A 60,948-nucleotide genomic window follows, 5' to 3' on the forward strand; every position below is an offset into this window, starting at 1 on the left:
CTCCTGAACTAATGCATACATTTTCCAAATAAAAACATAATGAATGAGGCCTTCCGGTGATAGGGAATCACAAAAGCAACTGCCTACAAGTCTACTCTAACTGCAATAAATTAATAATGGAGCTTAATTGCATGCAGGAAGAATAAGCACTGACAGGCTTAGCTCCTGCCCCACAACACCCCAGGCCAGTAAGCTACTGCAAGGCTCCAGCTAAATCCATTTTGCCTACCCATTATCCCGGTGCCCTATTATCTCTCTAAGTAAAATATTTATATACTACTTTTCCTAAGCTCAAAGCAGTTGACATTAAAATAACACATAACAATTTAAAGCCACAATTACACAGAAGCAATCAGGGAGGAGGGGTGCAGCACACCAGCAACCAAAACATTCAGTGGCCACAAAAAAAACCCCCACAGATTGAATCAAAGCAGTTTTCCAATCAAAACAACCGCCCAAAGCCACCCGGATTTAATAGACCTTCGGGAAGGCAGTGAGAGCAGAGCTGTTCTTGACCTCCTCTGAAAGGTCACTCATCTCAGAACCTCATAGAGGCCTGGCTCCAGCAGGTGCTCATTGGGACTGGTAGAATGGCAGCCAGGGAGGCCCAACAGTAGGTGGCGCCAGAGCCAACAACAGGCAGACGCAACTCAATTCAGTTTTGCTCCCATCCTCCTCTCTGCTGAGTTCTAGGAAGGCAGCCTTGAGACTAACGAAGAAGGCAGGCGGTGCCGCCCCCTGGACTGGATCTAAATAAGAAGAGCAGGCAAGTGAGGGCTACTTGAGGCAGTGGCATAGCGTAGGTTGCCAGCACCCGGGGAGCAGCAAGTCAAGTGTTGCGCCCCTCTGGTGGACTGGGCAGCTGAGGTGGAGGCGCACAGTGGGAGGGAGCAGGGCAGAGCCCGCGAGGCACACGGCTGCCAGGGCAGGGCATGTAAGCATTGCGCTTCGTTGCGCCCCTCTCAGAATTTTGCACCCAGGGTCACCGCCCCTCTGCCTCCCCTCCACACACTACGCCTCTGATGGAAAGTGCTGTGGCGATTTCCCTTTCATCCTAATTGGCAAATCTCTGCTGCCACCCGCTCTCAAGGGTGAGTAACTTTGACCCCACTGCAGCAGTCTCCCCAAATGATGCAATGTGTTAAACACCATCTCCTTATTTGTTTATATGGGAGAAATTCAAAATGGTGTTCTTGGAGAAAGCTTTACTTTAGGACAGGAGTGGGGTAACAAATGCAGCCCTCCTTGCCTTATTTCTGGCCCTTGGACCTCTCCCCAGGCCATACCCCTTTGTGGATCTGCTTCACAGCCCAAGCATATTTATAATAATAACTATAATATTTTACTTATACCCCGCCCATCTGGCTGGGTTTCCCCAGCCACTCTGGGCAGCTTTCAACAGAATAATAAATACAACATTAAACATTAAAAACTTCCCTAAACAGGGCTGCCTTCAGATGTCTTCTAAAAGTCTAGTAGTTGTTTTTCTCTCTGACATCTGGTGGGAGGGTGTTCCACAGGGCGGGCGCCACTACCAACAAGGCCCTCTGCCTGGTTCCCTGTAACTTGGCTTCTCGCAGTGAGGGAACCGCTAGAAGGCCTTCAGTGCTGGACCTCAGTGTCCGGGCAGAACGATGGGGGTGGAGACGCTCCTTCAGGTATCCTGGACCGAGGCCGTTTACATGGAGGCTGTTTGCATGGATGGACTGTGTCCTTGAGCTCCAGCAATAGCACTTGCTTGCCTACAATGGACTACAGAGAGTGGAGTCTGCTATACATGGAAAATAGCCTATTGTAAAAACGGAACATTTACATATATTGCAGTGCCCATGGACACACCTGGCACTTGCCTGTGGCCCTCCAAAGGTTGCACAGAAGGTCCTTGAGGTGTAAAAGGTTCCCGGCTCCTCGTGTAGGAGCTAAACCTGCCCCGTATCTGGTGCCCACCTTGTGTGGAGCGAGGGCCAGTTTCACGCCTCTCCCTGAACTTCCCACAACACAAAGCTGAATTCCAGGTTATATCCTGTGTATTTAGAACTTGATGAGGCTCATGGCGAACTTGAATCATTCTCCATCTTGTGCAGCCATTCATCTACATATCCCTGGACAGGGGTTTATGTCTTTGTGTTGTGGAACAGATATTTGTATGCAGTGCTGTTTTTATATTTAAAAAGTTGCCAGAATACACCGCAAACCTTTCCCCTATTCTTTTACAATAGCAATGGGGCCCACCTGAGAGGTGCTGGAATTGAGCTTTTTTTCTGGCTGGAAAAAAAGCCCTCTTTGTATGTATTTGCTTTTACATTACATGTTTTCTTCCACCTCCTCAAAGATTGCAAACAGCAACCATTCTAAATCCATACGCCATATCACACCCTCCAATATTTCTCCGATGAAAATAGGGACGTCCCATTCCATAATGATAATTTTGCTATTTATACCCCACACATCTTATTGGGTTGCCCCAGCCACTCTGGGCAGCTTCCAACATATATAAAAAAGCATGATAAAACTTTAAACATTTAAGAAACTTCCCTATACAGGACTGCCTTCAGATGGCTTGGGGGTTAGATACTGTAACTCCATATGGTCCAACATTTCTCCAGTGAAAATAGGGACATCCTAAGAAAAAGCATTCCAGGATCATTTAAAAAACCGGGACAAGTTCCCTAAATCAGGGACATCCCTAGAAAATAGAGACACCTGGAGAGTCTGCAATATGCAAAACATATATAGTCATAACGTAGTAATACTGTTCCCTATATAAAATCCCTGTGACGAAAACAACCTACTATATCAATTGCCCACTCAATTATGCAATACATTAGATACAGATTAATTTTAAGGCAAATTAATAAGTAACATAGAACAATAAACCAATTGATGCTGTCCCCCGTTCTGTTCCATATGCGCAAACGTCTCCTAACGAGCAGCTGAGTGTTTATTGAGCCCTGAACTTTGCTACTCTAGCATCAAATGAACATGCTGAACTTCTCCACAAATTCACATTGTCTTCTCTCTCTGTTTCTGATCAAATTAGTTAGTTGGACCAAATTTCCTTTAACCAACTGTCTATAAACAGACAAGAGAGTTAGGATTTTTCCAGTTTTGGCACACAATCATTTTATACTGTGGTCAATGGATAGATCACCATCTCTTTAATGATGGTGTCGGCGTTGTAGGGCACCCTGAAATTTCATGGTATGGCAGCACAAAAATACTTGTATGAATAAACAAACAAAAACAAACAACATTGAGCCCTACATTCAGAGCAAATTGTGGTTTGTGTACAATTGAAGCTGTATGTATATGCATATATTTTTAAATCAGCCACGTGTGTCCAACCCCCCAGCCCCGGCCGCCCTCATCCCCTTAGCCAACTTGTTCTAAATACCTGTCAGGTTCTTCCCTGACAGCTACAGATCTCTCTTCACTGATGTCGAATCTTCTCGCGTTTGCTGCTTAAGTCTGCTATACACTAGTGTAAAGGGGGGAAAGGCCCAGGCTATTCATAGATTCTTATAGATTCAGGAATGATGTGCATACTAAACAAGCTTCCCTATTGCTCCTTGTAGTCGCTCCTAAGTGCAGCTGTTTTAGCTTCTTTTGAACTCCTAGTTGTTCTAGGAAGCCATTAAGCTACATGAAGATGTACTTGGGTTGCCAGCTCTGGAGCAGGAAGAGGAAGACAAGATGGCCTCCAGCACTTTGTTTATAAGAACGCTTTCCTTCCAGCAATCTGTGTCAGCGCCAGGTAGAAGGATGGTGTCATTTCTGTCCTTAAGGCACCGATCAAGCAATGCTGTAAACACAAATCCTCCCATTTTGTACATTCCACTTACTCTTGAATCAGGCGTCTTTCAAGTTGGGGCAGTCGCTGCTGTAGAGAAAAAAAGATTCAGCAGAACATGTAAGCAGGCACATTTAAAAGCAAAACAAGTGCACAAGCAACTGTGCGTCCTCTGAACTGTTTGTTTTTTATTTTATTTTTAAAAAACTCCACCTTTCAGGGCTTAAACCTGACATTTTCTGAACTGATATACTTCTTTGTTAGACCTAGGGCTCAGCTACATTAGCCAAAAAACAGTGTTTTGAATGCGTTATAAACATGCAACACCAGATGGCGATGGAGAGCAAAAAAATGATTCTAAACTATTTTACATAGAGGTTTATTTCCCCCTTTTGTTAAAACAATTTAATTTCTGACTTATTCATAGTGGAATTTTTCCTATGTGTTGATCCACCCCTAGTTGTTTGTGGGAGAGACAGGATGAATGCTTTCCTTTGCAAAAATAAAAATAAAAAATTATTCACATACACACAGAGAGAGAAATTACTGTATTTTTCACTCTATAAGACACAATTTTCCCCTTTCCCTTTTTCCTGCAGCAATCCCTCTTGCTGTTCTGGCTACAGGGATAGCCGTGCAAATCCTCTTCAACAACATTTGATTCAGAATTTTTGTTTCTTGTTTTCCTCCTCTAAAAACTAGGTGCATCTTATGGTCGGGTGCATGTTATAGAGCGAAAGATACAATCGTTTAACGGGAAAAGTATCCGTTGTGCCCCCACCTCGTCCTGCAGGATTTGCATGAGTAGAGCAAGTCTCATACAGCCACAGCAAGTCTGGATCTAACCATATTTCTGTTATTATTATAATAGCACCCCCACCCCGCCTTCACATTGCCTCCCCATAGCTGGGTAAGGGAGGTGGCAGGTTTGGGGAAGGATGTGTGAGGGCTCTGGCAGGGTCCTAGAGGCCTCTCGCCTCCTTCCCTAAGCCAGACAAGCGCTAACTAGGCTTTGAGAAGGAGGCAGGAGGACTGTAGGATCCTGTTAGAGCCCTCAAGCCTTCTAACCAAAGCCCAGAGCTTACTAGATCTTTTGGAAGGAGGTAGGAAAGTGTCTGTACAGGGGAAGTAGTCATGCTGCGATAAACCCCACCTCTTCCGAGGGCCAGACAGAGAGGTCTAGAAGGTCACATGTAGTCCACAGGGCCAAGTTGCTCCACCCCAGAGGAAGGCCAAGATTTCCAAAGGTGCACTTCGTCCTATCAGTGCTGCAGTGGGGAGACTGAACCAGCTGAGTGTCTCCCTGCAGAAAGGAACCAAAGCTGGAACGTCTGCTGAGGAGAGCAGCCAAGATGATCAAGGGTCTGGAAACCAAGCCTTATGAGGAACGGTTGAAGGAGCTGGGCATGTTTAGCCTGGGAAAGAGGAGACTGAGAGGAGATATGATAGCCATCTTCAAAGATCTTAAGGGCTGTTGCATGGAGGAGGGAGCGGTACCTCGGGTTAAGTACTTAATTCATTCCGGAGGTCCGTACTTAACCTGAAACTGTTCTTAACCTGAAGCACCACTTTAGCTAATGGGGCCTCCTGCTGCCGCCGCGCCGCCGGAGCACGATTTCTGTTCTGATCCTGAAGCAAAGTTCTTAACCCGAAGCACTATTTCTGGGTTAGCGGAGTCTGTAAGCTGAAGCGTATGTAACCTGAAGCGTATGTAACCTGAGGTACCACTGTACTTGTTTTCTCCTGTTCTGGAGGGTAGGACTCGAACCAATGGATTCAAGTTGCAAGAAAGCTTTCTGGGAGTAAGAGCTGTTCAACAGTGGGGCAGTCTCCTTCGGGAGATTGTGGAGTCTCCTTCCTTTTTTTTTTTTTATAATAATTTTTATTAATTTTCCACACAAATAATAAAGAACAGTATAAAACAATACAACTTCAAGCTCATCAATTCATACCCTTCTTTCTTTGACTTCCCCATACCTCCCCATCCCTGCATCCTTGTTTAATAATTCTTTAGCAACCCTTAGGTCCATTGTCTTAATTCCCTTTCATAAAAATTTCTTAATTTTTTTTTGTTTACTGCTGCAATTCTTTACTTCTTACCCCCTGACATCTTAACACTCCTCAATTTTGCAATTATTTTTAAGATATATTTTGAATTTCTTCCAGTCCTCTTCCATTGTCTCTTTCCCCTGGTCCCGGATTCTGCCCGTCATCTCAGCCAGTCCCATAAAGTCAATCACCTTTGTTTGCCATTCTTCCAGAGTAGGTAGTTCTTGCGTCTTCCAATACTTTGCCAGTAGAATTCTTGCTGCTGTAGTGGCATACATAAAGAAAATCCTATCCTTCCTTGACACCACTTGGCCCACCATGCCCAAAAGGAAAGCCTCTGGTTTCTTAGGAAAAGTCCACTTAAGGACCTTCTTAATTTCATTATAGATCATTTCCCAGAAAGCTTTAACCTTTGGGCAGGTCCACCAAAGGTGGTAGAAAGTGCCTTCAGTCTCATTACATTTCCAACACTTATTACTAGGCAAATGATAAATTTTTGCAAGCTTGACTGGGGTCATGTACCACCGGTAGATCATTTTCATAATATTTTCTTTTAAGGCATTGCATGCAGTCTCCTTCCTTGGAGGTTTTCAAGCAGAGGTTGGATGGCCATCTGCCATGGATGCTGGAGTTGATATTCCTGCATTGCAGGGGTTTGAACTAGACAACCCTTGGTGTCTCTTCCAACTCTACGATTCTATGATGCTCTGTCTGCCCCCGATGCGCCAGACGCTGGATTCCATGCAGGATCTTGTGAAACATGCACCACCTTAACTGAGGGAATCTGGGAAGGACTCTATGGAGACAGTCTCCTTTTGCTCTAGCAGGGAAGCAGTGCTGTCAGGGCCAGGCCGCCCATCAATCTGAGAAAAGCCAAGAGCTGCCAAGCTGGAGCACTCTGTATATTTTATAACAACAACTCTGAAATCCACCGGCCTACAACTGAGCCACATATATCGACCTGTAATGAGGTGAATGGATCAGGGTGAACTGACACCAACCAGAGCCCTCTCTTCCCGGGGTAATACAACAGCGCATTTTTAGGTAACAAGGCTGTCCCTTCCCAGGGGTGCAGTGAACAAAGCGAAGATGGGGAATTAAATTCAGATAAGCTTTCAGAAATGGAGCCAGTTGCCCTCTGTCTCCCTCCCTCCCCGCCCTGATTCTTGGCTCCCCAGTCGAGCTTGTTTAGGCTCCTGGACTCTTGCCATTTCGAGTTGACGTTTCCCTTCTAAATGGCATTTCAACATGAATCTCCCTAGGTGTCCACCCTCCTTGCCTGGATTAACTCTTGGGCGCCATATGGTGCAAAAGGCCTGTCACACATTCTCTGAATCAGTTATTTCTCTTTTTTTCCCTTCTCTTTTTAAACTGCCAGACTGCTGACTCCTTTGGCATCGTGCCCTGTGCCTGCGATATGCAGCCTGCAAATAATTGAGAATGAATCTTGCGAGGCTTTTTCATGGCGAAATGTTTCGTTGGTGCCTATTTTCTCCAAATGGTTCATGAAAATGCAAACATTTTCGATAGTGGTTATTCACATTATTATTATTATTATTATTATTATAACAAATAACATTAACAAATTTTCACGAGATTATTGTTGACAATATTGATGTTGTTGTTGATGATGAACAGTACCAATAATATAACATCGATCACATATCTAGTCCAGGCAGTTTACAGAACTGCAAATCACATACGAAGAAGGAGGAGGAGGAGGAGGAGGAGGAGGAGGAGAAATGGACTTCCATTTTAACTAACTCTTACCCCCTTTGCAAGTTTCTCTTTTCATTCCATTTTCATTATCACCAAGCTCCTTCAGTCTCTCTCCTCAGGCATTTGAGCCTACATAAAGCACACACAAGGTCAAGGTTGATAGAGCCACCTGGAATTCCCATTTTTTGAGCAGGGGAGTACCTTTTGGCGCTCCAGATGTTGCTGTACCACAACTCCCATCATCCCCGGCCATCAGCCTTGCTTGCTGGGGCTGATGGGAGTTGTAGTTCAGCATTATCTGCAAGGCCAAATGTCTCTCACAACTGGCTTCGAATCTTCTAACGCTCTGGTTTTGCTCAGAAGCTTCATTTGGCAGAAGATTCCCTTCCACCCTTTCCTGTTCCCTCACAGAAGCACCACAAGCCACGCCACCATAGGAAAGTGCTTGAAAGCAGCACAGCTAGTAAGCTTCTTAGTGACACCCCCACTTTCTTTCCCTCAAGGAGAGCCAGTGTGGTATAGTGGTTAAGAGTGGTGGACTCGTAATCTAGTGAACCGGGTTCGATTCCCCGCTCCTCCACATGCAACTGCTGGGTGACCTTGGGCTAATCACACTTCTCTGAAGTCTCTCAGCCCCACTCACCTCACAGAGTGTTTGTTGTGGGGTGGAGCGAGCTGCCCATGGTGGGCTGCTTCCTGGGGGGGGGGGAGCCTTACCGCTTTGCCAACAGCCTTCCTCCCTTTCCCCTTCCTTTTGACAGCTTGGGGGAGGAGTTCAGCCTACACTCGAGTAGGACCCTGGCAGAGACACATGCCCGACTGGCATGTTCTCTTCCTCCTGGTCTTTCGTTCAGGAGCTTCAGGAGCTTTCTTCAGCCTGAACATCACAGTGACCGATGCCAACCAACACAGACACACTTAGGGATCCGCAGAGTTCGTGCATTTCGCGTAACAGACCGCAGCAACTCAGCATTTTGGCTAATCTACTTTATTTACATATAAACACACACGGAGCACTGCAATATGGCTCCCTCTCTCTCTCTCGCATTAGACAGCAAAGAGAAAAAAAGAACGAAGGACAATAGTCCCACTTCACGGAACACAGTAACACAAACATCCTGTCTCCGTCACTTCCCACTCTGTGGAGTCAAAACATACACCGTCATGTGATAGACAACAATCCCATGACTGCAATTACAGAGCAGGAATTCTAACAGCTTCCACCACCCCCGCCCCCCAGAAAGCAGCCTGGAAGCGGGGGGCAACGGCGCGCCGCCCACCCATGACTCCCAAGCCTCCCCTGAGCTTTTAAAACAAAGGGGGAAGGGGGGGAGGCCAGCAGCATGGCGGTGCAGCTCCACGCCTTCCTCCAATGGCTCAGGGTAGGCTTGGGAGTTGTGGGGAGACGGTGTGCCAAATGTCACCCCCCTCCGTGATGACACCCAGGGCGAGGTGCCCCCCGGCCCCCTTCCTCCTCCCCTGAATGGATTGACTCAGCATTCGGCAGCTTTCTATAGTTCACAACTTTTTCCTGAAGCCCTCGTGGACATTGGAAGCTTACTCAAACTCTGGTTTTCTATCTCGGCAGGGAGTGTGTAGAATATATATATATATATATATATTCTTCTTTCTTAAGGAAGTATATGTGTGGGAAGGAAATTGACAGGTAGCGTTGGTTATGCTGGTAGTTCAGGTGCAGCCGTGTAGGCAGGCGGAGGTGTTTTGTTCCCTTCTGATGTGCTCAAATGAAATATTTGTACAATGTGTCTGCACAAAACTTAAGAGTGTTTGGTGCGTTCTGCCGTTAAGGAGAGATGTGACTCTGCTATTAATTCAGTTTTGTGAAATGAAAGTGATAGTGGAGCCCACTGCACGCCGGTGGAACTTCTGAACCGCAACAGTGACAGCAAAAAAGTGTTTTGTGTTTGTTATTTACTACGCGCTAAGGGTATGAAATGTCTTTGCTGTCATTACGCCTTGTGATTTTTTTTGTAGTGAAGTTTTTAAAAAGAGAGAGGGAGAGAGAGAGAGTCGGTGCCCAATGTGCGTGGAAGAACTTTCAAACAACAATATTTATTATACATGTACGTACTGTATATATTTGCCGCTTCGCTGTCACCACGGCGTGGTGTGTTCTTGTGGAAATGAAAGGGGACCAGTACCTTGGGTGCCACGTTGCCTTGTGCCTCAGCGACACAGCTATTGACTGGGTTGTAACAGAAACCACTCGTTCCGCGACGAAGGATCAATCAAACGAAAGCTCTAGCTTAGCCTATTTAACCACGGAGGCTGATATGCAGATATGCACTAATTATCGACGGTTTCTTGCCAAACAACGGACAAGGAAAAAACAATATGAACAGCGAAACCATACCTTTCTTTCTTTCTTGCCCTGCCCTTTCGTACACACTGCGTTGTAAAATAAGGCCATCGGATTACTTTGTTACGCATCCCTATCACCTAAAACTCTGTTTCGAAAGGGTATGCTTGCCTGGTGCATTCCCAAGCAAACCTATTTCATTTTAAATATGTTGACTGCACTGTTCTTTATCCATACGATCAATTACTGGGGCCCATCGCCTTCTCCCTTTTAATAAACGAGGATTCACGACCCATGGGTGTTATATGCCTGCTTGCACACAGGGTGGCAGAGCTTTTAACAAGTAGGCTGTATTTGAATTCAAAAAATGGAAGGTCTTGCTTAAAATCAAATCAAATAGTGATTTCTGGCAAAGCTCATTGCACCACAAGTTGCCCAGGACACCCAGCAAATGAATTAAGGAATTGCCTGTACCAGATGTATCACACCCTAATGCTGATTTGATGTATCGCTACATGCATCTGATCTGCCAAGTTTGTGTTAGGGCATGCGTTGTCTTTACACCTGCACCGTATATAATTTGCACTGACAGCGCTATCATAGATGCCATGTATGATATGACAGTGATACCCTGAGTTCCAGGTTTCCCTGTCCTGTACCTACTTCCCATGCTACAACCAGGTTGTTTGGATGGCAAGGTGTAAAGCCAAGGCAACCGTAATCTTTCTAACCCTTCCCCAAATTCCAGATTAGACGTTGGCTGATTTTCTGCCCTTTTCTGGATTCCTCTCCCAGTTACCCCCCTGAATTCTGAATGCGCAAGGAAAGGCAACTGCGCCGTTCAGTCGCTGAGACACTGTACACACACTCAGTTGGACGCATGTTGCGAAGTTACACACATTCCCCACTAAGAAACAATGGGAATGTTGTAAACAAAAATTGCCCTTTTCCCTTATGGGGTATCCAAGAGCCCGTATAGAGTCCTTACATAAGTTCCCTATTGGTAGGAGAGAATAACAGAGGCCAACCAGAGAATATTGAGAAGCAAAGCAGCTAGTAAGCTTGATCTTTATTGATCTGTTGTAACAGGGTGCTCCCCTCACTCGCAGGAGAGGAGGAGGAACCTAGAAAAATGGCGCGCAAGGCCTTATAAAGACTTTTTAAATTGCCACCCTGTAGATCAAGACCAGCTCCAGAAACATCATACATACATCACAGAAGGGGTGTAACCTAAGACCACCCCTCAGATACATCATACCTACATCACAGAAAAGGCGGTCTAAACAGAAATTTGAATGTTGTTTTTCTCCTGTTGTTGTTTATCTCCTGTCTGGCAGGTTACTTGATTGGATTTCCTGGGTAGCCTGACCAATCTTTTGTAAAGATAAATACTTAGTTCCTGGGCCAGGTCACAGGTTCACACCCTATTCAAACACAGACATACCCTTAAGACAGGATTTGTGAAGGAAAAGACAATGGGGAGGCTTTTCCACTTTGACCTTGCAGAGAAAACATTTGCTCAGTTTAGGAATCAAAATGGCTTCAGGTCGGTCTTCCTGTGCTGATCTATGTACGTGCGGTTATGAACATTACCATATATCTAAGACCTCAAAATTCCTATCACAATATGGGAAATGAGAGCAAAAGCGTATCTGGGAAGAGAGGAACCTACGAAAATCACAGAAACTGGATGTTTTCTCATTGTAGCCAACCCTAGGCATAGCACTGCAAAGGGCGAGTTCTTTCTGAGCCTTGGCTCCTGAATTCCACACGTGCCCCTTATGTCTCTGGGTAGGTATAGATGTGGTTAGAGAGTGCATCTAGCTCTCTAGCAACCACAACCAATATCCTGTGCTTCTTTAGTTGGGGGGGGGGGAGAGACATCATGATAACAGGATGTAATACCGCTGAGGACAGTTTCATGGCTTGACGTACCCTGAAGAGTAAACATCCCATGTGACTATGAGTGACCTATTGGCTATAAATGTAGGGTGAGCAAGGCGGGAGCCTCATTTGACTAAGTGGCTAAGCAAGTCAGTCTCTTAAGCTTAAGCCAAGAAATAGTATTCTCTATGAAATTAAATAGTGGTACCTCAGGTTAAGTACTTAATTTGTTCCGGAGGTCTGTTCTTAACCTGAAACTGTTCTTAACCTGAAGCACCACTTTAGCTAATGGGGCCTCCTGCTGCTGCTGCGCCACTGGAGCACGATTTCTGTTCTCATCCTGAAGCAAAGTTCTTAACCTGAAGCACTATTTCTGGGTTAGCGGAGTCTGTAACCTGAAGCGAATGTAACCTGAAGTGTATGTAACCTGAGGTACCACTGTATCAATATACGTATCAAGGCTTTGAGATTAGACCACTGAAGAAGCCCGGAAAACTACATTGGGAGTGTGCTACCTGCAGGCCCCAGTAAAAGGGCCCCATTGGGGGCGAATAGCGGCCTCTTGGTTACTTGAACTGCCAGGGCGAAACAGGTGCAAAAACGCTGGCACCCTGTCTACAACTTCATTAACATCCATCTACAACTTCACTAGCATCTCTCGGCATTGTGAACAACACCGAACTTACCTTTTGTTGGTATCTTCATGAAGTTACGGTACCTAAAAAGACTGAGTTAAGCACTTGAAAAACCCATTGAAATCAGACATTATAAGTTCATCTTAGGCAGGGTAGTTCACAAGTCTCTGTGGCTTTGCAGAAGGTTTTGTATTTTTCTCAGAAGACTGATAAAGAATGTATAATCATTTAGGTAATTATTGTGTGTACATTAATCGCCAACGTGTTGCATAAAAGTAGGGTGAGCAAGGCGGGAGCCTCATTTGACTAAGTGTGAGTGACCTCATGATTCTCACAAGTGCCAGCCAATCTACACTCTGCACAGCCAGATGGGGAAATGATTATTGTAAGGCCATCCAATCAGCCGTCTGCTCAGCCAGCTTCTCATCGAAACAGGAAGAGCTGATTGGTCATGGCCTTCATTCATTTTGGATGTCAAAAAAGTTGTCTGGGGTCCACAATGGGCTCACTGCTCAAGTTACGTCTGTCTGTCTTGGCCCCGGTTCTTTAAGTGGCCTAATAAATTTTCTTCAAGGAAATATACTTCTTATCCACTCCAGTCTTATTTCAGCTACTGGGCGCCATTGAAATGCTAGCCTTTGTTTAAGAACTGTCATACCAAGTCTGCTTTATGTTCAAATGAAGACATTTTGTGGAGCAGTCCTTTTACAGTTTAAGTGGGGACTGCATTGCAGATAGAAACAATTTATAATGAGAATTTAGGGAGGCTTTGTTGAACATGGAATTCAGAAAACCAGTGGCCTAACTGCGGAAATCCTTAAACTTGAGAGGACACTCAGTTAACTGAAATAAATATTCCCTGACAATTTTAACACCGACTTGATTGACAGAAGTTCACATTTGAATGTGGTTTTTAATATAAACTAGGATTTTGGTTTTTTTAATAAAAAAAAAAACCCTAACGATGCCTGCAACATTTTAAATGCAAATGTAAAGTCAGGAGCCATACTTTGAGCCTATCTGATTTCTTGATCAAGCACCAAGTTTCCAATGTCAATTAATATAAATCAATTACAGCCCCATTCCTGCGATATTTTAAACGGAATTGGATTAGGAGAAAAGGCACTTTACAAATTGTGTCCTGCCAGGCAAATCCCTAGTATTTTCAGTGGATCTTATTTCACATCGATTCATGACATGAATGAGGTATAAAAGAAAAAGTCCTTTATTCCTCTAAGTGTCAGAGGTTTGAACAGACAGAAAAGGTACTACACAGGCAGAGCGAGGTTATTCCTCATCTTGATTAACTGGCTCTCCCTTATAACACTCCCTCCCATGTTACGGCCTTCTGCTTTCTTCCTTAGCTTCCTTAAAGCTCATTATAATTGTTCTTATTAGAACACCTTACTGCCGAACACGTGTTGCTTCCATAACATTACTGCATCGCAAAAGATGGTAATGAGATCCTGCAGGCATTAAGTATCTATGTGAATGCTAGAATAAGTGAAATGTCTTCCACTGAGCCAAGTTACTTATTTAAACCACTGAAAGTTGGGTTTGGAAGAAGGAATATAAAACATGCTCTCAGTCCCTTGCATTTCCAGAAAGGGTTGGGGAAAAACCTCTGTCTGAGACCTTGGAGATCTGCTGGTGGTAGTTGTGGACAGTACTGACTTGGGTGAACTGATGATCTGACTCAGAATATGACAGTTTTCTTACAGTGCAATCAAATCATGTGAAATCAGTGCATCTATTGTCTGAACAGAGTAGATGCAAATCTCAACCACCGTGACCTGGGGTTGACACTCAAGGCACTGGTTTATTTCCAATCCATTTGGTAGCAAAACCCAGATCTGTTCTATAGCAAAATGCAGAGCATGACCTGTGATGTGAGTTGGATGCCTAACATGGCAGTACCTCAGAAGACGATAGGAATCCGTTCCAGAAGTCCGTTCGACTTCCAAAACGTTCAGAAACCAAGGTGCGGCTTCCAATTGGCTGCAGGAAGGTCCTGCAGCCAAGCAGAAGCCGCGTGGGACATTTGGATTCCAAAGAACGTTCGCAAACCGGAACACTCACTTCTGGGTTTGTGGCATTTGGGAGCCAAAACATTTGATTTGGAAGGCATGCGGGATCCGAGGTACGGCTGTGTATTGAGACAGCACCATAGTTCTCATGACAGCCATGAATTCATGAGATAAGGTGGAACATTATCATAGGGTTCTCCCACACTATACCATAGACTGCCTCTGCCAAATCAGGTGGTGAGGTTGTTGAGAAGCAGGGTGGACTAGAACCCAAGATCCTCCCTCTGTCCCTCTGCCCAGTACCAAGCACAGACCATCACACTTGGCTTCCAAAAAGATTGGTTTCCTGGCAAGGAGAATGGGGTTCCTATGGAGAGGGCTGCCATCCCCTCCTTTAAGATGGAGAGGACAGCCCTTCAAGGGCCATAGCTCAACGGTAGAGCATCTGCTTTGCATGCAGAAGGTCCCAGGTTCAATCCCCAGCATCTCCAGGTAGGGCAGGGAGAGATCCCCACCTAAAACCCTATACAGTCAGTAGATAAAAAGGTAAGGTAAAGGGACCCCTGGATGGTTAAATCCAGTCAAATGTGACTATGGGGTTCCAGCGCTCATCTCGCTTTCAGGCCGAGGGAGCTGGCGTTTGTCCACAGACTGCTTTCCAGGTCATGTGGCCAGTATGACTAAACAGCTTCTGGTGCAATGGGACACCGTGACGGAAGCCAGAATGCACGAAAATGCTGTTTACCCTCCCGCTGCAATGGTACCTATTTATCTACTTGCACTGGCATGCTTTCGAACTGCTAGGTTGGCAGGAGCTGGGACAGAGCAACGGGAGCTCACCCCGTTGCAGGGATTCGAACCGCCGACCTTCTGATCGGCAAGCCCAAGAGGCTCAGAGGTTTAGACCATAGCACTACCTTACTGCCAGTCAGTGTAGACAATACTAAGCTAGATCTACTGATTCAGTATAAGGCAACTTCCTATGTTCCTCTGATAGCCCATCAAATAAATAAATAAATAAATAACACAGGAATTTGTAAAGTAGGACGCATGGCTGCCATCACCAGCTAGGGAAGAAGTTTGTCTATCTTTAGTAGGGCTGGAGATATCCAAGGGAATGCATTTCCTTAAAACTGGAATATGACTTCCAAGACGAATCCCTGCAGATAAGGACTCCCGGTGACTTCAAATTGCTAGAAGTAAATCTGAGCTATCCATGAGAGCCCCATCTAGTGAGACACACTCCTTATTCAAATGCTGATATAAAAGGATGCTTGCCAGAAGGTGGGCTGCCAATCCTAGGTAGCATTCTGAGGCGGGAGCTGGTCTCTCTTCAAGCCTTGCTTCCTCCCCATTCCTTGGTATGTGAGCCAGCCATTCCAGATCAGCTGGACCATTTCCTTTTAATAGCACCAGATGTACTACAACAAAGCAGCAAGACAAATGAAAACTAAATATGAAACATTAAAAGTAGCTTACATTGTGGTACTTGCTGAAAAACACACTTTACATCCTCAAGTACTCAAGGGGGTAAACTTAATGAGCACAAAATATTCATCCCTAATAAGAACATACTGTCATAATCACCTTCTACACGTGATAAATAGATTACTGGGGAGTTGCGGGCCTTCCTCCCCACCCCCACCCCCCTTCTTATTAAGCTAATGCTTTAGCCACAAGATAATTTAGTCAATTCTCTAAAAGCAAATCACAGGCTTTCAAGACCCAATGGAGGGGATGTTTTGAATCTTGGTTTAAAACCAATTTTATCCAAATAAACTCTCCCCATTTTTTTTGCAAAGCTGCCACCAACAATTTTGTTGTTCGTTATAATCAGGCTCCCAGTTGGCTAACTTCTTATGGAAAGAGTCTTCCTCTCTCATTTGAAGAAAAATTTATCATCTGCGAGCAAAGGCAGAAAACGTGTGAATGTCTAAAGCTTATGCAAATTAAGAGGCTATGCACACTGCTCCTAAAAATAGTAAATAATTATAGCATTTCTTCACCATCTTATAATTATAGGCCCCCTGTCATCTCTCCTTGTTCTCTATAAGGTCACAGTAGTATTATACAAAATTTACAGTACATTACAAATAAAAAAAAAGCCCTGCAATAATTAGCAACTGCGTATCTTCAGCACCAGTGATGAATGTTCACAGTACATGTAAAAATAATAATAATAAAAACGCAAACATTATTTGCTTTATGTGGACAATGTGCACTTTTAAATTTAATCATCTGCTCAAGCTATCCAGTGGGCCATATTCTCTCACTATTATAATGCAATTTGCCAAGTCCGCAGTGCACCCCTGGGCTGAATTCATCCTTAATGAAAAGACAAGGAATCAGATCTCTCTCCTCACTCACACCAGTGATGTATACTTTAAGCATATTCCTTTAAACTCCATCATTCTCACCAGGCTCGTTGAATGATAACGTCAAAGAAATCAGAGGGAAGGACAGGGCACGGTTTCAAACTTTATAACAGACGTTTGTGCTTCGTACTCAAAAGATTTCGGTCATAAGGTAACGGAAAAGTTGAGAGATTCTATTTTAATGGACATCGGTTTTCAGTTTTCCTTGCATTTTGCGCAAAAGGTGGGAGGAGGGGTGAGGAGCCAGCTTTCCTAATAACGTACGTTCCTACTGAAAGCCACACTCTTGAAGCTGAGAGGGCTGAGTTTACATGTCAGCCAGAGGAAGAGCGAACATGGCATTCCATCAATACATGTTTTACTGAAATCTGCATACATCGATAACCTTCAAAAATAATCTGCGCTTTAAAGAGAAATGTATACTTTCAGTCAAGGATGCTGTCCCACGGGACTCAGCTGACTCCCCTGAAGAAACTGTCTGGCCCAAAGAGGGTCAAGCCATTTTTAATCAATGTGCTGTAAAAGAAAAAAGAAGTCTGCTTATAATTTCATTTTTAAGGAAAAGAATCACTGGGGACCCGTGAATGCTAACTTGTCCATTTTTGTTTTACACTGTGCTGTTTTTAGCATTTGGATTTTATTGAGATATTATGGCTTTCATTGTTAAAATAAAAAAAATAATTCAAAATTACACACACACACTTTGGACGGGGGAAAACCTATTTATAAAAGGTGGGATATAAACACATAAATAAATGCAAACAAATAGCTCCTCCATGGGCATTCTGGAGAGTCAAAGGCGTGTCACAAATTTTCCATTGAGGGGAATTTTTCAGAAGCAATTTCATTCCTCAGACCCTTCAGAACGCTTACCTCGTATCGTTTGAGGTGCAATTCCCTCCATAGCCTTCCGACCCACTAAAGCCCTTACTTCCAAGTGACTGTCAATTTATCACAGTTTGAAAAGGAGCTCTGATTCAGTGATAGGTAAGAAAAGGCCAACTTATGGCCACATCTGACCTATGAGGTGGTTTAGTTCAGGCTCAAGACATTTTGCTGCCTGAGATGGAACATTAAACGCCACCATTCCCCCAAATAGACAATGCTACAAACCCAGTGCTTTTTTTGTGATGCTACTCACCAATGTAGAGTACCATCACTTACCATTTTGCTGTTGGGTTATTGGGTTGTTCTTGTTTTTTATTTTGATTATGTATTCTGTGTTTTTATATTGTGACTTTATCTTGGGAACCACCCTGGTGGAATCTACACACATACTAAAAAAACGCTGTGAAAACGCTTTTTAAAAAAAGTTTTGAAAAATACATTGAATTTTGCATAGCTCAGTTTCGCCATCTAGTGTCACATTTGTATATTGCACTTTACAACACATTTAAAACATTCTATTTGCGGCTGTATAGCTGATTCCCCTGAAACCTGCAGATATAGGTCAGTAAACAAATTTAATAAATAATAATGATATTTTTTTCTGGGATGCACAGCACTTTTATCAAGATATGAGTACTAGCATCTCGTTCCTTACCCCCCCCAAAAAAAAACCCTCTCCCTGAGGTTAAACAAACTACCTCGACTTTTAAATGTGGAATAGCTAATCTTCCAAGGGATAGCTCAGTCGGCAGAGCCTGTGATTCTTAATCTCAGGGTTTTGGGTCGAGCCCCATGTTGGGCAAAGATTCCAGCATTGCAGGGGGCTGGACTAGGTGACCCACGTGGTCCCTTCCAACTCTACTATTCTATGATTCTGTGAGTATTTGCCTCCCTGCAGATCTGCAGAAAGGGTTGCCCAGGAGCCACACATGAGCTACTGAGCAAGCCGGCCCTACTGTTAGGCAGCATGAGACAGCCACTGCAATCGGCTGATCTGTGGAGGTGTCCTAACCGAACAGCATTCGTATTCGTAAAACCTTTTATTGGCATCACATACAACATCCAAAACAAATCAAATCAATACAGAATTACCACTTCCCGAGTGGCACAAAACATTTGCTAAAAGAAAGGAGGCAGAGCAGTCTGTCGTCACATCTCTTGGTCTCTAGGGAGATCAGACATCTGCAGTGTATTTTGACGACAAAAAAACAAATAGAGACATTTAGCCACTAACGTGGTGAGCTCCTGATCATTCCCCAGTAATAGAAATTGTATGACCTCTGACTCTGGTTTCCATTTGGGGATACAGAGTTGATCTAGAAATTGCTGGCGGAGATCAGCATATAGTTTACAATTGAGAACCATATATGTAAGGGTTTCCACCAGGTGGTCTTCACATGGGCAAGTTCTTTCTCCTTCCACCCTGCCTGGGAACTTTCCCCAAAAGAGGTTTGATGGATTTGAATTAAACCTGGCCAGCGAAAATGCCCTTCTTTCTTGAGGGTTAAGCAGAAATTCAAGGTAATCATGGTTAGTTTCATGGGCCCAAGAAAGCTGAAAATAAAGAGGGGAACATGTTTTCTCTGATGCTACTGTTAGTTCTTGGCGTCCAATATCCCACGTCCTAGTTTTTATTATAGCCTTTGCGGATGGTAGGGACATTGATCGCAAATGTTCCACTGACAGCCCGAGTTGCTGTACCTTCTTGTTAAACTGTTGTAGGTAACCGAACAGTAAGTTGTTCATCATTTTACTATTGTTGTATTTTTAATGACAGGAAAAACACACGAAAGGTACTTGTGGGGTTTCTGCCTCAGGTACCGAAACAACACGATCCGCTTGGATACTATCCACCTTGGCATGGAGCGAATAGGCCATTTGCTGCTCAGGCAGCAAAAAACCTTGGACCAACTCTGTACAGGGTTAAGAAGCTGGCCGCAGTTCACCGAAAACCAAGCTTCGCTTAGCACACGGGTCATTCTTGCACTACTCTTTGTCTGCTCAAAGGGCCATGTGTCCTACCTTAGAGTACTCTGTTTGAAGCTGTATTCTATTTAAAGTCCAGTCTGAGGCTGGTTCAAAGAGAAGACCAGGAGTATTAACAGGGAGCACCTTGACAGCAGACTTAAGATGGCTACAACCTTCCCAATCCCCACTATGGAGAGATGCATTGCATTTATATTGCAGTGAATTATTTCAACATTTGCATCAGTTTGTCTTTGTATGTGCATGTATTGGAAGACAGTGGTACCTTGGTTCTCAAACTTAATCCCTTCCAGAATTCTGTTGCAAAACCAAAGCGTTCTAAAACCATGGCACGCTTTCTGATAGGAAGTAATGCAAAATGGACTAATCCGTTCCAGACTTTTAAAAACAACCCCTAAAACAGCAATTTAATGTGGATTGTACTACCTAATGAGACCATTGAAAATGAAAGCAATAAACAATGTACTGCAGTCACACAATCAATCAATCAATCAATCAATCAATCAGTAGCTGAACTGGGCTCCACACAGTCACAAAAAACAAAAAGAGCCACAAAAACAAAAAAGCAAAATAAAAAGCAAAAACAGACACACTCAAAACGGAATTGCGGCACTCAGAACGGAAGCGTAACATTCAAAACGGAGCACGTTCGGCTTCCGAAAAATGTCCGCAAACCAGAACACTTACTTCCGGGTTTGCAGTGTTTGGGTTCCAAGTTGTTTGAGTGCCAAGGCGTTTGAGAACCAAGGTACCACTGTATGCAGATTTATACAAATATCTGCACTCTTTTTCAGTGATGGATCCCCCCCCCTTTTTTCCTTTTTGTAAGTAGCCATCGCATCCCATTGTCCAAAAAGGATACAAACCTAATCCCACCCTCCCACTTCATATCCCTTCTGCCCTGCCAGAGCGATATAAATTGGCCTCATAGTGAAGGAGAGAGGCACAAAGTGTGCTATCAGCGATATTTCTTAAAGTGAACTCTCTCTGACAGTGCATTGTTTGAGAGTATTTTCAGATGAGTGTGCAGGTTCGGTGTCAGCTGCACGGTGGTGAGCTTTCCTTCGACACCCTTCCCCAAGTGTATTGCATAAATAAACAGAGTCTATTTGAACAAGACCAATGACAGCAAAATTGCTTGCTTGTCTCTAAAAAGACTCTAATAATGTGCACCAAGGGAGAAGGCCCATGGTTTGACAGACCTTCCCCCCATCCTCTTTCTGAAACATTAAAAAAAAAAAAAACGAGGGGGGAAAATCCACCAAATTTGATAGCAAGGAGAAGGCAGTTTAAAGTACACCCTCGGCTAATTGCATCCAAAAGAGTTATAATAAAAGAAACTATTAAATTTATGAACTTTCTCTTTGAAATATTAAACATTCGACAACTGTCATGTAGTTAAAACGCTTCTTGAACAGTATAGCGGGGAAGTTTTAGAGGAGTCCCAGAAGAAAAGGACGCTTTGCAAATCATCATTTTACAACATGGGCAATACATTATTGTGGCTCAGTCACGGCAAGCAATTTCCCAGCAACAGTTTAGCAGGGGAACTTCTGCTAGAAGGGAATTACATTTTGTCAGTAACCTCTGGCAGAATCTAAAGAGTGCCAAATAATAATAATAATAATAATAATAATAATAATAATAATAATAGACTATTTATACCCCACCCATCTGGCTGGGCTTCCCCAGCCACTCTGGGTGGCTTCCAGAAAAATATTAAAATACAGTAATACAGCAAACATTAAAAGCTTCCCTAAACAGGGCTGCCCAGATGTCTTCTAAAAGTCTGGTAGTTGTCGTTCTCTTTGACATCTGATGGGAAGGCGTTCCACAGGGAGGGTGCCACTACCGAGAAGGCCCTCTGCCTGGTTCCCTGTAACGTGGCTTCTCGCAGTGAGGGAACCACCAGAAGGCCCTCCGCACTGGACCTCAGTGTCCGGCAGAACGATGGAGGTGAAGATGCTCCTTCAGGTATACTGGGCCGAGGCAATACTGGATACAACTGCAATAGCAATGCATATTGACTTGAAAGTAAACCCCATTGAGTTTAGTGGGTCTTACTCCCAGGTAAGTGAAGACACCTCCACATAGGTGCATGAAGGCCTTGGCCAATTTAACTTCCAACTTCAGCTTCATGTTACATTGGACTTTCAGACGTGGCTTTACAAGGGGTGCAAGGAACAGCAGTGGAGCAGCTGGTCTAAAAAAACTTCACTGTATGATTTACAGCCGATGCTGGGGTGGTGCAATTTTTCATCCAGCAGGGGCTTCCATTACACTTTGCAGCGCCATTGGGATTACAGAGGTGGGACTGTCGCAGCCATCTATTGGCAAGCGCTTGTGACACCAGTCACAAAAAAACAAAATGGCAGCTAGCTTCCATATCCATGTCAGGTTTAGTGTACAACACACCATCTGCACTGTACTTTTAATGCATCATACCACTTTGAACAGCCATGGCTTCCCCCTCCCAAAGGATGCTGGGAACTATAGCTTGTTAAGGGTGCTGGTAGCTGTTAAAGATACAGGTAAAGGGACCCCTGACCATTAGGTCCAGTTGTGGCCGACTCTGGGGTTGCAGCACTCATCTCGCTTTATTGGCCGAGGGAGCCGGCGTACAGCTTCCGGGTCATGTGGCCAACATGACTACGCCGCTTCTGGCAAACCAGAGCAGCGCACAGAAACGCCGTTTACCTTCCCGCCGGAGTGGTACCTATTTATGTACTTGTACTTTGATGTGCTTTCAAACTGCTAGGTTGGCAGGAGCAGGGACTGAGCAACAGGAGCTCACCCCATCACGGGGATTCGAACAACCGACCTTCTGATCAGCAAGTCCTAGACTCTGTGGTTTAACCCACAGCGCCACCCACACCCCGTAGCTGTTAGGAGAACCCTATTCTCAGAATGGTTCAACAACCAATCCCTCTTCCCAGGGAACTCTGGGAACTGTAGCTCTCAACTGGGTTTTCTGTGGATCGCCTTTTGCTCTAATTCTGTGGTAAAATGTGTGCAAAATGTGGACAAAAAAACTGCTCAGACACAGAGTTTTAAACTCCAGACCTGCGCCTGGAAAGTGTGTGTAATGGGAATTGGGGTTGCTCGTGCCTAAGTGGCTGCTGCTCTAGGCAACGTTGTCTGGCTAAACCTTTCCCTGGCTGGACAGCCCTTGCTCCGTGGCTGTGTCAGTCACTGGCAGAATCCGTCAGTGGGCGTTTCCTGAACTTTTTCCAGCATAAAAGCTCTTTGACGCCAAGTCTCCGCCTAGCCTCCCTGCGCGGAAGCTTTCTGCGGAGTGGGCGTGCCCAGCGGAGGTCCTGTGCTCTCCCCGCTGGTCTCAGTGGAAGAGTCTTGGAGCCCTCTCTCCGAAGTCCTCCCAGGCTCCCCTTTCTTCCTGGTGTCACGCCGATTTCCTTCCTCAGAGGAAGTGAGCTCTCTCTCCCTGCTGGGCCCTTCTCCTGCATCGCTGGTGCGCCTTACCTCCTCTCCTGGCTCCAATGGCGGTTCCCTGACAGTGTGGCACAACTACGTAATACATCATCAGTCCTGGATAGGCCATCCAGGATGGTATTTCCAAAGGCTGCAGTACTATATCCACTTACTTGGGAGTAAGCCCCATTTTCTCTTTTCCCTTCTTTCCTATACTCCCTCTCTTCACATCCATCATCCATTTCCTCTCTTCCGGCTTGTAGAGCATACAAAATCAGGTGGAGTGCTGTGTTTTAAGAGATATTTAGCTCACTTCTCATTGATTATATGAGCGGAAAATACTGGAGTCCGGCTTTGACTTCGCGCCCTCCTCAATCAGTTTCTGCGCTTCAGTGTTTAGATAAAGAGAAATTAAGATGTGAAGCTGGCCTGCTGGGTCCTAAGACAGTGCAGGAACCAACCACTGTTTTTAAGAACAACAGTTCAATTCCTGGCACAGAATCTAGTGAGTGGATGACAAAATGGGGGATTATAGGCTGCATTATAGCTCCTAGCTGTGGGGAAGCTTACTTTGATATCACTTGAGTAAATAGCAGTCAAAAGCCAAGAGGAATGGCTGGAAATAGAGAAGAAAAGGTAAGTTATTCTTAACAGGTTAATGTTCCTCCTCTTTTATTGAGTTCATATATATTATTTGTGAATGTTGTTGAAGTTGCCTTATTTTCCCTCTCTGTTTAATGATTGCCATCACATTTACACTCCAAGCAGCTCAGGGAAGTGGAGCCATCCCATTTCATCCTCACAACAATCTTTTTTGAGATAAAGGTTATGCCAAGAGATAAGGATTGGCCTAAGGTTGCCAACTGAGTTTCATTGTTGAATGGGAATTCAAACCCAGTACTCTCTTGCCCAAGTCCAATACTCTCACCACTACGTCGTACTTGATTGTAATGATCAAGAAGCATCCTTTGCGCTAGAGACCTTAGAAATACTCTGCAGTTTTGCATCGACTTCCAGTTCGGCAAATACAATGCAGGAGCCAGTAAATGGCATTACAAAGTTTCGTTTTCCTGAGGCTCAGTCGGGAAACTCACCAATAAGTGCAACTGCACTCCTGAAATTCTTCTTAGGTACGGTTCGTTGCTGTGCTCTATAAGGAACTAAACTGTAGGGGCAGAAAGAACATCTCAAGAGTTAGCACAGTACTGTAGCTGTACATTTGTAAATGGCAAAAGTGTCGTAAGTTTCTGGTGCTCCTTCCCATCTCTCTCTAAAAACAAAAGATCCTTCAGAGGTTTTCCTGAACCTTCCTCTTCTCAAGAACCGAGAGAGCAAGGGCATAGTGTATGTTGAAGCAAGTCTAATAGATGGCGTGTATGAGACTAAACTTTCAGAACCACAATCTGCTAAAGTGGTACACTCAAACTAGAAGGATGAGGTGGATCTGAAGTTTTGGGACAGGAGACTCGGACACAGAGACATCAATGCCATAATGGACCTACAAAGGAGAGAGCTTGCAGGAAGAACACAGGTAACACAGAAAATGTGTAAGCTGCATCACTGAGAAAGGAGTTAAAGCTTCATTTCCTCCTTGAGCGCAGGCTAGTCCTCTTCTTCTCCTCCAATGCTGATGCCAGGAGTTTGGTCCTCTGCATCCGTTTCCTGTTCACGACCTCACACAACAGACTTCTGTGTGTGCAGCAGAACTTCTCTTGTCACCTCCACCTCTCTGCACACCCTCAAAACCAGCTTGAGGGGTGGGTGCTTTGGGGTCATGGGTCACCTGATACATTTACAAATCACAAAGTACATCAAAGTGCAAGTAGATAAATAGGTACCGCTCCGGCGGGAAGGCTTGCATTAGGTGGCCATTCAAGGAGCTCAGATAGTGAAGAATGATGATGCCCTTCATCCAAAAATGATATCTTTCACCCAGGCTCTTAAACCCTTTCCTTCCAGTTAACAAAAGGGGCACTTCGTCAGACACCAACTAGATGCATTTCTTAGAAATGTGACATGGTGCCGGCATTTTGACGTGTGTCAGTAGGCAACAGAACATATCCATTCAGTGAACTGTGGTGTTTGCAATACAGAAGGGGGTGGTGAGTGCTGCCAGTTATTATGTTTGTCGTATACAATTGCCCTGTAGTCTTCTCTTCTGGATGCTAGCTTTGAGTCGCGTACAAAGAGTTATTAGAGCAGTCCAGAGGAGTGTCACTTACCTGGACTTTTTACTCCTGGATTGTAATGTCTTTTAGGGAACGTTGAGCTCTTACAAGGCATGCCTCTGTTTCCACTGAGGGGTGCGTTGGGATCTCTAGGAAGGGGACAGGGGGCTTGCAGGTTACCTAAGATGCTTTCTGCGGGACACAGGTGGCGCTGTGGGTTAAACCACAGAGCCTAGGACTTGCTGATCAGAAGGTTGGCGGTTCGAATCCCTGTGACGGGGTGAGCTCCCATTGCTTGGTCCCTGCTCCTGCCAACCTAGCAGTTCGAAAGCAGGTCAAAGTGCAAGTAGATAAATAGGTACCGCTCCGGCGGGAAGGTAAACGGCGTTTCCGTGCGCTCCTCTGGTTCACCAGAAGCGGCTTAGTCATGCTGGCCACATGACCCGGAAGCTGTACGCCGGCTCCCTCGGCCAAGAAAGCGAGATGAGCGCCACAACCCCAGAGTCGGCCACGACTGGACCTAATTGTCAGGGGTCCCTTTACCTTTTAACTCAGAAACGAGGTATCCATGCAATGTTGGATGATGCATTCCAGAGCAGAGTTGGTGGATACATGAGGGAAAGAAAGGAAAAGGAAGTATCATTGCACAGTTGAATATCCACTCATGCAGGGTTGGATAGAACCCATCAGGTCCAGAGACTTAAAAGTCTTTAATTGCACTGTTGACTATTCTAGACCATATTTATCCTTCAAGAGGGATCCTTCCTGTTTCTGTTGACAGTTCTAACACAATGAAGATTTTCATGTCCAGTTACAACACTCTCTGACAGTACTAGCAGAGTTAAAAGGTTCAGGCATTTCCATTATAAATGCTCCTTTTAGGAGAGTGGAACTTGGCTGCTTAAAAAACATGCTGTAGGCTAAAACTCTCTCAACAAGGTCTCATTCCCAGAACACTCCTTATTTATTTACAGCATTTTTCATTATTTCAAAAAATCTCTCCAAGCACTTTTAACAATCAAGTTTAGAATTTTCCAACCTTTCTGTGGGTGGCAAGTCACAAGGCGGGGCTTCCAAAAAGCAAAGATTCCTTCCCTCCATTACAGTTTTGGATTTTTTTTTAAAAAAAGGCTTTTATTTACTTTGTTCTCACAGATTACAGTTTACGATGATTTGGTGAGCCTGACGTGAATAAGCAGTTCTTTCAAATCACCCGTATCTGCGTTTTCCAAATATTGGATTGCAACCCACAATGTGGTCACGAAGGAGTACAGCTGGCTCAACACTGTGCAAGAGGGAAAGAATGTTAAGTCTTTGGGAAAATATCAATAACTCAGTCAATACTAAAGTGGTCTTTATGATAACTAGATAAGAATACATGACACTCAGAACCAAATGCCAATGGGATAGACTGCCCTCGAGAAATATGTCAGAGCCAAAGAACCAAATAAAGAGGTGAAATATTTGGATTATTATTTTTATTCCAACCCAATGCAATCTTCAATCAACCTTTGCAGGTGTTGGTAATATTTCAGTTTGAACAGGGTACGTGTGGTCCATCTAAAAGTCTTTGGGTCTATTGTGTCATGTATTCTTCACCTGACGGATCTCATTCACCCTTAAAATTCTGGAAAACATTGCCCTGTTGTATGTTATCCCTGGGTTTAAAATGAAACGGAATGGGCTTTCATGTAGATTGTAAAGAATAATGTTTTGTGAAGGCCCAAACCCCTGTATTCAGTTACTTGGATGAGTAGTTCTTTGCAGAAGAATGGGTAGGAGGTACAAGACAAAATTGGTGATATCTGCACAAGAACAACTTTGCTATTGATATCAATGAAGTGCATTCACTGTACTCTTTTAGGTGCCTGCTGAAAACATGATTGTTTAGACAAGTCTATCCAGATTGCTTGGAAAGTTGAGGTAATTTAAATCTGTTTTAGTATTTTAACTTTTGTATACAAAAGACATAAATTTTAAAGTATGGCTGTAAATTTTCCTTGATTTTATTGTTTAATCTTTTTTTTGTAAATCGCTTTAATAGTTTTGGGTGTTGTTTTTTTTACAATCAAGTGGTGTCTAAATTTTATTACATCATGCCAAAGTAGCTATTCTTCAACCTCAGAGAGATCGCAGCTAATCTGCAATTCAAACAAGGTCCTGATCACAAAGCATACAGCATTTTTTAAAAAAGATATTGTTCCATCCAGGATATATGGACTCTAGTAATGACTTAGGAACCCAATCTCTCTACTGAAACCCAAAATCTGCCAAAAGATTAAAACATCAAACTGCTTCAAAGTCTCAAGAGTTCAAAGAAACAGTTTTGGAATTTGGTAAAGAAATTCTTAAAGAGAAAATGGCACTTCCTATTTCACACAAACAACTTTTTTTCCTGATTGTGGTGTAGTGTATTATTATAGATGTACTCTTCACCCCAACCCACCCCCTAATCTTCGATTACTATTACAGTCGCCATCAAATTTTGCCTAACCTGAAATTGGAAACAAAATTTTCATTCATCGATTCCTTCATAGGCAAAAACAAAACAAACTCTGAGAAATCTCAAAGGCAGCTCATTTATTTTTTAAAAAAAGATTGGTTGAAGTTCTCTTGGAACTTCCACCCACCTCCGGTAATTGCCTTTTCTGTCATGTGGCAAATCAGATAATACAGAGTATTTGGTTTGCACAATCCCAAATTCATAATGGCCCTTCAATACTGAAACCTTGTGTATAATGACCACTTACATAACTCCCTATGGACTCTAGTGAGGCTACCAATGTTAATAAAAACATTTATGGAATTGTTGTGGCCTGTTGGAATGACATCAATGAAATGCTTTCCAACTCTTTGTTGGGAAAATATCAAAGGCAGTGGAATAGTAGGTGTCCCCAAATGTCTTAATTCAGAGAACTAGTGTTAACTGAGTCTGATTAGCTCCATTTATCTCTAATTAATTACCTTTACCTAATTAGACACCCTGTTTCCAGTAGACATGGAGTCAAGTAGACTAGATTATTAGTGCAGTCATTGTGCCTTTACAAAATCCTGAAATTAATGAAACGTGCAAAAGAATCTGCAGTTTTAATTGCACAGGTGTTGCCTTATGGCAAAGCTTTATCATCTGATTACACCAAGGGATTATTAGTGACTTTTTATATAGAGGATGAGCCTGTGAAATGTACCTTAGCAACAGCTCATTAGTTTAGGGTTGTTACTGTATTATTTATTACATTCAGCCTTCCCCATTATCTAGATTGATTCATGGACCTATATAATTCTTTCCCTCTGTTTGGGTGGAGGGGGGAGAGAGAGAAATCGGTGGCTATTGCCAGTCCAGCTGCAATGAGGAGGGGGAAGCTGAGTGGGATTTAAAAACTGTATTTCTCGTCTGTAGGAAAATAAGCAATTTAAGCAGTAGCAAATGGAGAGATTAAGGCAAAGTGAATGAGATAGATAGATAGATAGATAGATAGATAGATAGATAGATAAATGATAGATAGATAGATAAATACTTTGGTCAGAATAATAATCATATATAGAGATATGATATGATATATGATATTTATACATACTGCACAAGCAAAAATGTCTTATTTTGATACAGGTCCGCTTTGAGAAATCTATCAGATTTCTATATTTAAAAAGAAAACCCTGTGGGGCTCTTATTTCACTCTTCCCATACCAGATACACAACATTAAAAATAATAGATGTGTTGTTTCTAATTTTTGAACTATCCAGCATTTTACGCCACCAACAAAGTTTAGGAGATGCTATAGGTTACAAAGGTATGACCTTACATTACCCAGCTCTCCCCAGAAAACACCTTTAGACCTCCCTGCTTCCAGGCTGACATGCTATAGCTGCTCTGCACTGAACAGGGCCTCAGACTTGCACTCAGCAGAAGGGGCACTTATTGATAAATCAATAAACCCTTTAAATGCACTGTAAACAAAGATTGTAACATATTGGATTCTACAGCACATTCTCCTCCCACCTCCTCCACCCTTCCCAACACGTAATCTGAAAGATTTTTTTTTTTTTTAAAGGGGCGGGGGGTGGAGAGAAGTACATTAACTGCGAGATGTAAAATACGGCTGTTCGCTCGTTGCTGAATTTAAAACAGTGAAAGATAGCAGGTGCCCCTTGTATTCTATAGGATCTGACAACTAATCTGAGCAGTAATGATGAATATTTAATGATGCTCCTTTCAAGCATGAATGCATAACTATGCATGGGTGCGCATGCATCACAAAGCATATAAACTTTAATCTCTAAACTACAGCTGTAATTAAGTAGGTAGATAACGCAGCATGTATAATTAGAATATACATACATAAACATGTGATGTGTTGCAGCCTCTGCTCAAGCAATTTGCCAGAGCGAACGGAGCTCTTCTGAGGAGTGATGCGCACATTATCAAGGACTGTAACTTCTAACCTCATGATCTGGGTGTGTGTCTTTGTCTTTGATGAGCATATGCCATGGGCAGTGACTGGGAGCTTATCTGGATGGGGGAGGGGGTACTTTCCGTTGAAAATCGAAATGCGCAGCACACCCAACAAGGCTTCACAAATGTTTGTGAACCTACCCAAGTGGTTGACCACTAGTGAAGGTCAGTTGGCTAATAGCAGGGGCTACTCAGTGGTGGCTCCACAGTTGTAGGATTCCTTTCCCCAGGAGCTCTGTCAAGCGCCCTCTCTCCTAGGACTCAGCTACATTAGCCAAAAAAAGTTTTAAATTCGTTATAAACATGCAACACCAGATGGCGCAAGGGAGCAAAAACATGTTCTATGCAGTTTTTACATAGCTCCCCCCCCCTTTTGTTGTAACAATTTAATTTCTGGCTATTTATAGCATTTTTTTCTTGTATGTAGACCTATCCATAGCTTTTAGAGATGGAATGATGTTTTTATTCCTCAAATTACTTTATGGAGTGGCTTTATGATAATTTTCCACATTTGTCTTTAACACAGATAGTGAATACAGAGAAGGGTGGGCAGACAAAAACACTCAACAACCAAAGAAATATTGATTTCTTAATTTTGGGTTCAAAAAAATAGGGGTTGTCTGATACATGGGGGTGTCCCATACACTGAAAAATATGATATATTTACAGGAGAAACAGCTTCAAGCATGAACCTGGTGCTGGAATATGCATACAAACATCAGTCTACATGGCTGGTTGAGGAGGAGAGAGAGAGGGAGAGAGAGAGAGAGAGAGAGAGAGAGAGAAGGAACAGGAAATACTTCTTTGAGTCTTCCTGCTCAAGGGTGTGGTTTTTGAACCAGCTGTAAAGCCACCTCATAGGGACATGGGTGGCGATGTGGTCTAAACCACTGAGCCTCTTGGGTTTGCTGATCAAAAGGCTGGCGGTTTGAATCCACGCTCTACCCCAACTTCTGCCAACCCAGCAATTCGAAAGCACACCAGTGCAAGTAGATAAATAGGTACCGCTGTGGCGGGAAGGTTAACGGCATTTCCATGAGCTCTGGCTTCCGTCATGGTGTTCTCTTGCGCCAGAAGTGGTTTAGTCATGCTGGCCACATCACCCAAAAAGCTGTCTGTAGACAAACGTTGGCTCTCTTGACGTAAAGCGAGATGAGCGCCACACCCCATAATCGCCTTTGACTGGACTTAACCATCCAGGGTTCCTTTACTTTAAAGCCACCTCACAGCATTATCATCTAATCTGTATTCAATCCATTTGCTAATCAAAATATAATGGGGAACTTTGTCAAATACTTTGCTGAAATCAAGATAAATTAGGTCCAAAGCGTTCCCACAGTCCACTAAACTAGTAACCTCACACACCCACACACCCAAAACAGATTAGTCTGGAAGAATCTGACAAGTCCACGCTGGCTTCTGCTAGTCATCGAAATGCTTAGAAATTAATTCCCTTAGAATTGTTCCTAGTAGTTTTCCTGGTTCTTTATAAAGAATTTGGATATCATCAACATTCACCTGCCTCCAGCCCTGTCACACCTCACCTCACCTCCCTTTGTCGTATATATTGCTTGGGCTACTGCTGCTGGTTCCTTTGACAAACAAGACCTGGCTCTCTCTTCCCCCCTCCCCTCTTGCTTCTGGCACAGACTCCTGTGAACAGCTGACAGCAGCTGTTTCGATAAGCTGGTCCCAGCTACATCCCTGGGAGGCCTCAGTCCTGCCAGGTATTTTGATGAGCCAGGCACCCTGTTGGTTGGTTGGTTGGTCGGTCGGTTGGTTGCTTTATTTATTTTTAGAGATAGATAGATATAGATAGATAGATGATAGATGATAGATAGATAGATAGATAGATAGATAGATAGATAGATAGATAGATAGATGATAGCTAGCTAGCTAGCTAGATGATGATAGATAGATATATAGATAGATAGATATAGATAGATAGATAGATAGATAGATAGATGATAGATAGATAGATAGATAGATAGATAGATAGATAGATAGATAGATAGATGATGATAGATAGATATATAGATAGATAGATATAGATAGATAGATGATAGATAGATAGATAGAAAGATAGATAGATAGATAGATAGATAGATAGATAGATAGATAGAAAGATAGATAGATAGATAGATAGATAGATATAAATTGGCAGGCTCCTTTTCACCACAGACGTGGTCCCAAAGCGGTTTCCGACACAAAATAAAACACAGTGCTTACAACAAAATGACAGCTAAAATTCAGATTAGGAGCAACAGTTCATAATGCAAACATCTCCCAACTCCACACCAGGCACAGCCAAGATGTGTTAATTACGTAACAAAAGCTCATCGGTGACGTAGTCATCTATACTGCCAAGAGGAGAGAGAGTTCCACAGCCAGAGCACAGTTACTGAGAAGGTGCTATCCTGCATCCCCACACAAGAAGCAACATTTGCCAGTGGGGCAACAATAAGGGCCCTTCTGCCGATCTAAGAGCCTGATATGGAGGAAAGGTTCTCCATAAGATGCCTGTCTCAATGGTAGGGGGTGGTTATATATTTTAATCTGTGTTCGACCAGCTAGGTTGTGACTTTTGTGCCAGTGGTCATCCAGCCTGCTTCATTGCCTCAAGCTTACTGGAAAAACCAGGGTGCACTCTGAGCTCTGCACCATCGGAGAAGGTATTTCATGATACCTGTTAATAGCCCTTTCCATCTCACCATTCCAGGTAGTGAGACGAGGGCTTCAAAAGAAGTGCCATCCATGTAACCTGAATTTCCCCGAGCATTCAGGAATCATTGGGATTCCATAACTCTCTTTAGGAACACCATCTTAGTTGAAGGGTGCATCTTACACAAGCCAGAGTTGATACCTGATATACTTTACTGCACCCTGTAAGAATGACTAGAAATAGAAATTACCCATATTTCTCTCCTTGGTTGGGAATTCTCAGCCTTAAGAAGCAAAGAACCAGCTGTTTGGGTTGGTTTGAGTGAAAAGCACTACATATGAAAGTGTCTAAAATGGTATCCTTAATCTCTAAAACTAGGGTCAGCTTTTGCTACCCATCCCTTACCTTTTAGCATTTTGCTTTCTAATAGTTGCTTTCCGGAGCAAAAATCTTGTATATATGACATACGCCAGCATGTACTATGAAATGGCCAAGTGTTCTGAGGATGTCAGAAACTATTCTGAGTGGGCAGTTAAGACAAGTGTTGACTAGCATACTTACCCTCTGATCAACTTTCCCTATTAGTAACATCCTAAACAAGGATTACAAGGGACGCGGGTGTTGCTGTGGTCTAAACCACAGAGCCAAGGGCTTGCTGATCAGAAGGTCAGCGGTTCAAATCCCCACGAGGGGGTGAGCTCCCGTTGCTCGGTCCCAGCTCCTGCCCACCTAGCACTTCAAAAGCACGTCAAAGTCCAAGTAGATAAATAGCTACCGCTCTGGCGGGAAGGTAAACGGCGTTTCCGTGCGCTGCTCTGGTTCGCCAGAAGCGGCTTTGTCATGCTGGCCACATGACCCGGAAGCTGTATGCCGGCTCCCTTGGCCTATAGAGTGAGATGAGCGCACAACCCCAGAGTCATCCGCAAATGGACCTAATGGTCAGGGGTCCCTTTACCTTTAACTCTTTAAACAAGGATTAGACATTGTCTGTCTGTCTATCATCCATTATTAAACTCTGACTTCCCACTCCATAATAAAATTGTGCTTAAATCAAAATGACTAAGGCTGAGGACAGTGATTAGAATTCTAGATTTGGACTCCATCCCCACTTAGTCATGAAGTTCACCTTAGTCATAAAGTTCACCTTAGGGTCAGCCACTCAAATGCTGAGACATTTGGGTGGGATATTTTTCTTTGTGAGATGGTGAGCAACCTAGAAAGAGGGGAAATCAGACCCTTGAGAAAAAAATTCCCCTTAGCAAGACTCACCTTCAGGGAGAAACATACCAGGCAATGGCACCATTGGGTCACACACAGCATTTCAAAATAATTAAAACACGATGGCAGAAAAAGCGGTTGCTCCAAGTGTCATTGAGCATGGCATGGAAATGTAATGTTTAGAACAAGATTCCTGTGTGACAAATCTCACATATTCACATCCTTAGGACACCCAGGAAACTCATGAGCAAAGATAGGAAGGGCTTTCTTTGTGTGATTCCACAATTATTTTCATATTGTAGTAACAAGGATGAGGTGCAAAATCATGAACTGCAAACTGAGAAGTACTGAATTACTAATGCAGCATGCCATGCATTAGAGTCAATGACAAAATTGCCATTGGATTCTCATTGCTAAGTATTACCAAATCCATTATCAAATTATACACGGAGGCTTGTGGGCTGCATTAACTGCAGGATCCCCTTTAGTTTTTCAGCTCTGTTGAGGCTGTCTGCCTAGGAGGGTGCATTGAACAGACTTTGAGAATATCTGCATTCCTGTTAACAGGGAACTTTTGGACATTCTCTCAGTCGATAGGCAGTGTGCATTCTCTCTTATGTGATGAGACTCTATAAAAACAGCCAAAATGACAGTGCAGCCTTTAGTTCATGGGTTCCTTGGCTCTGGGTCCCATTGGTTGCCCTGCCCCACTGACCATCACTCGTACCATTTCAGCTCATCCTCCATAGTGCATTTGCTCCAGATTTCCTGATGGAATAGCACTCTCTTAATCAAAACTTACATTCAAACCTCTCCTCTTGCAGAGTATTTTTCATTTAACCTTTATTTTACAGTCTCTTTAATCATCTACCACACCTGCAAACCAGATTGGCTTCAATGATAAATAAGCAGATCTGCAGACTCCTCCAAATTCCTGAAGAACACAAGCTCCCGAGCACAGCTCTGGGAGATTTGTTTTCTTCTCCGTGCACAAAGCAGGCGTACAGCATGAGAACTGGGACAATATAGGGTGAAATGGGAGAAACAATTGAAAATCCATTCAAAATTTTATGCTTGCAGAAGGAAAAAGCAGCAGCAAAGGTGGAAGGTTGGTTTTCTGTTTCGGTTAATTTGGCCTAACCATGGACCTGATGAAAAGCTGATGAATGAGATTGATTCCAACCCAAGATTATGTATAGCACAGTGTGTGTGTGTGTGTGTGTGTGTGTGTGTTTGTTTGTTGCTCTCTAGTAGGTATATGGGACGCAGGTGGCGCTGTGGATTAAACCACAGAGCCTAGGACTTGCCGATCAGAAGGTCGGCAGTTCGAATCCCCGCGACGGAGTGAGCTCCCGTTGCTCGGTCCCTGCTCCTGCCAACCTAGCAGTTTGAAAGCACGTCAAAGTGCAAGTAGATCAATAGGTACCGCTCTGGCAGGAAGGTAAACGGCGTTTCTGTGCGCTGCTCTGGTTCGCCAGAAGCGGCTTAGTCATGCTGGCCACATGACCCAGAAGCTGTACGCTGGCTCCCTCAGCCAATAAAGCGAGATGAGTGCCGCAACCCCAGAGTCAGCCACGACTGGACCTAATGGTCAGGGGTCCCTTTACCTTTACCTTTTTAGTAGGTATATGCCAGAGTTAATTCATATGTGGGGAGTTTTCCCTCATTCACTATGAAGAGTCCTTTTGAATTCTTACTAAATCCAAGTTGCATTTTGGCTCTTTCATGTTTAATTTGTAGATTGGAAACCTTGATGATAAAGGAAACAGAGAGCACCACTTTTCAAATTTAGCAGCACACAACAGGAAATCATTCTGGAGATTTGGGTAGAAGAGATCAACATAATCACTTGACGAAGAATGGTAAGGATATCACTGCATCCACTTTCCATACAGTCGAAGCTACAAAACACTGCATCTTTTGAAGCATGAAGTTGGGCCCCTAGCCCAGAGTGCATTAAAAAAAATAGCTATCCATAGTGTTTGTCTAAGACTGGAACTTTGAGTTCAGAGGCCCTATCCCTCCAATGAGCAGGTGCTGGTAAAAAACAGCATGAGATGTCCTACTTGAAAGTTTCCCATGGGCATGAAGTTGGTCATGGATAGAGGCAGACTACTCTTAGAAGTGGCCTCCAGCCACTAGTGAAACACTCTGGATCTGTGCATTCATTTCAGCCTGTTTCCGCATTCAACCTTTAAGGACAGAAAGGCAAGGAGAGATGCACATGGATTAGACATGCTACTGAAGCCCTCACATTCCTCGGCTCCTTGCTTTATTTTATTTTATTTTGCAAAGTTGTCTGGTAAGCCACGGCCAAGCATGCCTCTTCCTTCCTCTTCGCCTGACACTTCCGCAGGCAGCAGTGCTGTCCTCAGCAGCTCTGTGGGGTGGTGGTTAATTGCCCCCGTAAATCACTGTGCAGCAGCACACTACTCCGTTTATTTTTCTGACAGTAATTTAGTGCTTGCTCTTTTCCACACTTGTCATTGCGTGTTTTTCCTCACATTAGAAGCCTGTAGAAAAAGGACAGTAATTAACGGTGCAATACACCCTCGTGGAAACTCTTTCATCATATTGTGATAATTGTACTTCTTGTCTGTCAAGGTAACCCTCTTCCTCTGCCTTCCCAAGCATTCCACACCGTACTATTTGTCAACTGTAAAGTGGAGACACAGGGTTTTTTTCCTCTCACTCTTAAAAAAAATAAAAATTCACCCTGACAATTGTGTAGAAGCTTCCCTGTGCTTCATCCCCTCCAAACTGGTTTTTTCTATTTGTCCGAAGTGGAGGTCATTTGTATTTTAGGGGATGTGTCAACAGTTTTTAGCCTGATCCGCACAATAACATTCACAGCAAAGATACACCTGGGTTTTAAGTTTCATCATAGGGCTGTGATTCTAAAGCCTTAGCCTTTCATGAGGAATGCAAAAGTCATCCATATTTTGCCAGTTTTTCAAGATGAAATGTAGCCTCTGTCATTTGGTACCAATGTCATACTCTAAATACTAAATTCCTTTAGTATGGCAAAGCCGTAAGATATCCAAACTCACAGGTATACAAATTGAAAACTAAGGCGGTAATAAAAATTGCTGTAATGAGGAGCTTGATGGATGGATTTCGTATGCGCACAGCATCTGCTGTCATGCTTCTCGAAGTGTAAGGTTGGCCTGCCTAACAGTGACGTGAAAGAAGTTGGTAGGGGAGATGCAAGGTCTTCCAACTCCTTCTGGCTCACTATTTGCATTTCTTGATTGCTGAAGGATATGGTGTGCCAATTCATTCTTCCCCAGTTCAATAGCAATGCACACAAATCTCTTATCTTTCATGGCTTGTCAGGTAGCCAAGAAGGTGCCCAGAAAGGGTTATGCTGAGCATTAGAAGAAATGCTTCTAATGGAGGGAACAAGGGGGCAGCAGAAAGTGTCTGAATAACTTAAAGAGACCACTGATCAATCCCATCAAATTGACATTTTGCAAACATATTCCACAAATGTTGCAAAAAGTTTGTAAACAACATGTAATCCAACCATCTTTTCCTACAGTACTGTATTCACACAGTTGTTATCCAGAATTGGAAGCGTGGGCCCAGAATTGATGCAGGAAAATAACCATAGGGGGAGCAGGCTGTGGAGAGAAAGAATAGCCCATGCACCCAAAATGTAGTTGGGCATGAAGCATTGTAGAAAGCTCAAGGGAAGACTGAAGCATTGTAGAAAGCTCAAGGGAAGACTGATGGTGTCAAGACAGCTACTTGATGGAACAACTTGATTGCTAGACAGGTGGTCCTATGCCCATTTAACATATTTTAAAAAAAACAAACTCAAAGATGAAAATTCCGAAGAGAAAGGCACATTGCCACTCATCAGTGATCTACAGTAATCTTCCTAAACCTTCCAGATATTGCTGGATTCGCAATTCCACCAGCTCCAGCTAGTTTGGCCAATCGTCAGGCATGGTTGGAGTTGTAGAGCAGCAACATCTGGAGGGCAGCAGGTTCAAGAAAATGGATATAGAGTTTAGATCTAATCCACAAGAGCCTGTGACATTTCTGCAAGGTGGCAATCGCAATACTGACAATATCTGGCCAAAGAACTTTACTTTCCCAGCAACAAGCAGTGGAGGTGCTAGAAACATCCAGTACCCCCAGCAAAATAACTATCTTGAGCAAAGGCAACTGAATCACTCCCAATGAGTGACAACTGCGTAATTATTGCCCGCCTACCCCAGTTATCGTGTATTAAAAGCCTGAGATTCCAGCATTTGGAGACAAAACCCTCTTTTCCATGCACAGTATTTGTGCTCATCCATCGGCATCAATGCGTTTGGAGGAAGGGGGCATCAAAGCATCTGGAAGAAGGGGGCATCAATGCATTTGGAGGAAGGGGGCACCAATGCGTCTGGAGGAAGGCAGCTACTTTTCCTTAATGTCCAGTTGTTTTCTGCCGCACCTAAAGAGTATCACCAAGTAGCTTCAGACCTCGCAAGGGCTGGGCGGTGTGGGGGGGGGGGTTGAAAACACATTTCAACTATTTCCCCTCCTGTCAGTCCCCAAATCCCACCAGCTCCTTGGTCGAGAGGTTAATTTGGCAGTAAGCAGCGTCTTGGGAGGAGAGAGCGGGGGTGGCTTTATTATTTTTATTACTTTGGGAAGAGAAGCTTCAGGTTTTCAGCGCGGCTCTTTTGACTGCTTCCCACCTTTCCGTCATCTCCCCCTTCCCCTCTCCCCGTCTCTTTCTCTTCCACTGTCAGCGACGAGAGGCTAATGGGACGGGTGGTCAAGATTTCTTTTTTTCTTTCTTTTTGGCGGGGGTGGGGGGGGGGTTGCGATGGGGATCCATCATCGCGGCCCTTTCTCTCCCCGGCGAGGGAAATTAGCATGGCGGCCCCGATGCCGCAGCTGCCAGAACTGTCAGGCTCCTTCCTCTCGCTCATCTTCATTAGAGCTCCCTTCCTGGCGCGCGGCGGCTGCGGCTGCTGCTTGCTTGCCTCCTCGCTCTCTCTCTCTCTCTCTCTCTCTCTCTCCAAGGCCTAGCTAGACCTGACAAAAGGGGCCGCCACGCCCTTCAAATGTCAAAACCATGGCGGCGGCGGAGGAGGAGGAGGAGGAGGAAGGGAAGGCGGGAAGGGAGAGGCGCCTTCTTGTGTGCGCGCCCCTGAAGGGGGAGAAGAGGAAAAAATGGCGCCACGCGCGCTTGCAAAAGAGACAGCCCTGCTGCTGCTAATGCTGCCCTTCTCGACGGAGAAGCGAAGGGGCGGGAGCGCACGCCGTCTCCCGAAGCTTTACAGTGGGAATTAGTCTATTAAAAACCATTAACATAATTAGGAAGCTCCTGCCCCTAAGAACGACGGGGGCTTCGCTTATTCCCGCCGCAGCCATTGTTAAAAGGCGGGGTTGTCGTCTCGTCTCAATTTACACTGCCCGACCCCGCCATGGCTCCTTGGGAGCTTGTGTCTGTGGGCTTCCGAGAGATCTGCTTGTTCCCCCTTCATCTCTCTGTCTCTGTGCGTGTGTATTTTGATTTTTTTTTTGGCCCCCTTCTTCTTCTACATCCACAGATTAAATCAGCAACTTGCTCAGAAGGTCACGATAAAAAACGAAAAGAGTAAACCGGAGAGGTGCAGCTGGGGACTCCCCTCTTCTCTCCCTTTCCCCTGATTAGCAAATCAAAGCTGCCTGAATGATTCACACTTTTCACCTGATTTTGTCCTTTTCACTAATCATGTAGCCATTTCCCCTTGACTGACAGTTTTCTTTATAATTGGCCCTGATCTAGTCGGGTTCTAATAACCAGAAAATCCCCTCGGAGGTCCCAGAGCCCTCCAACGGAGAGCCTCTCGCTCGGCCTCCCTTTCCCTGGGCCATCTGTGGGGCTGTGGCGAAGCTCGCCGCGGTGGAAAGCTGCCTCATCTAAATGCTCCATAATGGGGAGGGAGCGGGAGAGCCGGGAACGCGGCATAAAGGACTTGGAGGTAGCAGATTCTAATTACTGTTCATTTGCCAGAGTATCAAAGCCTAATTACTGTTCAGCGGATGCTCCTGGGGAAAGCAGGAGTCAAAGCAGGGTTCTGGCAGCTCCCCCAGAGATCTCCAGGAAGCCCTTTATCCGCCTCTCTGTTTAAATAGGTTGAGTGGGACTCTGTTAAATTACATCCTGGAAGCAAACACATTCCGCAAACAAACACGCGCCCGATCCGCGTTTCTCGAGGAGGACGAGAGAGATCTTTGTAATATGGGGCCTGCTGCCTGATTTGTCTTTTTAATGCGCGCAATAAATATCCGGGAGAAATTTAGCAAAACTCCGTCCTCGCCTCCTCCTGCTCCTCCCTTTCTGCATTTTTTTTCTCTCTCTTTGGTTGTGGTTTTTTTTTTTTTTTTTACCCCCTTCTCCCCCCTTTTTCTAAAGGCAAGCAGTTCATCTTTGAAAGGGTTTTCGCACCTTCCGGGAGGGGAGGGGAGTCGCTCTCTGCCGCTTATTTGACAATTTCTGTCACCAATTAGCAGCTAAATCAACATCAGCACAAACAAGAAATAGAAAGCTCGCTGGGGCACCTAGCAGAGCGCTGCGATTCCTTTCCCTCCTCTCTCTCTCTCTCCCTCTCTCTATATTATACGGCGTGTGTATGTTCCCCCCCCCCTTTCCCATTGCCCCATTAGGAAAGCATCATATTGCTATCCATTCACTGCAGCCCTCAGCAATAGATCAAGGCGGTTTCCCTTCTGCAAGGAAGGGGATGGATGGGCCGGATTGAATTGTCTCGCATCCCTCCTCCCCTCCTCCGGAACTTTGTCAGGTAATCTGCTCGCTGCAGCCAGGAATTTACAAGCCGCCGACAACAACCTAATGAGGCAGGCAAGCTGTTAGGCGAGCTGCTCGCTCCATGATGAGATGCTAAATGAAAAGCTGGTGCGACACACGCCGTTTGTTATCATTCAATCTGCTTGAAACCGCAAACTGGTCATTATCCAGCCATTATTTTCGTTGATTTACAATCGCGGCGGATGAAGCCATTGCTGCGGCTTGTTCCAAGTCCCCTGGCGGGGAGATGGGAACCAGCTTGCAATTTGCATTTACACGATCTGACTGAGCAGCTTATTAGATCTGGATATTTATTTTCCACTTAACCGATGTTTGATTACACTTTAATAAAGTACAAGAAAACTGTCTGGGCTGCCCGCGACGGATGGATCCCGCCGGGTGGCTTCGACGGTGTGGGGAGGGGGTGTATTTCGGAGAATGAAAGGAGAGCAAGAGAGAGATAAGACCAGCCAAGGATGATGGGGAGCTTCTTAAGACAACAGTGACAAGGAAAGGAAATCAGAGAACGCGTGTCATACGTCCAGAATTCCATGGACATACACGGAATTCCGCATCGGTCCATAGTAATCATTCAGATATCCAGGAAAAATCCAGACGCATCTCATGTCGGTAGTGCCAATTTCCCCTTACAATAGCTCAAAAACAGCAATTTTTAATTTATTTATTTTTATCTTGCCCCAAAAAGCTCAACACCTTTGGCCAAAAAACAAACAAACTTTTCTGTCCGGATTTTCACGGTTTGAAATATGACAACCCTAGAATATGGCACAGGAAAAGAGAGGGTGTGTGTGTGTGTGTGTGTGAAAAAGGCCAAGTGTCAATCAGGACACCGCAAAGCCCTGCAATCACCACACAAGGCCAGTGAAGCGAGAGAAGCCGTACAGTAATTAAAATATATTGTTGACCAATCTTCCTTTCATTAGCGTCCTGCACTCCATTGATCCGTGAAGGGCACCGGCAGGGGGCGCTCTGCAAATGCGACGTACAACTGCCTGAGCCAAGCTTTCCCGTTTTCCAAACCAGGCCTAGGGCTCACCAGCAGCAGGGCCATAATCCGCCGCACGGGCATATAATCAGTGCCAAATTAATCTGTTCCCCCTTGGCTTCTTCTTCTGCTGCTGCTGGTGGTTGTCTTGTGCTAAAAAGCTGATAGAGGAGATCTCATGAATTCTGACAAAGCCTTCTCCAAAGAAGTTCTCATATGCATGTGTTACTGAGCCCACAGATTTGTTTTATTTTGAATTATTACCAGCGGGATGGAGACATTTGTATTCGTTTCGGCTGCAGGAGGACAATAGGCACACTGGCAAAAGTACTGAGCTCATCCTTGGATCCAGATCATTGCTTGGCTGTGGCCTTACTGCGAAGCTAATATTAGTTCCTTATCTGTACAATGAATATAATGGCGAGCTCCCTCTAGACTCCAGTAGCTGCTTTTCTGCTAGGAAGGCTCCTGTGCCTTTATAGTTGCATGGTTGGCAAATGTGGGTTTTCCCCCCTTCCATACAGATGCAGGCTGCACCTGTTGAACTCCTGCCGCAGAATTGTTAGTGGCACAGGGTCTTGGCGTGGGCAGGGGGAAGGAAATTTAGTTCAACTTCCATGACTAAGGCTGTGTACACATTGCTGGCTCCAAATGTAGCTAGGTTGTTCTTTTTCTCGGTTCGGATCAAAGCTGGTTTCAAGTGGGAACGACATCAAAATGCAGTGTTTCATTTTTTTAAAAAAAAAGCAGATATGAGAAAAGGATAGGTATGAATTGTGGCTAATGTCATGTGTACACCATTTCCAAAACCAGTGTTGGGAGTGCACTGCATATAAAGCAAACCAGAATGTGTACACAGTCTAAGGTCTGCCAAAGCTGCTTGGAAATCCATCTTGTCTTACAGGTAACAACAGTGAGTGCAGACTATTTAAGCCAGCGACAAAATTAAAAAGGCCTAGGTACCCAATTCAGCAAAACCATGTTGTAGAAACCTCCTGTGACTACCTTATTTCAGTATATCAGTAGTGAAGTTCTTAAAAGAGCAGAAAAAGACAAAGGAATAAGAAATGGGCTTGTTTCCTCCTTGTTTATATGTGCCTAGAACACCTCAGATTATAATAAGGGACCTTAGCTAGGGCCAGACGGGAATATTTCATTTTCCCCATATCAAGATCTAGTCATTTGAATTACAGGAAGACACGCATTTCCCCACAACAGAAGTGCTGGCAGAGGTGAAACGTCTGGAGCCCATGCAACGACTGGGCAAAAAAACTGAAAAACATTGTCTAGCAAATTCTAAATTTTTAGACATCCATAAGCAGAGATTTGGGGCCTGTGCATTTCACTTGCGCTAAAGTTACCCACTTTTTTCCTTGAAGAGGTTCGACACCTTTAAAAGCTGCAAGACTGGCAGAAATCCGGTACACATAGCAGAATTTCATTGTGTCTCCATGCCTCAGTTTTTCACTATCCCTGCTTCTCCATGCTGGGAAAAAGACTTACAGCAATTCTCCTGTCTTCTCTCTTCTGGAATGTCAGTCTCAAAGACAGTGTCTGATTTTAACCAAGTTTACTTCTCATTATTTCAGTGGTTCAACTGAGTAAGCATGTTTATGACAGCAGCCTTACTTGGAACGTAATCCCCGTGGTTTACAAGGGAATTTATTTCCATGTATGTGTATTTAGAATCACAGCTTAGGAGGGTTTAACATGTTCTTTGAGGACAGCAGGAGAGGAGCCCCTTTGAAAAAAAAGATCTGTGCTAGGCTACTAGACTAGGACATGATTTGTAAAAACAAAAACAACAATAACAATTAAGAACACAGCTTAAGACCTCATGCCTGGAACTTCAAAGATGGTTAGATCAATGGGAGATGTTTATCACTTCTGTGCATTCAAGTCTAGGACATCCTAAAAGGCAAGAAGCAGAAAAGTCAGGCAACCTAAACTTAGGGAAGCTCCCCCTCCTCTATCTTCCCCCACCCCCCGCATTTGGAGCCTAGCCACTTGCTCAGAGGTCTCGATTCCCACTGAAGCCCACGGTGAACAAAGCCCTGCGTTGCTTCTGAGGGATTGTGATCATTGCTGTTATTTATGTTAACTCCCCAAAGATCCGAGTCAAGATCAAGCCAGGCTCCACGGAAACATGTAGGAGAATCGTCGTAATAAATCCCGGCTTCATTGAAGTCGGTGACACAGCTTTAACGGAAATCGGGTTTCACCTGCACAACACGGCGAAGCAGAACATCAATATTGTGAAATAGAACACATAATATGTAGCGCAGGGAAGCCGGCGAGGGTGTCAAAGAAAAGGCAGAGAAGAGAGAATTCAAGCCAAGGGCACAAGCCGAAGGATTTCGGCAACATACACACAGGGCAGACTCAAAACACAAATAACGGTGTAGCGCAAATTACATCAAAGGCTCCCTCTGTTTTGGGGGAGGGAGAAAAGTTGTGTGATACAGAATCAGGATTGTGGAGTTAGGAGGGCGCTGTGAGATCAAAACTAATAATAGTTATTGATGGGGCACAATTATGCTGTTAAATATTGTCTGGTATCTCTAGAGCTGGGGTAGCCAATGTCGTTTCCCTTCAGAAGTTACTGGACTCTTAACTCCCATCAGCCACAGACAGCGTGGCCGATGGTCAGGGATGATGGGAATTGTAGTCCAGCAACTCCTGGAGGGAACTACATTGGTTTAAGCATGCTCTAGAGTAGTGCTGGCTAAGCTTTTTGGAAAGCTTGCCACAAGTCACAGTATAGGATGGTGTCACTTTTATATGCATCTAGTATATACACAGGTCTTTGGGGTGTGTTGCTTTGCCCCTGGCCTACTGAACTGCGGGTTAGCTAGCAGCACAGCTCCTAGAGAAACAGGCAAAGATGCAGATGTCAGAGGATGTCCTCTGGACACAGAGGAATGGTGGTTGGCGCCAGCTGGGGAACCCCAAGGGAAGAAGGCTCATAGCCCAGAGACTGGTGGTAGGATAACGGCGAGTGGTCAGAAGGAGAAGAGGAAGCAGCCTGGGAGGGTGAGCTGAAGAAGTAACAGGATTTAGTGAGCAGGAAGAATCTGTGGCTGAGAGCAGTCCAGAATCAGAGGCAGAAGTGGAGGCTGGAGAGGAGGGAGGCCCAGGCAGAGATGAGTCCGGCTGGTGAAGAAGCCAGGGAGTCTCCCGCTCCTGCTGTGACCAGTTCCCCATTCCCCTGGCCTTCCAGGACCAGAAGAGGTATGAAGAGGAAGGAGCAAAGACAGACACAACGACCGAGTCTCAGATTGCTTTGGAAGGACCTAGGGGATGAGATATAGGAAACTGCGGGAAGGCGGGGACATTCAGTCCAGACAACTGCCTCATTGGGACATGATCTACTGGGCCGAGTTGCTGGCCTCCTGAGTCAACCCGGTTTCCTGGTTTCCTTGAATAAAGAGATTGCTTCACTGATGCCATGTGATTTATTACTGACCTTCTCCTGACACCCACTCCTGACAGTGGGCCTGCCTAGGCTGTAACCACACCTAGGGGTCCACCTCTGCTGGCAGCCACATACCCAGATGCCTGTGTCCCTTTTAGTGCCAGGGCCAGTCAAACTCCTGAAGATGGGGTTAGCTTGCGGTGCCCTCCAGAGGGTGTTGGAGTCGACCTCTGGGAAGCGTCCTGTCAGCTACTTTTGCTCTGAAGTTTCAGAGGCAAAAATACTTCCTGTGGGGAGAGCAAACACCAGAGAGGCTGAACATGACCTAGAATGCAATATCCATACATCCTGCAGCAAACCCCCAGAATATAAGTGAATGCAAAAAAGACTTCCTTGAAGGCAGAACATGGGGAAACCATTGCATTAACCACTTGCCCTTTTCTGTGAATTATTGCAATGCTTTTTAAACAAAGGTTAATTTTATGGACAAAGCATGCCAGAGCCTTCAGGGGAAAGAAGGGGCACTGCAGTAACATCTCGGTCAGCCTGTATGTCAGCTGAAGCCTTTTTAGTTGGCAGAGGTTTTTCAAACTACTCACTAACAACTTCGGGGGGGGGGGGGAGGGAACCATGTGCTCAAACTCCAGCCTATGGTGACACAGCAGATCATGCACCCACAAAACATGGTGTGACATCTTTGGCTGCAGACAAGGGTTTCCCAGGATGAAGCATCCATTCATATTTCCCAGCTTGCTTGTAGTCAGGGAGTGGAATTCAATGTACAGTGGTACCTCGGGTTACAGACGCTTCAGGTTACAGACTCCACTAACCCAGAAATAGTACCTCGGGTTAAGAACTTTGCTTCAGGATGAGAACAGAAATAGGGTGTCAGCAGGAGGCCCCATTAGCTAAAGTGGTACCTCAGGTTAAGAACAGTTTCAGGTTAAGAACGGACCTCCAGAACGAATTAAGTTCTTAACCCGAGCTACCACTGTAGTGCTAAGTGCATGGTGGGGGTGCAAGCAGAATGAGGTCTGCTTTCAAAATGGGACTTTCCTTCTCCTCGCCCCCACCCCGCTGAATCTGATCTGAGGTGTTCCCCAGTCTTCTATTACAGAAATTCTAGCCCATCCTTCCAACACCTACCAGGGTGCCTTACAACCATTTAATATCACAATGCAATGAAAATGTTGTATTGCTGACTAGATCCAGAATCTTGGCGTCGCCTATGAGCATAATAACAACTGTTGTTCCATAATAATACAAAAAGCAAGCATTTTGATAGCTCGGATGCATTCATTCTTGTATACACACACACACACACACACACACACACACACACACACACAACACATCTATAGTAGCATTTTGTTGAAAATGAAGGTTGAAAAAAGGAACAAATAAATGCCACAGGGTTGAAACAAATGCACAGGGTTCGCTGCCTGTTCCTTGTCTTTAAACCATTCTAAATGCAAAAGCTTTGCTGTGTATAATATTACCCTTATGCTGTTCAGCCAGTCTTTGGTTTGTGAATCTTGGACAATTCATGTTTTAGCCCAATCTGAGCTGTGATAGTTAGAGTGCCAACCGAGTGATTGGTTTGCTATGGGAATACATCGTCAATAGACCCTAATGATGATGGGGGATCTGTTTGAATGAACCATGATGTGTTTTACTGAATGTCTTCAGCATTTGTCTAACAAGCGCCAAATGTCTGAACGGGCTCTTACATAGAAACAGAATGAACCTGTTTAGCACATTTGTTCTAATAGTATGGGTGTATTTTATCCATACTGTTAGTAGTGTTTCTACATGATTTAGTGTTAAGAGATTACTTTCCTGATTCATCCTTAGGTGAGCTCTGCAGCAGACAATTTCTGCTATTCATCTATCTTGTTTATTTGTTTCTAAGGAAAAGCCAGTTGCATTTTGACAGCCTGCAAAGAAAGTTCTAAGAAACCGGTGTTTATATCACAAAAGTAAGCATGTGTATGGGATATTTAAAGCCCTTCCTTCCGCTTAGATCTGTTCTTGCCTTTAATTTTATAAGCAGCTTATATCTCGGTTTAATCAAGCTGTACCTGACCAGTGAGCAGAACCGATTTCAAGGTGAAGGCATCCTTGCTTAAAAACAAAAACCTGAGCTTCTCCTTTCCCTTTTTATATAGATAACATATTACAAGGGTTTATTTATCACCCTATTTATCCCTTTTACTGTATTTAACACCCAGAAATTTAAGGCTTGCCTACAATTAGCAATTCCTTGCCTCTTCTCCCTCCAGACCCCTGCAAACCAAACTCTTAATAAAGCTGAATTGTGCATCGATTCTGGACAAGGTTTTAAGTTCTGGGTGATAAATAGGTGGCAGGCTTTCATTATGAAACCTTAATTACAGCAGCTTCTTGCGGGGGGGGGGGGGGCAGAGAACTACGTGGGCTAATATTTCACAAGCATCATCTCAGCCGAAAGGTGTTCTTTTACAGTTGTCGGCAAAGACAGGAATAAATATTCTATTTTGCTCTTTTTTAAAAAAAGGAGGTTGGTGGTGAAGGCTCTCTGTGCAGATATGCCATTGAACTGAGTGGGAGCTCAGCAATGATCGGATTGGGCCCAGGGAAGGGGGGGCGGCATTTTCACACTTTCCCACATTTGCTGATGCTTTCTTTGCATTCCAAGAGATCTAGCAGGTTTATTTTTAACATGTCATTCTTGGCATAGATTTAGGGTCTGATCCTGCACTCAGGGAAACAGTGTATCAAAGTCGCTGCTGCTGCATATGTTTTTGCTTTTGAACATGCTGCCCGTGTTTATTCCGGATCCTGCTCTCTGGAACCAAGAGGAATGGAATATTTCTCTCTTTCTATTTGGTCTGATTCCCACATGTTTAGACATCACTTACTTTCACTTTTCCACATGTTCACATGCCCATATGCCACTCATCAAACAGGGGGTGCCCACATGAATAAAACAGGGAGGGGCAAGAAAGCCCCGCTCCACATAATCAATCTCAGGACGCAGTGCACATACATAGGGTTGCCATATTCCCAAAAGTGAAAATCCAGACAAGGTTGTGGAGCTTTCTTGGGGGGGGGGTGTTTCTTTGCTTTTTAAAGAATTATTATTATCATTTTTTTAAAAAAAAAATCACCCTACTTGCCATATGTTCAGGTTTCCCCGGACATTTTGCCAATTCAGCAAAAATCCGCCTAGACGCCATTTTGCTGGCAGATTCCCAGACATGTCCAGGAAAACCCAAATGTATGGCAGCCCTACACATCCACCATTTGAATGGCAATGTTATCAACTTTGGGGCGACCAAGCCCCCTCAAATATTTTATGGGGGGGCCAAGAGACCTTGGCCCCTAGGAGTTGGCTCCTATGTCATCAAGAATACAGAATACTTGATGACTGGAAGCTGAGTGTGTGAATTGACCCCACTGAAACATGTCTGTGGTGATATGCTGTCTAAGTGGCAAACATGTATGTGCGAGCCAACTCATGACAATTACATTCCCTTTTAAACACAGCAGATAGCTGGTTGCAGGCTTGTGTAATTGAATTGTATGTTCCTGGTAAGTTCCCTTTTTATCCCTCTTAAAAGAATAAAAACACGACAATCTTATTTGAAGTCAGTAAAAGAAGTTTACTCACATCATCAGTTCAGCGTTGGATCCCTGAAGACAGACTTAGTTACAAAGTAGATACATGTGGATCTATCCCATATGGGGATAATCCCAGTGTCCTCTATTGGCTGAAAGCCAACAGAGCATTTCTAGCTAAAAAGCTGCTCCAATGACAAAGGTAAGATGGAAGAGAGAGTGTGGCAGCATGCCTTGCCCTTTTGTTACCTGGACAGGTAAGGTCACACCCACCTCTAGTCACATGCAAAGGAAGTATGTCCCAGCCAGGAGGAAACAGGAAGTTTTCGACTGGCTGGACTAAACATTCCCCTGCATGTCCACTCTGGGAAAACAAGGAATGTTGTACTTGACTGCTACTTATGTATCACATCCCACAGTTTGGACAGCACAACCCAACGCAGAGTCCTCGCAAAGGACAGTCCCTCTGAGTTCAATGGGAGTTACTTCTAGGGAGGTGTGTTGAGTAAGGATGGGAAAGGTTGAAATGTGACTCGCATCATCCCTGAGCATTAGCCATGCCGGCTGGGGCTGATGGGAGTTGGGGTGTAACAAAATGCGGTACCCCATCCCTGGTGAAGTATGAGGAATCCATTTCTGCAATCCTCATGAAATTGCTGCTCAATTTTGGTGATGGGATGCTCATCTTCTCTCTGCCCTCCTCCCAAAACATGTCACAGAATGGGGAGACTGCAATGGGACTGCTAGCATTTTATCTATTGTGTTTTATTCTATGTCCTTCAACATCTCAGCACTTCTGCGTCTTGAATGGAAAATCAGAACTAGAGCACCAAACCTGCAAACACGGCATGACTGATCCTCACCTGAAGTTTGAATTTGCATGGTAAGCCTTCCGGGAAAGGACTTCATGAAGAGCAGTATTGGGCCTGTCTTCTGAGACGGCACAGAGTCGCGTTTTCCTAAAAGATAATGTTTGTGTTCTTAGCCCATATATCAAGCCAAGGGAATCAGGGGAGAAAGATTTTAAACCTTAAAAAGATGTACTGCTCCTATTGTCATTGCAACTCTTGAGGCCAGCTATCGTAGCCGCAGTCATTAATTAGATGAAATATTTCAATTAGCATGAATTATTAAAATCTCAGCCAATTAGCCAATATGGCTGCTTTGTCAATAGGGGATAGGAAATAAGCGACTCTCCAGGTTTTTGTCAGAATCCTGGGCTACGATAGTTTATCTGAAATGTTAAAAGCAGACATCTGTCTTGAGCTGCTTTCACACCATCCATTTAAAACGTATCGGTTCCCCCAAAGAATCTTGGGAACTGCAGGTTGTTTCTGGTACTGGGCATGTAGCTTTATGCGGGGTGAACTACATTTCCCATGATTCCTTCGGGAAGCCGTATGCTTTAAATGGGTGGTGTGTACACACCCTGTGTGTATTCCTCCTTAGCGCACTTAGAGTTGCTTCCTTCACCGCAATCCAAAAACACAGGAACTCCTTGCACATACCGGAGTGCCTGTGGACAGGAACATTGGAAGACGCCTTTCTGCATGTGCAAAGAGATATACATGCAGAGATGTTCTGCCATGAAATAATGGGCAGCTCGCAGGGCGTTTGAACGTACCGTATTTTTTACTCTATAGGACACACTTTTTCCCCTCCAAAAATGAAGGGGAAATGTGTGTGCATCCTATGGAGCGAATGCAGGCTCCTTGGCTTCAGCGAAAGCAACATGAAGCCTCCAAAGCACAGAGGGAGCGTTCCCTCCACGCTCCGGAGGCTTCGCGTTGCTATCGCTGAAGCCTGAAGGGCAAGAGGGGTTGGTGCACACTGACCCCTCTCGCTCTCCAGGCTTCAGGGAGAGCCGCCTGAAATCTTCGGAGCGCAGCGCGAGTTCCCGCTGCGTTCCGGAGGCTTCAGGTTCCTTTCGCTGAAACCAGGAGAGTCTTGCTATCCCAGCTTCAGCAAAAGGAACCCGAAGCCTGCGGAGCACAGCAGGAACTCGCACTGCGCTCCGAAGGCTTCAGGGATCTTTGAGGCTGGTGGTGGGGGAAAGCAGCACTTCCCCCCACTGCCAGCCCCACAAGCTCGAGGGGCAGTGGGAAGGCAGCGCGCCGCCTTTGCACTGCTCCCTGACCTGGTCTTTGAGGGGGGGCAGCACAGTTGAACGCACAGAACGCACCTTGTTTTAGAGGGGGAGAACAAGAAAAAAAAATTCTCCCCCTCTTTGTGCAGCGCCCTTTCAGCGAAGCGGCAGGAGAAATGGAAGGGGCTCCATTTCTCCTGCTGCTTCGCTGAAGGGGCGCTGAGCAGAGAGGGAGAGAAATTTTTTTTCTTGTTCTCCCCCTCTAAAACAAGGTGCGTCCTATGGTCCGGTGCGTCCTATAGAGTGAAAAATGCGGCACTTTGGGAGCCTTTGCATCCACAGGAAATTTGCTAGAACAGGGCAAAGGCCTCCAGGAAATTGCTGTTGGGAAGGGTGGGGAAAATTCACCGTTGTGGAGAAATATTTCCATACCTAATGGTGAAGGGCCAAAGCTTGGGGGCAGAACATCTGTTTTACATGCAGAAGCCCCCAGGTTCAGTCCCCAACATCTGGGAGAGTACTCTGTCTGAAATCCTGGAGAACCGCTGCCAGTTAGATGGGCCAATGGCCCGACTCATTGTTAAGGCAGCTTCCTCTGTTCTGATGCAAGCACCTCAGAAAGCACTGAACAACATGTGATTGGTGGGCAAAGGGCATTTATTTCTGAAGCAGCCTTGGGATCCCAAGGGGATATTTTATTACTTATAACATTTCCTGCTGCTGGGCTGGGGTATTGTGGCGGGGAAGGTTGATTTTTATTTTAGATATTGTTGCGATTTATGTGGAAATTTGTCAGTTTGGCTTTGTGTTTTCTAATTCTCCGTTTAGTGTTTATGACTGCTTCTGTTCCTGTTGTAATTTTTTCATGCTGGAAGCCACCTTGAGCATGGTTTGAACCGTGGAAAGGCGGCATACAAATTAAATTACATATATTTTATGTAATTTGGATGCTTGGTGAAGTTGCTTCTGTGCAGCCTGCATGCGTTTAAAGCATTGTTAAGAGTCAAAAGGTAGAGAATACAACCTGCCGTTCATCACTATCTTGCCAGAGGATGATGAACCGCTGTTCCTCTTGGAGTGAGGGACCTGCACTGTTCGTAACAGGAGGAACAAGATCAGAGAATCTCCACAGCTGGAATTCTACAAGTCTTTGAAAGGAGACTAAAACATGGAAACCTGAGGTGCTGGTGTGGCTCTCCACCACATCAGGATCTCACTTTCGGCAGCGTACAAAGTGCCTGTATTAATAAATATCGGCGAGTTGAAGTTGTGATCTCTATTGTCTCATAGAGGGCTTGAGCTGGCTTCATTAAATCAGCCCGAGTCTGGCCACTGAATTCAGTGGGTTAGGGGCTGCTGTAACAACAAGGCCTAATCCTGGCCTCCCATCAGAAATGGCACAAGGAGCAATGTATCTGTGCACATCTGCCAGAGATGGATTGCAACTGGCCGAGCCAAGGAGATAACTATACAACCTTTAGAAGACATCTGAAGGCAGCCCTGTATAGGGAAGCTTTTTAATGTTTTAATATATGTTGGAAGCAGCCCAGAGTGGCTGGGGCTACCCAGTCAGATGTACAGGGGGAATAATAATAATAATAATAATAATAATAATAATAATAATAATAATAGAATAGGATGTCTCTATTTTCATCAGAGAAATGTTAGAGAGTATGTGTCGGATAAGGCTGACTGCATTGGAAAACTACAGAACAATGTACAAAACTGCAGACTCTCCCTGTCAGATGCTATTCTTCCAAAGCAGACATGATGGGAGTTGTAGTCCAGCCCATCTGGAGGGCACCAGCTTGGGAACTGCTGTTCTATTACATTTCTTCCTCTATGGCCGAGGCCACTGGACCTCCCTCATTAACACCTCTCAATTCTGTAGTTGTTTCTGTTTAAGGAGTCTTTGGGATGAATTGTTTCTTTTGTTTACGATCTAGCAAACGAGCCTTGCTAATCCTTATATTTTATCTCCCTAACATATGGAAAAGCTATTTATTCCAGCCAATCACAATAAAGTGAAAGAAAACCCCATTTTATGGAAAGGTATATATCACAAGTTTGTTCATCATTAAAGATATGATTACCGGGGAAAAGCTTCCAAAAGTGGCACATTTATGATGCTGCGAACAGATGGGGACATCCATTTTCCTTGCAAATACTTTGGAAATTGCTCTACTGGTAGCCGTATAAAAATGATATACAGATGCAGCAGCCGCTGGGCTGGGACGAGAGCTCCAGATTTACACCGTAAAAGCTTCACATGCACCCTGTCAGCTTTGATTGATCTGTCCTCTACTGCTGGGGAAACTTGTTGACAAGGGGAAGAAAGCGGGCACATAATTCAAGGCCCCAAGCCAAAGCATTCACCTGACCAGTCTGGCCCCAGGCAACAAATCCTCATCCCTACCAACGGGCGGTGGCTAATTGTTCTCAGCAAAGGTTGAATAGTCAAAGGTTAATTTCTAAAAGGAGAAGAAAAAAAAGAAATGTGGAATGCTGTGCCCTATGACTAAAGCCGGTAGTGGAGACAAAGCAATCTGCACATGCTCTAAGAAACTCTTTTTTATCGTCTGCAAGGATGAGCCTGGTCACTTAAAAACAACATCCCACATAGTTCTAGGCTCTTAGATGGCCGGTGTTTTGCACAAGGAATTAAAGCACTGGGAAATTTTGGTTGGTGCAATTGAAATTATTATTATTATTATTATTATTATTATTATTATTATTATTATTATTATTCTCGCAGTGAGGGAACTGCCAGAAGGCCCTCGGCGCTGGACCTCAGTGTCCGGCAGAACGGTGGGGGTGGAGACACTCCTTCAGATCGAAGTGGATCAAAGCTCGCTTCAACGCCGCAAACCCACTTCAACAAAGAAGGGGCTTTTTGCAGTTACGCAAGCGATGAGAAATGGAAGCGGAAAGTGTGGAAAGATGGAGGGGAAGACATTTAAACACCCCACAACATAATCAGAAGGAATGCTCCATAAAGTCCAGCTGTAATCTAACCTCCATATAAGGTGCTTTGCGCAAGCAAATCAGAATGAAAGTTCAACGAAACAGGTTGCCTGGAAGAGCCCTATTTTTAAGCTTCATTCCTGGAAGTGGCAGCAAGGAGGTTCTCAGAGCATGTGCGAAGCGCTTTGATCTCACTGGTTGACTAACCATAGCCAGCTTCTCATCCAAGGGTTGCCAATGTGATGTCCTTCAGATGTTGGACTACAACTCCCAACATTCCCAATTGTGCTGGTTGAGGCTGATGGGAGGCTGATGCAGTCCAATGGCGTCAGGAAGGAACCCACTGGCTACCTAGTCTGAGGGCAGGGGTGCCAACTTGAATAAAATATTGTGGGGGTCCAGGTAAGCCCAGACCCACATAATCGATCACATGATGCAGTGCACTCACACCATTTGAATGGGAATGTCCATCAACTTTGCGGGGACCCTGCCCCCTCAAATATTTTATTCTGGGGGCCAAAGCCCCCACAGCCCCTCAGAGATGACTCCTATGTCTGAGGGCATAGCATTCCATATCAAGTCTCCAGCCTCCAGAGCGGCAAAGTTGTGGCAGTTCCATCACCCCCTGTATGAGAAGCCATCTTCAAATATCTCAAGGGCTGTCACATGGAAGATGGAACAAGCTTGTTTTCTCCTGCTGCGGAGGGTAGGACTCGAACCAATGGCTTGAAGTTGCAAGAAAGGAGATTCCGACATTCAGAAAAACTTTCTGACGGTAAGAGCTGGTTGACAACGGAACAGACTCCCTCAGAAGGCAGTGGACTCACCTTTCTTGCAGTATTTTATGCAGAGGTTGCATGGCCGATTCCTGCATTCCAGGGGGTTGGTCTAGATGCCCCCCAGGGTTACCTTTCAACTCTACAATTCTATGAAAATCTGGGAGAGCCACACATTTCGTCTGGAATGAAATGCTCAAGGGCATTTCAGGAGCGTTTTCACTGCTACGTCGCCTGTGCCAAGCCTGAAAATAAGGGCGGCCAAAAAGATTCTTTCCAAAATCACCAAGGAAGAGATCTGGTGAAGGGGCAAAAACACCAGCTCCTGAAGGGAAAAAAAGCAAATAAATAAAAACCCAGAAAGGCAAGCTAAGCAGAAGTTAGCAGGAACAATAAGTGCTAGTCACTGTATCTGGTTTTCACGATGCACTTTCCATTCTCCTATGCATGCACAAAAACCATGCACATACATCCAGGATGGCTATCGAGCCCCAATTGTCATTATCATATTGATGAAGTTCATCAGAGTGCAATTTTGGGTTTAACACCAACAGACTGGGGAACAGGAGCAAAGAATTATCTAAGAAGAGCACCGCATTCTTACCGCAGGGACGTTTCCCTGTTCCAGTTCATTGATGGAGTTGATTAAGTTTAAATGAAGCAGACACTGGATAAAAGTAAGGGTATTGACCACTGGGGCAGCGCCGGGCTGTGCTTGAAAAGGCCTGATACATGCAGAAAAGCAAGATTTGCTAAATGCTCTAATCTTCAATCAAATCTTACATCAATACAGACAAAGTTTGGTAATGAGAGATTCAATGAAGCATGCGGGAGAAAGAATTAATCCTCTTGGTCTAAACTGGCTTCAACTTTGAAGCTTGCTCCGAAAGGCAAGGCAGTTATCTAAATGCTAAATAAGAAACTTATTGTACTTTTCAGGGCAGGCCTAATCTTTTGTCTATTTCATCTCCATGATTTGTATGCTCATAGATGGCAAGTTGTCATGGTGATTATATCAAGCTTCTCTGCAGCCCAGAGGTCTTAAAAAAAGGGGGGGGAGCGAAGCACAAGGGCAGCCCATCTGGCCAATCCCTCGAGATCAGCTGAGGGGGGAGGCGGGACTCTCTAATCACCACAATAGCTCCCGATACACCCCAAAACCACCATGTTGCCCCGAGGAGGGTATCAGTCACCAGCCCACCCCTCTAGCCAAGTTCCTTTAGGGCGCTTCTTGTGTTTCTGGGGGTTATCGAATGCTGGCCGCAGGAAGCCGCTGGTTTTAGAAAGCTGACAAGAACCAGTGCTCACCCTTTGACGTCTCTGTCCGGATGCAAAGAGGAAGTCGCTCCACTTCGCACCGAGAGGCGATCCTGCCTCATTCGCGCTGCCCGAACCGACAAGCCGGCCGAGAAACGGCGATCCCTTGCAACCTGTGCTTCACTGAATTTTGCATCGCACTTCTCCGGCCAAGTCTTGTGTACATAAAGATGCATGTTCATAAAGTGTGCGGAAAACAGCATATATTTGTGCAGTTAACATACCATTTAGCATTAGGCAGAACTACGCACAAATCGATGCACGCATTAGGATAATTTTGCAGTGAAATGCTGGTGAATTTTCAGGGTGTTTTAAAATAAATCAGAAGCATTTGTTGTTGTTTAGTCATTTAGTCATGTCCGACTCTTCGTGACCCCCATGGACCAGAGCATGCCAGGCACTCCTGTCTTTCACTGCCTCCCGCAGTTTGGTCATGTTGATAGCTTTGAGAACACTGTCCAACCATCTCGTCCTCTGTCGTCCCCTTCTCCTTGTGCCCTCAATCTTTCCCAACATCAGGGTCTTTTCCAGGGAGTCTTCTCTTCTCATGAGGTGGCCAAAGTATTGGAGCCTCAGCTTCACGATCTGTCCTTCCAGTGAGCACTCAGGACTGATTTCCTTAAGAATGGATAGGTTTGATCTTCTTGCAGTCCATGGGACTCTCAAGAGTCTCCTCCAGCACCATAATTCAAAAGCATCAATTCTTCGGTGATCAGCCTTCTTTATGGTCCAGCTCTCACTTCCATACATCACTACTGGGAAAACCATGGCTTTAACTATACGGACCTTTGTTGGCAAGGTGATGTCTCTGCTTTTTAAGAGGCTGTCTAGGTTTGTCATCACCTTTCTCCCAAGAAGCAGGCGTCTTTTCATTTTGTGACTTCTGTCACCATCTGCAGTGATCATGGAGCCCGAGAAAGTAAAATCAGCAGCATACTGAGGTGGAAATGTGGAGAATTGACCCAAAGACTGGAAGAAAAAGAAACAGAAAGAAATCTGAATCGCCTGATTCGCCCATTCCTAATTCATGGTCCTAACCCACAATTGAGAAGGGAGTGCTGATTGCAATGACTCTAGCAGCGAGTTCTCAGCCCCAAAGCCTCTTTTTACATCCCCAATTGCTGAAGACTGCAGCGGAGTCTAGAAAACTGCATCTTCAGAGCTATTATATCATATAGCTATTATATCATATTATATTATATCATATAGCTATTTTATATCATATAGCAGCAGTTTTTCCCGAACTTGGGTCCCCAGATGTTGTTGGACTACAACTCCCATCATCCCTAGCTACCAGATTGGAGTTGTAGTCCAACAATATCTGGAGACCCAAGTTTAAGAAAGACTATAATATATAGCATCATATATTATAGAAAACTGATGTTTTATTCATCCAGTTCATACACATACCCATATCAAGATTAAATTATCAAATAGCATCCAGCTTTAAGGACCATTTGTTATTTGGGGGCATTCTGTGGCATGGATAAGAATTCAACTGAGGTTAAACCAGTATGCCATTCAAACCAGTATGCCAGTTCACCGACATTTTCTGACATGTGGTTTTCAAGACTGATGTGTTTGGGAAAGAGCAAGTGATCTCTCCACCAGATGTCTCATGTTTGCCTAGATGTTCTGTGTGCTCTTTTCTGATGAGAAGCTCTAGAAAGGCATTTTCCTTCCCACTCAGGCAAAGCTAAAGTTTCTCAAATAGGAGAGAGAAAGAATGAGAGAGGGAACGAAGGATGGAGAAATCTCTGAGTTCTGGTTTCTTAAGTCCCATTCATCACATTTCTGCACCAGTTTGCAAAAAACACCAGCATTTTCATGTGCATTTCTTTTCATATAGGCATTTGTGCACAATTTTGTGCATATTTGCATGCATTTTAGTAGTAGAAGAAGAAGAGTTTGGATTTGATATCCGGCTTTATCACTACCCGAAGGAGTCTCAAAGCGGCTAACATTCTCCTTTCCCTTCCTCCCCCACAACAAACACTCTGTGAGGTGAGTGAGGCTGAGAGACTTCAGAGAAGTGTGACTAGCCCAAGGTCACCCAGCAGCTGCATGTGGAGGAGCGAGGAAGTGAACCTGGTTCACCAGATTACGAGTCTACTGCTCTTAACCACTACACCACACTGGCTCTTTTAGTAAGCAGTTATCCAAACATAAGGCATCTCTGTATGCTGTTTTTCACACTTTCCCCCAATAGCCCCCTCCCCCTTTTTGGTACACATTACTTTGGGTGGAGAACAACATTGCAAACTTCAGAGAAGCACTGCTTTTTAAGAACAGCCGCGTTTTAAGTTCGTGTACTGTTTTGGGAAATGCACACTGGAAGAAGGTAGAGAGAGTGGTTGCAGTGGTTGGGAGCATGTCAGAGGCAGGGAAGAACTGCTGCAATCAGAGTTGCTGAGAGGCAGCGTGGTATAATGGATAGAGCACTGGACTTAGGCCACAGAGACCTGGATGCAAATGTCTGCCCAGGCATGCAGCTAACTGGGTCACCTTGGTAAGTCACTCTGTCCCGATCTAATCCATCTAACAGGGCTAGCTGCTGTGAGTCAGAGCAAACAGTACCAGGCTGCATGGACTAATGGTCTGGCTCAGTATGAGACAGTATCATATGTTCATAATTTTGCCACCCACAGACAGTCTTCCACTGGCAAATAGAAGAAGAAGAGTTTGGATCTGATATCCCACTTTATCACTACCCGAAGGAGTCTCAAAGCGGCTAACATTCTCCTTTCCCTTCCTCCCCCACAACAAACACCCTGTGAGGTGAGTGGGGCTGAGAGACTTCAGAGAAGTGTGACTAGCCCAAGGTCACCCAGCAGCTGCATGTGGAGGAGCAGAGACACGAACCCGGTTCCCCAGATTACAAGCCTATCGCTCTTAACCACTACACCACACTGGCTTTCTAATCCCAAACTAACCAAGCACATGTTCTGCTGTCACTTTAGGAACGGAAGGATCTGTCAGTGTCAGTTCTCTCCTGTTTTCAATTTCTTTCTTAATTTCAGTTCACTGCAATTCCTCAACGATTAGCGATTTTTTTATTTATTTAAGAAATCGCCATGAAAATTCATCAGCACTTAATGTGAATTTCACCTAATAAACCCGTTTTTGTAAGCACTTTTGGCTGATGTCCACATTTTTGCAAGCAACTTCTAATAAAATCCATTTCCGTATGTTATTTTCACCGATACATCCATTTTTACAGCCTTCCCCCTAACATATGCGTTTGTTTGGTTGGAGAACCGCATTGCACAATTCAGAGAAGTGCAAATTTTGAAGGATGGCTGCATTTTGCCCCTCACGAGGTTTCAGAAAGTGCAGATTCGATTTTGGTATTCCATGTGAACTGAACCAAATTTCTCCAGCCATCCCTGCATCACACTGCAAATCTCTGGATCCTGGCATTATATCTTAGAGATCACTTGAGGAGGCACGGAGCCTGCGTTTGGCGAGTGTCAACATTTTGGGACCTGGTGAAGACTGCTTACAACAACAGGCCTCGAAAACCAAATCTGAATGGAGGAGGCTAGAGAAAAGGGGTTGGAGGTGGTGGCCGAGGAGATAGCCTCATGCAGAGAGCAACATTCCTTCCCTCTTGGCCTCCAAATTCCTTTGCAGCACAGCCCTCTATTGGAGATGAGGAAATTCCTTCTTTCTCACACACCCATCATTCAAAGAAATCGATATAATGTAAACTGGACCCTCTCCTTCGAAACCCAATGAAAAATTAGCCGGCTAGACTGCAACGAGATCTTGCTTGGGGCGCTGGGGGCAACAAGGCCCCTTCCTGTGGGTCCGCTTGTCTCTGATGGAATCATTTGAGCACACAAAAGTTGCACAGGGGCTTTTATGTGTTTTACAAAAGTTGCCAAATTAAGCTCGGATTAAGGTCAGATTCCATCCAGAAGCCATCGCTCTACTAGCCAGGGGGACAGATCTGAAAAGCCTGACCAAGTTAATCAACGTGAGGGGTTTTTTTTGGGGGGGGGGGGCAGGGGAGAGAAAGAGAAAGTAACATGTATAACTCTTATTATTAAAAGAGCAGTGAGTGGGGCCTGTCGCTGTGAACTTGAATAACAGGTTGAACTTTAATTTGTTCATTAACAGGATTTGCCCCTCACTGCAAAAGTTATTAGTTCCCTTAAAAGCAGAAGGGACAAGCGGCGGAGCTGCGATGAAAGCGCCTGGCAAAAAGTTAAACGCCTCCTAATTCCACTCGTCGCCAAGCAAAGAGGCCACTGTGGTTTCTTTTCTCTCCCCCCCTCCCAAAGGAGCCGGGAGCAGGGTTAAGGCCTCACCCCCACATCTCCGAGCTGAAAGCTTAAAAGGCCTTCCCCACCGGAACCTCATCTGGGTTCAAAAGGAGCAGACAAAGTCGATGCAGAGAGAACAAAGGCTTTCTCCAGGGCAGGTGAGCTCTGATCACCTTGGCTATACAGAGACATGCAACGGCTCTATATATTGTGGAAAGTCACTCGCCTGCTCACTACACGTTTGGATACCTCGTAAGGTATCATAAACATGTTTCGCAGGGTGGTTTCGGAGGTCAAGCCAGCAGGCTTTGGTCTGTTTGGATACAACTGGACGCCATTTTGAATCAAAATGGCGGGCGGAACCTTTCAAAGCCGAGCTGATTTTAACCACCCATTTCAAAACTGAGCTGGCTTTGGGGGTTTCTTAGAAGTCCCGAGCAACGCCATATACAATGCTGCTAGAAATAAATCTGCAAGGCCAATTGGGTGGGTTCTGATTACACCATTCAGGCACCTTGTTCAGATCTTCATTCTACACCATTAGGTGCCAGGCAAAATCGTTCCTTTAACCAGGCCTTTGAGCTGATAGATACTCAATGCCCTTTTAAAATATGTTGGGGAGGGGGGATTATTGAATTGTTTTTGTTTTTATTATGTATTTAGTGTTTTTATGTTGCGAACTGCCCTGAGACTTGTGGGTGGTATACAAATAATAATATTAATAATATCTTTATATGGCTTATTCATAGAGGCGAGTGTACACTGCACAGGGGTCCCCAATGTAACACCCACGAGCACCAACATACACCCCATTTGGTGTGTACCAATGCCCTCTCTCCCTAATTTCTTTTTTTTTTAAAGAATGAGATTGCGATGGGGGTGCAGGGTTTGTTTGCAGGGCTATTGTGTGCTTTTTTTGTCTGTGTTTTAGGATGTATTGCCAAGTTTGGTGGCTGGTCACCAATTGTTTTTTCTCCTGTGAAGTGGGTATTATGTAGCACCAACGGCAGTTTCTTATTTCCAAATGTGCCTCCAGGCCCCGAACAATTGCAGATCAATGCTGTAAAGTCAAATGCACACACCTATAAGCACTATCACCTTTGTACAGTTGAACTC

At 44.6% G+C, this 60,948-nt stretch overlaps 1 protein-coding gene and 1 long non-coding RNA gene across 2 annotated transcripts; both read right to left on the bottom strand.

The window, feature by feature from the left end:
* Window positions 1-2,577: 2,577 nt before the first annotated feature.
* On the bottom strand, window positions 2,578-8,572 carry LOC307218988. Its single transcript, XR_013840228.1, has 3 exons — window positions 8,276-8,572; window positions 7,610-7,687; window positions 2,578-3,880 (listed from the first exon to the last, which is right to left on the bottom strand). It is a non-coding gene; the product is annotated as an uncharacterized lncRNA (long non-coding RNA).
* A 26,647-nt stretch (window positions 8,573-35,219) lies between these two features.
* On the bottom strand, window positions 35,220-55,844 carry LOC307219074 (uncharacterized protein). The gene is made up of 3 exons (XM_079981955.1): window positions 55,556-55,844; window positions 49,285-49,380; window positions 35,220-36,117 (listed from the first exon to the last, which is right to left on the bottom strand). Exons 1-3 carry the CDS (start codon window positions 55,765-55,767, stop codon window positions 36,105-36,107), a joined length of 321 nt encoding a protein of 106 aa, XP_079838081.1. The 5' UTR covers window positions 55,768-55,844; the 3' UTR covers window positions 35,220-36,104.
* Between the last annotated feature and the right edge of the window lie 5,104 nt (window positions 55,845-60,948).

This window comes from Podarcis cretensis (genome assembly GCF_951804945.1).
Source record: "Podarcis cretensis genome assembly, chromosome: 6".
NCBI classification, from domain to species: domain Eukaryota; kingdom Metazoa; phylum Chordata; class Lepidosauria; order Squamata; family Lacertidae; genus Podarcis; species Podarcis cretensis.

Coding starts and splice junctions, on each gene's coding strand:
- LOC307219074 (XM_079981955.1), bottom strand. CDS start 55,767: ATGCTGTTTTCCGCACACTTTATGAACATGCATCTTTATGTACACAAG. Junction 49,381..55,555: donor CCGGACAGAGACGTCAAAGG/GTGAGCACTGGT, acceptor ATTATCTTTTAG/GAAAACGCGACTCTGTGCCG.